The following is a 72,089-nucleotide window of genomic DNA, read 5'->3' on the forward strand; positions in this document are numbered from 1 at the left end:
ATGAGAAGACAGAGAAACACACAGCAGATGAAGGAGCAAGGTAAAAACCCACCACACCAAACAAAAGAAAAGGAAATAGGCAGTATACCTGAAAAAGAATTCAAAGTAATGATAGTAAAGATGATCCAAAATCTTGGCAATAGAATGGAAAAAATACAAGAAACTTTCAACAAGGAACTAGAAGAACTAAAGAGCAAACAAACAATGATGAACAACACAGTAAATGAAATTTAAAATTCTCTAGAAGGAAACAAGAGCAGAATAACTGAGATAGAAGAACGGATAAGTGACCTAGAAGATAAAACAGTAGAAATAACTACTGCAGAGCAAAATAAAGAAAAAAGAATGAAAAGAATTGAGGACAGTCTCAGAGACCTCTGGGACAACCTTAAACACACCAACATTCAAACAATAGGGGTCCCAAAAGAAGAAGAGAAAAAGAAAGGGACTGAGAAAATATTTGAAGAGATTATAGTTCAAAACTTCCCTAATATGGGAAAGGAAATAGTCAATCAACTCCGGGAAGCACAGAGTGTCCCATTCAGGATAAATCCAAGGAGAAACACATCAAGACATATATTAATCAAACTATCAAAAATTACAGACAAAGAAAAAATATTAAAAGCACCAAGGGTAAAACAACAAATAACATAAAGGAAATCCCCATAAGGTTAACAGCTGATCTTTCAGCGGAAACTCTGCAAGCCAGAAGGGAGTGGCAAGACATATTTAAAGTGATGAAAGGGAAAAACCTACAACCAAGATTACTCAACCCAGCAAGGATCTCATTCAGACTGCACGGAGAAATTAAAACCTTTACATACAAGCAAAAGCTAGGAGAATTCAGCACCACAAAACCAGGTTCACAACAAATGCTAAAGGAACTTCTCTAGGCAAGAAACACAAGAGAAGGAAAAGACCTACAATAACAAACCCAAAACAATTAAGAAAACAGTAATAGGAACATACCTATCAATAACTACCTTAAATGTAAATGGATTAAATGCTCCAACCAAAAGGCATAAACTGGTTGAATGGATTCAAAAACAAGACCCATATATATGCTGTCTACAAGAGACCCACTTCAGACCTAGGGACACATACAGACTGAAAGGGAGGGGATGGAAAAAGATATTCCATGCAAATGGAAATCAAAAGAAAGCTGGAGTACCAATTCTTATATCAGAAAAAATAGATTTTAAAATAAAGACTATTACAAGAGATGAAGAAGGACACTATACAGTGATCAAGGGATCAATCTGAGAAGAAGATATAACAATTGTAAATATTTGTGCACCCAACATAGGAGCACCTCAATACTCACCGCAAATGCTAACAGCCATAAAGGGGGAAATTGACAGTAACACAATCACAGTAGGGGACTTTAACACCCCACTTTCACCAATGGACAGATCTTCCAACATGAAAATAAATAAGGAAACACAAGCTTTAAATGATACATTAAACAAGATGGACTTAATTGATAGTTATAGGACTTTCCATCCAAAAACAACAGAATACACTTTCTTCTCAAGTGCACATGGAACATTCTCCAGGATAGATCATATCGTGGGTCACAAATCAAGCCTTGGTAAATTTAAGAAAATTGAAATGGTATCAATTATCTTTTCTGACCACAACGCTATGAGGCTAGATATCAATTAAAGGAAAAAATCTGTACTAAATACAAACACACGGAAGAGAAACAATACACTACTAAATAACCAAGAGATCACTGAAGAAATCAAAGAGGAAATTAAATACCTAGAAACAAAGGACAATGAAAACACGATGACCCAAAACCTATGGAATGCAGCAAAAGCAGTTCTAAGAGGGAAGTTTATAGCAATACAATCCTACCTCAAGAAACGAGAAATATCTCAAATAAACAACCTAAACTCACACCTAAAGCAATTAGAAAAAGAAGAACAAAAAAACCCCAAAGTTAGCAGAAGGAAAGAAATCATAAAGATCAGATCAGAAATAAATGAAGAAATGAAAGAAACAATTGCAAAGATCAATAAAACTAAAAGCTGCCTCTTTGAGAAGGTAAACAAAATTGATAAACCATTAGCCAGACTCATCAAGAAAAAAAGGGAGAAGACTCAAATCAATAGAATTAGAAATGAAAAAGGAGAAATAACAACTGACACTGCAGAAATACAAAGGATCATGAGAGATTACTATAAGCAACGGTATGCCAATAAAATGGACAACCTGGAAGAAATGAACAAATTCATAGAAAAGCATGACCTTCTGAGACTGAACCAGGAAAAAATAGAAAATATAAACAGACCAAACACAAGCATTGAAATTGAAACTGTGATTAAAAATCTTCCAACAAACAAAAGTCCAAGACCAGATGGCCTCTCAGGTGAATTCTATCAAACATTTAGAGAAGAGCTAACACCCATCCTTCTCAAACTCTTCCAAAAAATTGCAGAGGAAGGAACACTCCAAAACTCATTCTATGAGGCCACCATCACCCTGATACCAAAACCAGACAAAGATGTCACAAAAAAAGAAAATTACAGACCAACATCACTGATGAATATAGGTGCAAAAACCCTCAACAAAATACTAGCAAACAGAATCCAACAACACATTAAAAGGATCATACACCATGATCAAGTGGGATTTATCCCAGGGATTCAAGAATTCCTCAATACATGCAAATCAATCAATGTGATACACCATATTAACAAATTGAAGAATAAAAACCATATGATCATCTCAATTGATGCAGGAAAAGCTTTTGACAAAATTCAACACCCATTTATGATAAAAACTCTCCAGAAAGTGGGCATAGAGGGAACCTACCTCAACATAATAAATGCCATATACGACAAACCCACAGCAAACATCATTCCCAATGGTGAAAAACCAAAAGCATTTCCTCGAAGATCAGGAACAAGACAAGGATATCCACTCTCACCTTTATTATTCAACATAGTTTTGGAAGTCCTAGCCACAGCAATCAGAGAAGAAAAAGAAATAAAAGGAATACAAATTGGAAAAGAAGAAGTAAAACTGTCACTGTTTGCAGATGATATGATACTATACATAGAGAATCCTAAAGATGCTACCAGAAAACTACTACAGCTAATCAATGAATTTGGTAAAGTTGCAGGATACAAAATTAATGCACAGAACTCTCTTGCATTCCTATACACTAATGATGTAAAATCTGAAAGAAAAATTAAGGAAACACTCACATTTACCATTGCAACAAAAAGGATAAAATACTTAGGAATAAACCTACCGAGGGAGACAAAAGACCTGTATGCAGAAAACTATAAGACACTGATGAAAGAAATTAAAGATGATACCAACAGATGGAGAGCCATACCATGTTCTTGTATCGGAAGAATCAATATTGTGAAAATGACTATACTACCCAAAGCAACCTACAGATTCAATGCAATCCCTATCAAAATACAAATGGCATTTTTTACAGAACTAGAACAAAAACTCTTAAAATTTGTATGGAGACACAAAAGACCCCATATAGCCAAAGCAGTCTTGAGGGAAAAAAATGGAGCTGGAGGAGTCAGACTCCCTGACTTCAGACTATACTACAAAGCTACAGTAATCAAGACAATATGGTACTGGCACAAAAACAGAAACATAGATCAATGGAACAAGATAGAAAGCCCAGAGACAAACCCACGCACCTATGGTCAACTAATCTATGACAAAGGAGGTAAGGATATACAATGGAGAAAAGACAGTCTCTTCAACAAGTTGTGCTGGGAAAACTGGACAGCTACATGTAAAAGAATGAAATTAGAACACTCCCTAACACCATACACAAAAATAAACTCAAAATGGATTAGAGACCTAAATGTAAGACCAGACACTATAAAACTCTTAGAGGAAAACATAGGAGCACTCTATGACATAAATCACAGCAAGATCTTTTTTGATACACCTCCTAGAGTAATGGAAATAAAAACAAAAATAAACAAATGGGACCTAATGAAACTTAAAAGCTTTCGCACAGCAAAGGAAACCATAAACAAGACGAAAAGACAACCCTCAGAATGGGAGAAAATATTTGCCAATGAATCAACAGACAAAGGATTAATCTCCAATATATATAAACAGCTCATGCCGCTCAATATTAAAAAAACAAACAACCCAATCCAAAAACGGGCAGAAGACCTAAATAGACATTTCTCCAAAGAGGATATACAGATGGCCAACAAGCACATGAAAAGCTGCTCAACATCACTAATTATTAGAGAAATGCAAATCAAAACTACAGTGAAGTATCACCTCACACCAGTTAGAATGGGTATAATCAGAAAATCTGCAAACAACAAATGCTGCAGAGGGTGTGGAGAGAAGGGAATCCTCTTGCGCTGCTGGTGGAAATGTAAATTGTTACAGCCACTATGGAGAACAGTATGGAGGTTCCTTAAAGAACTAAATATAGAATTACCATATGACCCAGCAATCCCACTACTGGGCATGTACCCAGAGAAAAACATATTTCAAAAAGACACATGCACCCCAATGTTCATTGCAGCACTGTTTACAATAGCCGGGTCATGGAAGCAACCTAAATGCCCATCGACAGATGAATGGATAAAGAAAATGTGGTACATATATACAATGGAATATTACTCAGCCATAAAGAGGAAAGAAATTGGATCATTTGTTGAGATGTGGATGGATCTAGAGAATGTCATACAGAGTGAAGTAAGTCAGAAAGAGTAAAATAAATATCATATATTAACGCATATATGTGGAACCTAGAAAAATGGTACAGATGAACCAGTTTGCAGGGCAGAAATTGAGACAAGATGTAGAGAACAAACGTATGGATACCAAGGGGGGAAGCGTCGGGGGGGTGGGGGTGTGTGTGATGAATTGGGCAAAAAAAAAAATGCTGGAGAGGGAGTGGAGGAAAGGGAATGCTCTTACACTGTTGGTGGGAATGTAAATTGATACAGCCTCTATGGAGAACAGTATGGTGGTTCCTTAAAAAATGAAAAATAGAATTACCATGTGACCCAGCAATCCCACTACTGGGCATATACCCAGAGAAAACCATATTTCAAAAAAATTCATGTAGCACAATGTTCATTGCAGCTCTATTTACAAGAGCCTGGACATGGAAGCAAGTTAAGTGTCTTTCGAAAGATGAATGGATAAAGAAGATGTGGCACATATATACAATGGAATATTACTCAGCCATAAAACGAAACGAAACTGAGTTATTTGTAGTGAGGTGGATGGACCTATAGTCTGTTCTACAGAGTGAAGTAAGTCAGATATAACAGTGAAGTAAGTCATATATAACACATATATATGGAATCTAAAAAAAAAAGGTTCTGAGGAACCTAGTGGCAGGACAGGAATAAAGACGCAGATGTAGAGAATGGACTTGAGGACACAGGGAGGGGGAAGGGTAAGTTGGGACAAAGTGAGAGAGTGGCATGGACATATATACACTACCAAACGTGAAATAGATAGCTAGTGGGAAGCAGCCACATAGCACAGGGAGATCAGCTTGATGCTCTGTGACCACCTAGAGGGGTGGGATAGGGAGTGTGAGAGGGAGACGCAAGAGGGAGGAGATATGAGGATATATGTATATGTATAGCTGATTCACTTTGTTATAAAGCAGAAACTAACACACCATTGTAAAGCAATTATACTCCAATAAAGATGTTAAAAAATTTTATTAAAAAAATTTGTTGTTTGGCCTGCATCTAGGTGGAAGATCAGAAGATGTGCTTGTTCTGGCCTGACTCTCCTCAGGCCCATTCCCTACTCTTTTGCCCTCTCAGCCCTCCTCCCTTTCTGCTCTCTTCCACTTGGTCTGATGTCTGAGGGTTCATGAGTTTCCTAGGCTCCTATGTCAGCCAGCTTCAGCGTGGATCATCCAGTGGGGGTGCCAGCAGGAGAGCGGAGGGAGAAAGTGAGAAGCCAGGGTATTTCTCCCCGCTCTGTGCCCTGGGCATGCCTCCAGAGGCCACTTCGTTTCCTCCATGGTTCCAGCTCCCTGCAGACCATCCCATCAGGAATTCTGGTAACATTACCTCCTCCCTTTCTTTCTTCAGCTTATACATACCAGGGAACTTCTGCTCTTGCTAACCTTTAAGTTACCTCATCATCCTTTATTTGGCTTTAAACATCTTCCAACACTGGGGTGACCTATTTCCTACATTAAATTCCCTCTGTTGAAAACAGCTGAGTTTCTGTCTTCCTGGTTACATTTCAACTGATACAGCAGGTAACTAGCCTCTCCTTTCCACCAGTCAATATTATAATTCTTTGTCTACCATGGCCGTCAAGGAGTTTGTCCTTTTCACAGCCTGTTCATCTCACTTAAGCCCACAGAATCCCTGAGATGTTGACAGGTCAGGGATTACCACTTTCATTTTACAGAAGAGGGGACAGATCTAGAGATGCTAAGGAGATATATCAAAGTTGCACAGCTAGTGAACTACAGAGCAGAAGCTAGAATCCAGGTGTCTTGTGAGCTGGTGGTAATTTCCCTATGGCACTCAGGCCCTTCTCTTTCTCTCTAACTCTTACCACTAGAAGACATTCTTTAGGGGTCAAAATAAGGATTCATTTGGGCCTCATTTGCATTTGATGAAAAGGTGCTATAACTATGCAAATTGCACACACAAATGAGTTCAAGGGAGTATTCATTTCTATTTTGGTCTCCATAAGAATATTTTGCATTTATATCAACCAGGTTTGTCAGCATTCTGTAAATCCTAGAACAGTGTTTCTCAAAGTCAGAATTATATGGGGGAGAGGGGTGTTTCTGATAAAAACTCAGATTCCTGTCCTCCCTCTCACTGAAATAGAAAATCTGGGGAAGAGTACAGGGAAAGTGTATTTTCATCTAGCATTCCAGGGGATGTTGATGAAAAACATTTTGAGGACCACTGTTCCATGAGATAGAAAAAAGTTGTCGTTGTCCACAGAAGAGAGAGATCAGCAAGGTGATGACAGGGCTGGTTTGTGGCCAATCTACGACCCAGCCCCTCCGACTTCCATCCCAGATAAGAGGTACCACTTATGACACCCTACTGTGTGTCCAGCTTAGTCTCAGACACTGCCTGGTTATGGATCCAGTTACTCTTCACAGCAACCCTATGAAGTAGCTGTCATAACTCCTATTTTACACATGAGAAATCTGAGACCCAGATTAAATAAGTGCCACTGGGTCACCCAGCTATGACTCAAATTCCAATCAAGTTCTGCACGATTCCAAAGTCAGGCTCTTGTCTGTCCATGTCACCCTTCTCAGAATGGAGCCCATTTCATCTCCAAATGATCATGGGGACAATGATATGCTAAACTGGCTCTGTATGGGGCATCCTAATTCTATTCTCCATGGGGTCTGGGTTTCTTACTGCTCGTTCCTGAATGAGGCATCAGTGCAGCTGCAAAGAGGACAGGTGAATGGCATCCAACGCCCCCTCCTAAACCACCAGGTGATAGGAAGGGATCCTGGCAGGTGAGATGCCCAGTGGTCTCTTGATTGTCCTTCTCAAGTTTTTCCAGGGGCTTTTGGAGGCTCTTCTACCTTGCACTTGGCTCAGAAGCGTAAGGTTTTGCCCCAAACCAGTAGGAACCAATCAGAAAGCCTGAAGCAGCAGATGTCTACATTAATCTATCCACAGAGGCCCCAGGGGAAGCAGCCCAACTGTTGTTCTTATCACAAATGTTTTAAAAATTAATAACATGAATGGGCAAGTGTGCAAGCACAGGGTGCTTGACATCTGGATGATCTTGCATCATCTGAGCTGCTTTTTCTATTTCCTAATACATTGCTTTACATGTCTAGTCACCATTCTGTTGACATAGCTATTTGGATCAGCCAGGCTAATGAAACTGCCAGATAGAGACTGAGTGAGGCGGGACAGGGCTGGGGGATTCTCAGATCAGGATGATCACTCAAAGGGTGCAGAGAGGGCTGCTGACCTGTAAGAAAATGTCTGATGCTCCCCCACAGCTTCAGTGTTCTCTCTTTATCCTTTCCAACAGCTGCCGGACCCCAACCTGCCTTGCTTAGTTTTATATGCACATTTCAGCAGACATTTGCCATATATATGAGACTGTCCTGGCTAGCTTTAGAAAGTAAAAGCCTGAGTTCAAATCCAAGGTCAATCACTTACTAGCTGTGTCCCCTTGGACATGTTCAATAACCTCTCTGAGACTCAGTTCACTCATTAGTAAAATGAAGACAATAATATCATGTTAAACTTTTAGAAATGCTGAAGGAAAAACATTTTTAAAAATTGTGTATGAAGCAGTTATCACAGCACCTAATTCAACAAATATATCTTGAGTGCCTTCTATGCGCCAGACACAGTTCAAGGTCCTGGAAACAATTGTGGTGAACACAAAACATAGTCCCTGCCCTCACAGAGCTTATAAACTAGTGGCAGAGACAGACAATAAACAAACAGATATATTTACAATATACCATAGATTGGCAAGAAGTGCTGTGAAGGAAAATAAAGCAGGAGGAGTTGGTAGAGAGCGGCAAAGGGTAGAGCCAATGATGTTATTGATGAGGTGGTCAAAGAAGATCTCTCTGCAGAAGCGACATCTGATAAGGGGTGTGAATGAGAAGAGGGGATAAGACAGATGGATATTTGGGGCAAGAGTATTCCAGACAGAATGAAGAGCAAGTGCAAAGACCCTGAGACTGGAGCATGTTTCCTTATTTAGGGAAAAGCACAGAAGCAAATGTGGCTTGCGAACCATGTGGAAGTTTAGGGAAGAAGCCAAAAGGCAAAAAATAACTGAGACATATGCAGGTAAGCAGGTAGGTAGGTAGATAAGACTAAATTCATTTACTTTTCATAATATCTTCCTATCTTGGATTGAACAATGCTAGGTACTATGACAGACAAAAAGATGAACCAGACAGAGAATTTATCTTTGATGAACCTTGAACCGTTAGTCTACTAGGGGAGAAAATACCTCAATAATGAGAAAAGAAAATAATAGATGTCATAAAAGAAGTATGGTAAGAAATATAGGAGCCTGAAAGAGAGTCTTTGCCTCTCATAGTCACTCTCACCACCAGAAACTTGGAGAGATTAATGAAAGAAATGACAGTTACATGAAGACTGTAAAACACACAGAGCACAGGGAACTCTACTCAATACTCTGTAATGGGCTATATGGGAAAAGAATCTAAAAAAAGAAAAAAAAAGAATGGTTATATGTATGTGTATAACTGATTCACTTTGCTGTACACCTGAAACTAGCACAACATTGTAAATCAACTATACTCCAATAAAAATTTAATAAATAAAAAATTTCAAAACCTGTAAAACAATGATGCTTGCCATGCTTAAAGAGATAAAAATTGATTTTAAAATATTTCAGCAATCAACTAGAATAAAATCATTGTCAATTTGAGAGAAGAATCAAATAGAAATTCTAGAATTCTAATATTTAAAAACTCAATAACCAAAGTAAAAAACTCAACAGATGGGTTTAATAACAAATTCAATAGAGGTAGACATAGAGAGAATTAGTGAACTGAAAGGTAGGTCAGAAGAAATTACCCAGAATGAAGCAGAAAGAAACAAAATGATGGAAAGTACAAAAATAAGAATACAGTGAGCAGACTTAACATGTTTTTTTCAGGAATAGTAGGAGGAGAAGTTAGAAAAAGGATAACAGGATAATGGCTTAAAAATAGAGAAGGAAGGGGAAAAAAAGCAGAAGTTAATGAAATGAAAAAATTACAATAAACCATATTAAAAAGGTCAAAGTTTGGCTCTTTGAAATGACTGATAAAATTGATAAACCTTTGCTGTAACAGATCAAGACAAAGAAGGGGAAGGGCACAAATCAATAATGTCAGTGCTGAAAAAAAGAACATCATTACATATGCTGCAGACATTAGCAAGATAGTGAGAGGATATTATGAACAACTCAATGTCAATAAATTTGAAAATTTACATGAACTAGACAAATTCCGAGGAAAACACTACTTACCAAAACTAACAAAAGAAGAAATTTAAAAATCTGAATAACTCTGGAACTATTAAAATAATTGATTTTTTGATTAAAAATAAACTTTTCATGACTAAAACGTTTCTGAAGGCTTCAAGCACACTTGATGAACTATTTAAAGAAGACATAATGCCAAGCTTATACAAACGCTTCCAGAAAATAAAATTAAAAAGTGAGAACACTCTCTATTTTATTTTACAAGGCTAAAGTAATCTTGATACCAAAACTCAGCAAGAACAATATGAGAAAAAAATTACAGGCCACTTCTACTCATGAACATGTGAAAATATCCTAAATAAAATATTAACAAGCCAAAGCCAGCAACGTATAAAAAGGAAACACACCCTATCCACTTTTGGCTTATTCCATTGTTGCTAACCAATGTAATTTGCCACCTTAACAGATGAAAGGAGGATGGAAACAACCCAAGTGCCCATCAAGAGAGGATGCTGAATGAAATACTACTCAGCCATTAAAAAGAATGACATATTGCCATTTGCAGCAATGTGGATGGACCTAGAGAATATCATTCTTAGTGAAGTAAGTCAGACAGAGAAAAACAAATACTATATGGTGTCACTTATATGTGGAATCTAAAAAATAATGCAAATGACTCAATATACAAAACAGAAACAGACTCACAGACATAGAAAACAAATTTATGGTTACCAAAGGGGAGAGGGAATGAAGGAGAGACAAATTAGGAGTATGGGATTAACAGATACAAACTACTATACATAAAATAGATAAGCAACAAGGATTTACTGTATAGCACAGGGAATTATATTCAATATCTTGGAATAACCTATAATGGAATATAATCTGAAATATATATATATATATATAACTGAATCATTTTGCTGTACACCTGAAACTAAAAAAATATTGTAAATCATCTATACTTCAATTAAAAGAAAAAGGGGGGGAATCATATAGTCATCTCAATGTATGCAGAAAAAAGCATTTGCTAAAATTCAACATCCATTCTTTATTAAAAATCGTAGAAACTAGAAAAAGGGTGGCACTGAAATAATCTAGTAAACAGTATCTACTATGAAACCTATATCAACTAATATATTTTAAAATGAAACTTGGATAGCATCAAAAACTAATGAAACTTGGAAAATATTCTTTTTGAGGTTGTGAAGGAACAAGGATGCTTACTGTCACGACATGTCCTGGAGGTCCCGCACAGTAAAGCAAGGCAAAGAAATAAAAGATATAAGGAAGAAATAAAATTGTTATTATTTGTGGATTACATTATCACCTACATAGAAAATCCATGGGAATCTGCACATCATTTTTAGACTTTAAGAAAGTTCCACTAGGTCCTGGATATAAAGTCAACACAGAAAAATGAATTAAATTTGTGTTCACCAACCCCAACTTTTTATAAGTTGAAAAAAAATTTAAAGATAACATTTACGTTAGCATTAAAAAATAGGAAAACACCTAAAAATCTAACAGAACGTATGCAAGACCTCTGTGCAAAACATCCATTATTGAGAGAAGGTAAAGAAGACCTGGGTTAATGGAGAGAAATTTTATGTTACTGAATTGGAACACTCAAAATTTTAAATGTCAATTCTCCCTTGAGAATTGCACTATGGAATTAAATTGAGCTATGGATTCAATAAAAAGTCACAACAGGATTTTTCAAGAACTTAACAAACACTTTCTAAAATTTATATGGAATTGCCAAGGTCCAAGACTAGCCAAGACCTTCTTAAGGAGGAAACCCAGGGTTGAAGGACTTGCTCTACCAGGTATTGAGTCTTACTACCACAGCAGAGTAATTAAGACTGTCATTTTCATTCAAGGGTATGGATGAAGGAAGATGTCACTAGTGTCTTCCAGTATCTGGGTGTCCTCCTCTTCCAGCCACATGGCAGACAGAACTTCAGGGCCCCTTACAGGTGAGTATAACTCTCTGACTGGTTCTGGCAAATGAGCTGCAAGAGGAAGTGAATGATGGATGACGTTTTCATGCTGAGTCAGTGAAAAACTCAGCATGAAACCTTAGTGTATCTTCTCTGGATGGAGAGTGCTCCCAGTGATGCAGCCACTTCACTTCATGCAGGACAGTTGCCCTGATGCATCTCCTGCATCACCAGTGACCTGCTAGTGAAGAAGATATAACTTCAGTATGTTAAGCCATGAGACGTTGGGGTTGTTTATTAGCAAAACAAAGCATAGCCCATCTTATCTAGTCCAACATACAGACAGACTAATGGAACACAAGAGCACCCAGAAAGATAGCCACCCACTACACAATCTGTTGTGTAGACAATTGATTTTTCAACACAAAGTGAAATTGCAGAGTAGTAGAGAAAGAATGGTAATGGGACAACTGGATATCCATTTGGAGGAAAAATAGAACTTGTCCCTACCTCACACCATACACAGAAATCAATTCCAGGTGGATTCCCAACGTTATTTGAAAGGCTACGCTGTATAAAGATTTTAGAAGAAAACATGGGTGGAATCTTCATAACTCAGGAAAAGATTTTCTGAATAAGAAACAACCAACTATGAATGAAAAGATAGTTAAATTGTGTTCTATTCAATTTCGCAAGAAAAAAAAAGTTTTGTTAAAAGAGAAAATAGCAAAAGGGAATGCCTAAGTGTTAATAATAGCTATCTCCAGGTGATTACATTATGGGGTGAATTTATTTTCCTATTTTGCTTACCTCTTTTTTCCAAATAGTCTATGATGAATATGGATCTCTTGTGTAATGAAAGAGAAAAAAAAACAATAAAAATTTGTTAGTTTTTGTTTGTGTGTTTACAATCAAGAAGAGGCAATCCAAAAGTTGAGGATATAGAATAAGAATTTTCCAGGCCTTACTCTCATTTGTTTGTTAAGCCAAAGGAAAGAAATCCTAATGGCAGCATATCGGGCAATGTGGCAGGTGGGTGCAAGAGGGTCACTGTGGATTTTCTTATGACTCCATTTAGCTACTAGAACATTATCAAGGCAGCCTGATATCACTTTTTTTGTACTTTAAATTTATTTTCTTTATTTTTACTTTATATTGGAGTATAGTTGATTTACAATGTTGTGTTAGTTTCAGGTATACAACAAAGTGATTCAGTTATACATATATATGTATCTATTCTTTTTCAGATTCTTTTCCCATTTATGGTTACCAAAGGGGAAATGTGAAGGGGAGGGATAAATTAGGAGTTAGGGATTAACATATACACACTACTATATGTAAAATAGATAATCAATAGGGACCTACTTTATAGCACAGGGACTTCTGCTCAATATTCTGATATCACTTTTTTTTTTTTTTTTTTTTTTTTTGTGGTACGCGGGCCTCTCACTGTTGTGGCCTCTCCCATTGCAGAGCACAGGCTCCGGATGCGCAGGCTCAGCGGCCATGGCTCACGGGCCCAGCCGCTCCGCGGCATGTGGGATCCTCCCGGACTGGGGCACGAACCCGCGTCCCCTGCATCGGCAGGCAGACTCTCAACCACTGCGCCACCAGGGAAGCCCCGATATCACTTTTTAAAAGCCTTTCTGATGTAGATTCACAATCCCTATTCCTGGAGGGAGGTGCCCTTGGGAGACCTCCTTCCTTCTCCCTCTTCCATTTCTGTTTCCCTTCTCTGATAGGAAATATGTTTTGACCCAAGTATCTTTCACAGACTTTATCAGCCCTGGAGATGCAAGGCCTCTGGCCCCACCCCAGGTGACTGTCCATCTGGCCTCCCCGTGATGGACACTGGAGCCTCCCTCTTCTTTTGGTCATGCCACTACAGGCTCTTTGTAAAATCTTTATTAGACACACGTTTGACTCTGACCAGCCTGAATATAGAGACCCTTTAAGATCTAAAATGCATGTACAGATACTTATTTTCACTGTTGGTTTTTATAGTTTTACTGGCTCTCATTTATTCATTGAACATTTACTGGACATGGGCAGTAAATTCGTCATAGACCACAGCTCCTGAAGCCCTGGGAATTCACCTCCTATATTCCGGAGCCTGGCAAAACATAGAATGGGGACGTGGAGGATGAGGGTCATTCAAGAGACAAAGAGCCATCAACAGGCGGAAATACCAGGGCCCTCAGGATAACTGGGCTTTAAATGGATTCAGAGATTCTAAAGTGCCTCACAATGGTCATGAAGAAGGTTCTGGAATAAGGGTGGGCAGCTCGTTGGAAGGGCATTAATAGCAACCACCTTCATCAGCATTATTGGTATTTACTGAACACATACTATGTTGCAGAAATTATGCCACGTGGGAATTCCCTGGTGGTGCAGTGTTTAAGAATCAACCTGCCAATGCAGGGAATACGGGTTTGAGCCCTGGTCCAGGAAGATCCCACATGTCACGAAGCAACTAAGCCTGTGTGCCACAACTACTGAGCCTGCACTCTAGAGCCTGCGAGCCACAACTACTGAAGCCTGCACTCCTAGAGCCTGTGCTCTGCAACAAGAGAAGCCACTGCAATGAGAAACCTGCTCACTGCAACGAAGAGTAGCCCCCGCTCACCGCAACTAGAGAAAGCCCACTCGCAGCAACGAAGACCCAACGCAGCCAATAAATAAATAAATAAACAAATAAATTAATTTAAAAAAAAAACTTAGTACTGTGAATTACTTAAAAAAAAGAAAAGAAATTATTCCACGCACTTTATATAATCATCTCATTTAATACAGCAACCCTGGGACATATATTATATTACCTTCTTTTTGAAGATGAGGAAATTGAGACTCAGTAGAGGTTAGGTAATTTGCCAGAGGTCCCATGGTTCCAAGGGGGTGGTGTTGAGCCAGGAATCCACATCTGTCCCATGGGAAATCCTTGCCTCTTTTTCTGACGGTAACTCCTGCTCGGGGCACTGATTGTTATTCATCTATTTCAATTTCACACCCTTTTGAGGGAAAACAGGAACCTTGATTTCTGAAGGCCTTTTGTATCTGACATCAGTTTCTTTAGGACAGCTTCCTGTATTTGAGACATTGTCCGCTGGGAGGTGGGGACGGAGCAGTCCCTGTGGCAACAGGCTGTCAGGAGACCCAAATAAGATCATGCATGCAAAACGCTTGGGACAGAGCAGTACAGAGGAGCCCTCTGTATACTGGCCTTCACCATTATGTTGTTCTCTCAGGCCCCAGGACTGCCAGTTATCCTTGCCTTTGTAAATGGTGGAAAAAACTTCCAAACACGCAGATTCTAATTATTTCTTGGATTCTGGTGCCAAAAACTTTCTTCAGGAGCATTTCTCGTCATCCCATGCATCCACATTCTGAGTGCCCTGTAGGTGTGACACTTTGCCACCAAGTCCCTAAGCCCCGAGCTGGCTTGCTATCACTGAGCCTTCATTCACAACAGGAAAAGGGTGAGATAGTGATTGGTGCTCCGGTAAGAAACTCCAATCGTTTCTATATCAGATCCTATAAAAGACAATGTCGGGGCTTCCCTGGTGGTGCAGTGGTTGAGAGTCCGCCTGCCGATGCAGGGGACACGGGTTCGTGCCCCGGTCCGGGAGGATCCCACATGCCGCGGAGCGGCTGGGCCCGTGAACCATGGCCACTGAGCCTGCGTGTCCGGAGCCTGTGCTCCGCAACGGGAGAGGCCACAACAGTGAGAGGCCCGCGTACCGCAAAAACAAACAAACAAACAAACAAACAAAAAAAGACAATGTCAAGAAGCAAAACATGGAGGCTTAGAGATCAAATCCGGAGGCAGGCAAACCAGAGTGGGAACGCTGATCCGCCCCTTCCAGCTGTGTGAACTTGGGCAGTTACTCAACCTCTCTGAGCCTCTTTAACAACTAGACAGTAATAACTACCTCACAGCTTTGGTAGGGGGATTACTATATGATATAATGAGGTCAAGTGCTTAATACAGAGCCTGGTCCATAGGAAACAATAAACAAATAAATATTCGTCATTTTATTATTATTAAATGCAAAAAAAAAAAAAAAAAGCCAACAAACTCTACGATGAGATTTTTTTCAGGTTCATAAATAATTACTTTAAATGACTTTTCTCCCCTCCTGGATCAGTCTGCTGTTTGATGTCTTTGAACAAGTCAATCTGTTGTTCAGTGCCGTGTGCCTGGCGTGCAGAGATGCAGGGGCTTGACAGGCCAGAGGCCAACAGGCTTAACGAGCAATGCTAGCTGAGCACACAAGAAGAGACATTTGAAAAGTCTATTTGAAATGTTTAAGTAAAAAGAAATTTGGGGGCTTCCCTGGTGGTGCAGTGGTTAAGAATCCACCTGCCAATGCAGGGGACATGGGTTCTAGCCCCTGGGCCAGGAAGATCCCACATGCCTCGAAGCAACTAAGCCCCTGGGCCACAGCTACTGAGCCTGTGCTCTAGGGCTCACGAGCTACAACGACTGAGCCCGAGTGCCACAACTACTGAAGCCTGCGCGCCTAGAGTCCGGCTCCGCAACAGGAGAAGCCACCGCAATGAGAAGCCTGCGCACCGCAATGAAGAGTAGCCCCCGCTCACTGCAACTAGAGAAAGCCTGAATGCAGCAATGAAGACCCAACACAGCCAAAAATAAATAAATAAATAAATTTTAAAAAAGAAATTTGGCAAGCAGGCAGAATCAGGAGAACTAACTCGCTCACTCAGGCTCTCAGTTTCCCTGTCCATATGAGAAGGGGGCTGGACTGCATGCTGCAGTCTTGCATTTCTGACCTTCATAAGTAAAGCAGCCTGATTGAACAAGGATCATCGTAGCCACTCGCGTGTGCATCAACTTCTAGTCCTGCATGGCCTAGGAAAACTTGGCATCTGAAGCCCTTCTCTGGGTGAAGGGCTCACACAAGCCCACAGTTAGGGCATATCTCCATTGCCCCCTAAGCCTCCCTAGGACCCACCAATTCCAACATCTCCCAGTTCCCACCGTATGCAACCACAAAAGACAAAATTCCAACCAGAGTTCCCAGAAGTAGAGAGGAGAAACCTCTAAACAAGGGGTTTGTTGGTTTCCAGCATAAACTGCCCAAGGTGTTCAGAAGAAATTTCCTTCTTTCCTCGACAGCTTTGGAGATCATTCTTTTGCATGTTCAGGGGAGAAAAAGCTAGCAACATACGAAACTTGGCTCCCCCGGCCCACCCCGAGTGAAAACTTGCTTTGGGGCTAAGGAAACATCGCCACCTGGTGGAATGATATTAAAATAACCAGACAGAGAGTGATGGGTTTCTAGTCTCCAAATAAGTGGAGTCCCAGAAAGAGCTACAAGGGTCCTTAGAGGTTGGACCCAATTTCTTTACTTTACTGAGTAATGGAAATGTTGAACAGAGATGGTTTGTGAATGTTGAGACCAGAACTCAGATCTACCGACCCTTTATGTGAAGAATTATCTTTACCACCCCCTGCAACAGATAACTTACCCCATACTTTAGCCCAAAATGACTTAATAACTGAGGTTAGCACAGTCAGGATTATTTTCATCCTGCATGTTTCCTCTTGCTTCTTATCAACTTTATGGGGGCAGAAGAGGAAGACCAGAGGAGTTGCAACTGGCAACTGGCATAAAGAGAAGACCGCTCAGACACCAGGGGAAAGTGCATAGATTGATTTGGGACCTGAGAATTCTGTTGTATGTTTTATGTTTCTAACTGAGAAGTTAGTCATTGTAATGGAGCTTGATTAATCTGTTCATTCTTTTAACTGGGCCAGCAACAGATATAAGCTATAATAATGCAGGATGTTTTCACATCTGTTTGGAATATTTGGGTCCTAAAGAGAGTACGTTCAGTGAGTTGAGTATAGAAAGCCTCATTATTTATACAAAGTGTGAAAATCCATCACTGTGTGAGTTGAGCCATCTTATTATAGGCACAGTTATTTCCATCTCTAATATTTGCCCATCACCTTGCATTTCACAACATGCTTCAATCTATTTAAAATGACTTAATTTTTACAAGCATCCTATGGTGGGCATAAATGGTCATTACCGAGGAGAAAATAGAGGCTCAGAGAAGTTAAGCGATTTTCCTGTGGTCACACAGCTACCGGTGGCAGCACTGGGACTTGGAAGAAGGGAGGAAATTTAATATTTAACCTACAGTGGGGCAGGGGAGGTACACGTGCTTCCGACACTGCTGTCCATGGCTCCTCCGCTTAGCAAGTAGAAAGACAGCATTCCTCCAGCCTGACCACAACAGAAGCACCCAGTCTTCCCATGGCTACCACATCCTATTGTTATTTACTTGGCTGTGGAAGACACTGGAGAGCCATATGACATATGTTTTCATTTAAAACTGACTTGGAGGAATTTTGCCAAATATCACAATCTCTCCTCTGTGAACGAGTAACATAGCATAACCCCTTACTACCCCAGAGGCTGCCAACTGGGGTCCACAGGACTGTCAGGAGGGCTTTTCACCCATTTACCACCTAAACCATTTCAAGTAACCCTATTGTAAATGCCCTGGCAAAGAGGGTTCTTTGCGCCCTATAAATACAGCATCCCCTCTGCATGGTCCTCTCCCCTAAACATCAGGACCCAAAGCTCAGTCCTCAGACCACTTCTCTTCAGTGTCTAATCTCCCTCTGTAAGTGGGATAATCTCGTCTCATGGCTTTAAATGCCACCTATATACTGCTAACCCCTAAATTTATTCCCACAACCCCAGCCTCCCCCTCTGCGTTCCAGACTCATATATGCAGCTGTCTACTCAATACTTTAATGTCTAAGACATCAAACCCAGCATGTCCACATCCAAACTCTTGGTTTCCCCCAACCCAACACTCTCCTTTCACAACTTTTCCCATCTCGGTAAATGGAAATCTCATGTATCCAATTTCTCAGGCCAAAACTTTTCAAGTCTTCCCTGGATCTCTCTCAGAACCCATGGCCCATCTGCCTTCACAGCACATCTAGAATCTGCTACTTCTCTCCACCTCCATTGCTACCCAACCAACCACCTTCACCTGGATTATTGCAATAACCTCTCACCTGGTCTTCCTACACAGCAACCAGAGTTATCCTTTTAAGATGTAAATCAGAACTAACACCCCCTTGCTCCAAACCTTCCAAGAGATTTCCACCCTGCCCCATGGTTGCTACATAATCTAGCTCCACTCACCTCTCTAACCTGACCTCCTACCACCGTTCCCTTTCTGCCACCATCTGCTAGAAATGTAGGGATGTAAGAACAGGGGCTTCATTTTAGCCCATGATGTATGTAGCCCAGTGCCGAGACAAGGTCTGGATCATAAAAGATACTCAATAAGTATCTGTTAAAACACAAATGCCTTTGCCCTCTGTCTGGTTCATTCATTAATGCCATCGGTCCAGAGCCTGACCTAATTCCTTCCTACTGCATTTTCACTCTATCTCATCTTACCCCGTGCTCCATGGCAAGGAGTCCTGGGATGCCCAGGGCCTTTGCATTAGTTCCTCCCACTCCAGCTCAAGGGCTGTTATGAGAACACCCTTCCCTTCTCTTCAAGGTACCGTTTCTCAATGACTATCTTCCCATTGGCAGTTCCACCATCACAACACTTCAAGGTGCCAGACGGTAGAGCTGACTGGGGACCAAGAACACACTGCTTCTGATGATACACCAGGAGTGCTCAAGTATCAGCCAAGACCATAAAGGCAGGAGCTGAAGGTGCTAGATAAGTATGGTTTCTTGATCCCTTTCCCCCAAAGTCTCTATAACACCTGCCTCACCTCAGCCACAACTGTGAGGTTTAAATAAAAAGGAAAGTGGGAGGGAGAGTAAGAACTAAAGCCAAGAGAGGAAAGGAAAAGTTTATCTTGAGAAATGAGCAGCATCACGGTGCACACGTGGACTGGGGTTACGTCCTTGGAGAAGACAGTCACCTCTTTGCTGAGAATGAGGGGCATTGACACCCCAGAATTCCAAAGACACCCCTCACACCTGAAATATGACCAGACATTCAAACTCTACAACCTTTGGGTCTATAAGAATCTTTTTTTAAAATGCAAACACGCCCAGGCTTATTCAAACAATCAACCATTAATCATTTATACCTTATTGTAAATTGTTGTCAGCTGTTTGATATCAACTCTACTATGGAAATAAGAGTATTAATAGGAAAGGGATTGGGGCTGTGCAAGAACAAAACAGGTCTGGCAAAACAGTGAGGTCCCTGGTCAACCAGAGGGTCATTAAAAGGACACGGGACACCTTGGGAACCAAGTGGGCTAGAAAGAAGGAAGGGGCTTTCTCCTAGAGATAGAAAAACAGGCTGAAAAAAGAGATGTCGGGGCACTGAAGGAAAGCAATCATACCAGCTCATGATAACGGATCGCTAAATGATCAAAGACTTTGCAAGCCCCTTGTTAAACACAACAATTATCATAAATTAAATTATATAACTGTATAATTAAATACATTATATTTAGAAGCAAAGGTAGTGAATACTCAAAACTCATCTGTTCTTAATTATTTTACACATTTTACTGTTACCCGTGCTCTTGACATTATTTACGTCTACTAGAGCTGTACAGTGAGGACAGGTCTCAGTAGTGTGTTCTGCACATCTCCCCCCAATTCTGTATTTAGTGATGCGTTGGTAGATTGAATCAGCCATGATGAGAGGTTTTACACCACAGAAATCAGCAAACAGTATAGATCAAGGCTTGATTTATTCTTTTGTTGACTGTCTACGCCCGGGATTAGCAAACTATTCTGTTAAGGGCCAAATAGTAAATATTTTCGGCTTTGTGCCCATAGAGTGCCTGTCTGATCTACTCACCTCTGTCATTGTAGGGCACAAGCAGTCATAGACAATATGTAAAATCCATAGGCGGGTCTGTGTCCCAATAAACTTTATTTACAAAAACAGGTTGGGGGCCAGATTTGGCCCTCAGAACATGGTTTACTGATCCCTGGTCAAGACTTTTAAAAAAGTGATGGAGAAATGTTAATAATGCAGATTAAAATTTAAAATGTGTCTATAGCCAATACGTATATGAATAGCACAAACAATTGAGGAAATGTTCTTGCAATATTTAAAAACTATCATCCGGGCTTCCCTGGTGGTGTAGTGGTTGAGAGTCTGTCTGCCGATGCGGGGGACATGGGTTCATGCCCCGGTCTGGGAGGATCCCACATGCCACGGAGCGGCTGGGCCCGTGAGCCATGGCCGCTGAGCCTGCGCGTCTAGAGCCTGTGCTCCACAACAGGAAAGGTCACAACAGTGAGAGGCCCGCGTACTGAAAAAAAAAAAAAAATGTCATCCACTTCAGGAAAGTTGCCTATGTCATTGACCAATGATTGATGGCCCAACATACAGCTATGCTGTTTCACTTTCCTTTTACTTATTACATAAAGGAAAAACCAATCCACATTCACGTAGGAACTGCACTTGCTCATCAACTAGAATAATAGAGTGGCTACACTCTTGATACAAGAACCCAGAGCAAAAATCAACAAAGGCATTCTATAGAAAACCATTGGCCATAAGGAATTTACAATAAGGAGTATTATATCATTTGCAATCCGTAAATTGTGTTTATGCATTCTTTATGTTAGTAAATATTTACCAGTACACCACTGAACACCACTTCTTCCTGTACTTTAAACTATTTCGTTAAAACCTGGGCCCAGTAACACAGGGTTTTACAACTTTGGAGAACAAATCATGTACCGTAAGCAACATTTGTTCTTTTCCCCCAGTTCATCCCTGTCTCATCCATCTGGCAGCTCAGAGAAGGTCCCCAAGAGACACAGTCCAACTTCCCAAGTCATCCCCAAGGGACTGGTTAATCTAGAAGCCATGAGGTCTGCAGGGTCCTGCACTCCCTTCCCAAGGTGAACCCCAAAGATTCCATTGGAAATGCATATTCTCAAGTCCCTACACACTCCTGGGAAAATACTATTTTCAAACCAAAATTGGATACGTGTTCTGAAAATGGCTGTTCCACATGGAAACTAAGAATGTTGTAGGAAATTTTGGTCATGTGGTCATATTCTTGGACTGCATAACTTCTGGCTCCATGACTAAGACGTTCATTAATGAGATGGTTTTAAAACACTGACCAATAAATCCATGAAGATCAATTATTTAGGAGAATATTTAGACTTTTAAAAAATAAAATAATTTCAAATGTGTTACTGTTGTTCCTAAGGAAGACAATGTCTGGCCAGGACAGAGAATCAGGCCAGTCTAAGAGGTGTGGTAAGTCTATTTAGGAAAATGCCCCTAGTTCCAGGGTCATGAAAGCTATTTCTGGGTATAGTGCAGTCAAACGGTCAAGAACTGTAGCTCTGGAATTATGACCCTAAGAACCATGGAAGATTCCAGAGCTGCTGTAACTTCCTCATGTTAATTTTGTTTGGGGACTCTGTTTACATTCCTATGGCCTGTCTCAGGATATGTGTGCTCTTAAAGGCAGTGACTATGTTTTCTTCTGATCCCCTAAATGACTGACAGATTGCACAGCATAATGTAGGAGCTCTATCACTGCATAAGGGAGAAAGGGATTCCTCATCACCGGATGACAACTTAGCATCCCCAACCACTGAACTACAACAGGAAGTGTGCAGGTGTCCTGCTCACACTTGCACAGAGAAAAGAGCAGCTTTCAAGCATCAGAAAGAACACTGGCCTTGTCCCCTTAAGAGCTGGATTCAGAGCTTGGCTCTGTTCTGTGTGACCTTGAGCAAACCTCTTCCCAAAGAGCTCCTGGATGCCTCCACTTCTCCACCAGCACCCCTTTAACGCAAGCAGCTGGCCCCTAGGCTGTCATGTCTGGAAGAGCCTTTCCTTGGCTCGCCCCACGTCTACTCCTGTCCCCTCCCAATGCAGTGCCCCCACAACAACCAGAAGGAGTTTGGACACCCCAAATCTCACTCCATTCCATGGCTCCAAACTCTTCATTGCCTCCCCGTGTCCTCAAAGATAATGTGCAGATTCCTTTCCAGAGCACACAGACCCTTCATGATCTGCTCCCTGTGCTGGTCCCCGGTGGGTTTTCGGCCACACCATTCACACCATTCCACTCTTTGCTCTGGGCACACTGGCCTTTCAGCTCCCCGCTTATGTGAGCCCTTTCCGGTCTCCCAGCCTTGCCTGTGCTCTTCCTTTCCTCTCTCCCGTCCTCACACCTCATTTCATCCGGCTCACTCTTACTAGCTTACAGACCTAATGCGTTGCCTCCGGAAAACCAGCTCTGATTCCCCAGACTAGGACACAGCATCTCACATGTCTTGTCTCAAATGCATTTACTACACTATTTATAAAATTATTTGTTTCATGTCTGTCTTCCTTGGCTAGACTAGAGGCTCAAAGAGGCCAGGGACATGAGTGTTTGTTGCCCACCCCCCCAGTATCCTCATCAGCTAGCACAGAGTAGGTTCTCAGTAAATGTGTTGAATGAATAGCTGGAGGAGCTTTATTCTTTGAAACTGTTTCCTCATTTACAAATGGCAGTATTGCCCCTTCAAAGGACTGTCATGTGTATTACTTTAGATAACTCATGATATAGCTCTCGCATGGTGTCCTGTATATAGTAGACACTTAATAAATGTTTGTTGAGTGACTATTAGCACTACAGCTTCTAAAGTAACACTTCTTTAAATGGGCCTAGTAAGAAGAGTAGGCTAGTAATTAGCACTTGTGAAGGTTTCTTTATTTGGTGATAATACAACTTTAACCTTGGTTATTGAGACTAAGCTATTATTAAGACAAGTGCTCTTGATTGGCACTTGTTGGGTGTGGACTATGGCTTTGTGTTGGACCAGGACACTCATAATGTTGTCCTGGGGGGTGCGGTCACCATGAGCTAGGGGATAGACAGAAAGGGGGCTGTCTATGGTTGGGAAGTGCGAGGAGAATCCTGATGTACACACAAAGGCACAAGGATGCTTCCAGGCTGGTGACTTCAAAATTCAGCCCAGGACTCAAAAAATATATCTTTCACTCTTTCTTAGAAAGTTCATAGGTGGTGAGTTCAAACAAAGCAAAGGAATAAACCCAAGAAACAGAAAGATGTGGAATTCAGGACACAAGTAATCCAACACAGGAAATGGGAGATTGGAATTCCTGGGAAGATGGAGGGAGGGGAGGTTGGGAGACCCAGAAGGGCAGTGGAGGCACCAGCAGGAATGACCCCTGGAGCAGGGTGGAGAGGACTGGGAGAGGTGTCAACAGGGGAAAGGTAGAGCTGACAGACTATTTGATGGGAGGATCTTATTGAGAGAAGAGTTGAGGAAAAGAATTGGGGGAAAATTTGGTGATAGGTATTTAGAAAACCAAGCAAAGGGAAAATGAGGTAATTGTGAACTCCAGGGTGAGGTAGGGGTGGGAGTGGAGGATGAGAAGTAGTAAAAGAAGGATTATGTGCTCTTAACACATAATGGGGCTCAGCTGTGAGACAAAGGAAGAGAGTGAAAAACACCTTTTGAGTGATTTATTTCTGTTTTTCTGTCTTTACCAACCAAAAATAAAAATTGTCCATCTTTATATTTTAAATTGGAGGAAAATAAAATCAACCTTTTACAAAATTTTTATTGGAGTCCAGTTGATTTACAATGTTTTGTTAGTATGAGGTGTACAGAAAAGTAAATCAGTTATACATATATCTACTCTTTTTTAGGTTTTTTTCTCATGTAAGCCGTTACAGAGTATTGTGTAGAGTTCCCTGTGCTATACAGCAGGTTCTTATTAGCTATCTATTTCTATATAGTAGTGTGAATACTTCAGTCCCAATCTCCCAATTAAAATCAACTTTTTGAAACCTATAAAAGAACATCAGACTTGAACAGGAAGAGAAATTGGAAAGCATAGCCTGGAGAGAATTTGTAGAAAGGGAAAGGAGATTTCCCTTGGGTGATGAATTTCCCTATGGTGATGGATTGAGTGCATGAGGATATGTTTGACCCAGAATAACTTCTTCCTTTCTCCCACATCTCCATTCACCAGCACCTCATCCTTCTAGCATTCAGGTCCCCCAAATTACAGGGCCCAGGGTGCTCTCCACACCACCCCCCCACAGTCCCAGCACTGAGTCAACAGGTAATTTGTGTGCATCTCCTTCATTTCTGACATGTTGCCATCAACAGAAGTTACAGTGCACTTTGTGCTTGTGTAATTCTCCTTTACAGCACCCAGCTCAGGGCATGGGCAATTAGGCACTAAAAATATCTAATGAAGATGCAAAGGAAAGGTAATAAATCTGCAAGGTTAAACATGTGGATTGCTAAGTCTCCTAAACCAGGGTTGAATCCTAGTTCCACACCTACAAGCTGCTGGCTGCAAGACTTTGGGCAAAAACATCCCTCTCTGGGTTTACCCATCTGTAAAGAGGAGTGTAAAAGAGCCTCCATCACAGGGTTGTTGTGTAGATTAATTGAGATAATGATGAGTGCCTGATGTCGTAAATGTCCAATAAATACCAACAATTTTAATTATCTGCACTTATTTGTGGTATGAATACAGGGAAGACCCCACAATCGATAAGTCTTGTCATGCATACCTTTGGCACACTCCACATTAGCAAATATTTTTAACTAATATTTATTTTTTATTTTCAGAATTTTTGGAAACATATTTAATGGTACTGAAAGGCTTACAAAAACAACAACAGCAGCAACAGAAAACAGCAAGCCCTTTCTTGTTCCCCTATTATCATCTTCCAAGTCCTGTTCCCAGAGGCAAACACTTCCACCTCTTTTAGTTTTTCTTTGGGTATTTGTACCCATTTTTAAAAATAATTTCCCTACTTTAGGTTAAACCAACAATCAGCGTTTGTATTTTAATGACTATAAACATATTTATTTTTCACCCATTAGCCAAGTAGTACACTGTGATTGCATTTCCTTTCTTGAAAGCTTCTTTGGTGTTGTTATCCAGGAGTTAAGCATTGACTTCTTTACCTTTCATTTGCTTGGTTTCCTTTGCACTTATTTTTATTTTTTACAAATGTTCTGACATATCTGTTATACACATTTTAAATGCTTTCTGAATGCTGAAGTTGATCAGCTATTCCTTTTGTTCCTTCCCCTAATGCTGTCCTTCTGGAGCTGTCCATCCTTGCCAGCCTGGACATGTTCTCAGGACCCCTCTGGCTGTACCCTGTACTGTGTGGTGTCCCTGTTTCCCTGAACCCATTTCTTCCACTTTCTTGACTCATGTCCTTGTTCTGATGAAGTGTGTCTCCAATACTTTCTGAGACTGGGTGCACAGGAGGCAAAATTTTAGTCCTTATATGTCTGAGAGTATTCTAATTCCTCCCTCACATTGCATCACAATTGGTCGAACTGGATATAGAATTCGAGGTAAAAATCATTTTCTCTTAGAAATTTTAAGGTATTGCTCCTTTTCTTTCAGTGTACAATATTTCTATAGAGAAGTCTAATGCCATTCTGAGTCTAAGTTTATTGTATGTGACCCATTTCTCTCTCTGGAAGCTTTTAAGACCTTCTTGTCCTAGAATTTCATAAGGATGGGTTTCAAAGTGTTTTTTTCCAAAATCCATTTTTCTGGGTACATGGTGGGTCTTTTCAATCTGGAAATCCATGGCCTTTTGTTCTGGACACTTTTCTTATAATATTTCTCCCTTCCTTTCCTGTATTCTCCTTCTGAAACTTCATTTGGTCACACACAGCATCCTGGGTTGATTCTCCACTGTTGTTTTCGAAATCTAAAGTTTTGTTGTTTAAACATGATCTTCTAACTTTCCGTTTCATTTTTTATTTTTATTTTGTTGTACATGTTTTAATTTCCAGGAATTCTTTCCTCTTCTCTGATTAATATTTCTGTGGCAACTTGTACTTTTTTCAGAGCTGTATATCTTTCTTTCTCTCTCCAAAGGACAATAATTATATGAAGGTTTTTTTTTAAAACCCTATTTTTTCCCCCTGATGTTTCTTTGCTACTTACACTACCAGATTCTTCTTCCTCTTTACTTATTTTATTCTCTTGTTCACGTTGGAAGTTTCATCAAAAGCGATCCTGTCTTTCCATAATTAAGACTGAGGTACTGTGACAACTGATTAGAAGCTCTGGGTTCAAGGTCAGGCCTGACAGGTGTGCACCCCTGGAAACTGATCCAATAGTGAGCTTTTCACTGGGGAGCTCTCAAAAATAAGGATCTGGGTGTTCTCTCTTGGACAGTCAGTTTCTCTGGAAAGGAATCTCCCAGTCTTCTGCTTGGGGGCAAGCTGAAGGTGCTGATCTAAGCCTGGCTGGGAATGTTCCAGAAGAAGCCGGGGGTCTCACGTATAGTCTTACCTTTCTTCCTCATTTTCAGGATGGGATCTCACCCTGCACTTGGCCATCTCTAGGTCTCCCAGTGCAGAGCAAGGGGACAGGCTACAAAGTCTCCTGACTGCTTGGCATGGGAAAAACAAAAAAAGACCTTGGCATCCAAATTCTTTATATTCTGAATTTCAACCAATTCCCCTGTTTATTGCTACTTGCCATAGCACCTGTTATCTCTAAGCCTCAGCCTTCTTACAGTTCTGACCAGTAAAGTAGCTTCTTTCTCCACTGGTACCACCCTCCATCCCCACCCATTCCTCATTCCCTCTAAACCACTTGGGTTTTTTGCTTCCTCTGCTCTGTTAAGTCAATTGCTGTTTCTCCAAATGTTTTCCATATTCTAAAATTTGTTGAAATGTCTTGTCTAATGATATCTCCTCTTCCCCCTTTCTCTTTCTCTTTGCTTTATTCTATTCCTTTCTTTAAATTGAGGTAAAATTGACATAACATAAAATTCATTTTAACCATTGTAGAGTGCACTGTCCAGTGGCAATTAGCACATTCACAATGGTGTACAACGATCAGCTCTATCTAGTTCCAAAACATTTTCATCATCCCCAAAGGAAAGCTTGCACCCATTAAGCAGTCACTCCCTATTCCTCCTTCCTCCCAGCCCCAGGAAACCACCAACCTGCTTTCCATCTCTATGGATTCATCTATTTGGGATTTTTCAAACAAACAGAATCATACAATATGTGACCTTTTGTAACTGGCCTCTTTCACTTAGCATAACATTTTCAAGGTTCCATGTTGTAGCTTATAACAATATTTTATCCCTTTTTATTCCTTCATTTTTTTGTCCTTTTAATAATGTCCCATTGAATGTATATACCATACTTTTTTATCCTTTCATCCGTTGATGGACATATTTCTATTTTTTAATTTCTTTCCCATCATGGGATGGGGTGGTTAGAGTTGAGAAGGGAAGATGGTAAATGTGAGTGGTAACTCTGCCATGTTTAGCCAAAACAATGCTGCTAAGCATTGATGCAAGTTCCATTCTATCAACTAGACAGAAGTTTGGCTTTCATTTTCACCTCTGTTTAAAAAGTAAGCTCTTGTTAGAATGACCATCAAAAGGCTGTAGTCCATCCCATCAGAATCACAGATAGAAATATCTTCCTCTTCCCTGGTCTGGGATCTCTCAGCCAGCTGAGGAAACCCCCAAAAATGTGTTTGGGAAGGCAATCCCAAATTGTTTGGGATAGCATGACTGTTTGATGATTAGATAAGTGTGTTTTGACTCCAAGAATATTTAGAATTAAGTGTAGAACTGATAAAGTATGTCAAATCCATAGAATAATATTTTTGTATACAAGAAGACTTTGTTTGTATAGCAGAAACTAATACACCATTGTAAAGCAATTATACTCCAATAAAGATGTTTAAAAAAAAAAGAAAAAAAAGGATTGTGACATGGTGAGAATGAGTCCATTGTAACAGAGCATTTGCCTAGACAGTCATTTGTTTAGAAAGTTGGCGCTGGTCGTTGATGGGGGATGGGAGGATGCATCTTTTGACCCTGGGCATGAGGAGTGGAGACAAAGTTGGTCTGCACAGAGAGAGAGAAATTAGAGAAGAGCACCCATGGTGCCCCAGAGACTCCTATGTGACAGCACATATACATTCCTGATAGATTTGTAACTTCTGGCTCTAAACCCTTATTCAGTCAAGCAGTGCCCCCTACCTTTCTGTTCCAGGGAATTCTCCATTCATTCTTTAACAAAACTACCTTTTTCCTTTGGCTAAAAAAAAGAATTCATGTATAGTTATTATATTAAGAACATAAAATCTCATTCTACAGAATCATATACTCCATTCCCTAGAACTGGAGCCAGGTAATTCTAAAACATGGGCAACACCCCAGGTGGAGAATTGGTATGAAGAGATAAGTATATATTCTTAGGTGTCATTGCTCATTTTCAGAATATCTTAGGTGGATGCAAAGTAGTCTATAGAAAAAAAAATTAAAATAAAAGGTTATGGAGCTTCCCTGGTGGCACAGTGGTTAAGAATCCGTCTGCCAGTGCAGGGGACACGGGTTCGAGCCCTGGTCCGGGAAGATCCCACATGCCGCGGAGCAACTAAGCCCGTGCGCCACGACTACTGAGCCCTCACTCTAGAGCCCACAAGCCACAACCACTGAGCCCGTGTGCCACAACCACTGAGCCTATGCTTTAGAGCCCATGCTCCGCAACAAAAGAAGCCACCGCAATGAGAAGTCTGCGCACCGCAATGAAGAGTAGCCCCCGCTCTCCGCAACTAGAGAAAGACCGCCCGCAGCAACGAAGACCCAACGCAGCCAAAAATAAATAAATAAATAAATAAAAATTTAAATGCTATGAGGTGCTACTGTAATGTAATTTGCTAAAGAGATTAATTCAATATCTAGAACAAAAGCATTCAGTGTGCTTACATTGAAATGTTAACCTCAGACTCTTGAATTTCTTAAAAATATAAAATCTGAACCACTCCTGGAAAAGATGGGGCATACTTCCCTAAAGCCCAGCCAACAAGGGTAATGGAAAAAAAACACAAGCCCCCAGAAAAAGGGCTTAAGGCAAATTCTTATTTCAATTCAGCCTTATATTTTGGCGCCACTGGGCATAACACTAACCTTCCTTTGTTCTGATTTTGCAAAGGAGAAAGTTGTTCCTCTGTAAGCTTTCTTGGGATTCTGTGCCAATGGGGATTCAGCCCTTCCCAGGAGGCCTCTCAGATCACTTGGGAAGCAGAGCTGGTGGCAGATTTCCTGGACAAGTTTATTCCAGGAGCCCCTGCCTGGCCAGGTTTGGGTACTGGCCCCAGGTTTGCACCAGTACATGAGTTTGCTCCCTACCACATCTGCCCTCTCTCATGACAAGAAAGTCATGGGCACATCTTCGTCAAGTCCAGAAAGAGCCATACTCTAGGTTTCTAGTTTTCTGCTCACCATCCTCAGGGGTTGAGAGGCAGGTTCCTTGAGGTGAGTACCAAATAACCACTGGCAGAGGAATGGCCCTGCAGTGGGCAGAGTTCCAGTCCATCTCCTGGGCCTATGTGCAGGCAAGCACAGCAGCAGGCTTTACAGAGACAGAGACAGGAACATGAGAGGAGGGCACGGCAGCAAAACATCAAGGCAGAGAGGCCAGGAAGGGAGACAGGACAAAACAAGTTAATCGGCATATTTGTTGGGTGGTTAGGGGAAGTGTTATTAGGAAAGATAAGTGCAAGTATTGATGATGTAACTCCAGAAGGGACGGTAAAAAGGGCTTCCTCTCTGGTGATATTCATCACCTCCGATGTGACCATCCCTGTAACCGTCATCACACCGTCACCACCATCCCCTCATCCCTGTCATCATCAATGCAAACAAAACTGAATGAGTGGTGACTTGTACACCGTGCTGTTGATCACATCCAACATGATCATCCCGGTAAGTGTCTTCGCAGCATCACCATTGGCACTGTCATCAGCACCACAGCCCTTGGATAAGTGTCGATGTGAGCATTATGCTGTGGTACTCTGTAAAAAGAGCAAGAAAAACCTAGACCCAGCCCAGCCCTCTAGGACGGCATTATCACTGTTATTATTATTAGCCAAAATGAATCAAATGTTTACCATGTCCCAGGCACTGTGTAAGAATTAAACCTTACAAAACCCTGTAAGGTATTCACGCCCTCTTCTTACAGAGGAGAAGGTAGATTTAGAGAGGTTAAGTGTTGTGTCCAAGATCACACAACTCAGGAGTAGTGGAGCCGCTGGATATGACCCTGGATTTGGATCCCGGGTTTCCAGCTTTACGACTGACACCTCACTATGCTATATATTGCCTTCCACAGCCTTCCCCGGTGGTCTTCAAATTGAGGTACACACAAGAAGATCCACTGAGGGTAGCAGGAAAATATTAGAACTGCCATTCATTTTTACTTATCATTTCATCCTTTAGTTTCTATTTTATATGTGTTTTGTAACATACTTAATTTACCACCATAATAGAGTATAGGTACAATTTATAAATAAATAATTCATATATGGATACATGCTTAATTCTTTACTGATAGAAGTGGGCAGTCAAAAAAGCTTGGAGACCACCCATCTGGACAAAACTAACCTGGCTAACCACATAGTGAGGCAAATAGAAAATTAAATCAACTGGACCTGAGTGTACCTCTGGGGAAATGCATTAATGTGTACAATTCTCCATCATGATAATAATTGTATTCTGCAGAATTAAAGTCTTGATTTCAACAAGTGACTAAAAATTAGGACATATCTTCTTTAATGGCCCCTCTTTAAGTGTATCATACAAACTGAGTTCCTGTTTTAGAAACAGTGAACATAGATTAGTTGTCTAATACTTCAATTAAAGAGATATAGGATTAGTGGTCTAGTAAATGTTTTAATTAAAGAAATATCATTTCATCCCTTTCTAAGTCTTCTTTGAAAATGTCCTAAATTTTTCTTCTTTTAAAAAGTAGATATATACTTTTAAAGGGAATGTTTATCTTTTAGAGATACATAGTACAATACTTGGATGTGAAATGACACACATGATGTGCTTCAAAATAATCTGGAGTCAGAGAGCGGATGGGGATCAGAGAGACAGAACTGAACAAGAGTTGATCACTATTGAGGCTTGGAGATGGATATCTAGGGTATATTAGTTAGATCTGCCAACTTCTGTGTTTGTTTTTGTTCCATAATAAATAGTCAAAGTGTTTTTAAAAAGAGTTACAACTTGATTTTTTTTTCTATTGAGCACTGTCAGAGTCAACATCTCAGTTGAGAAAGGAGAATAATGATCAAATGTGGATTTCACAGAAATTATTATACACCCTTTCACGTCTTCATGAAGTCATGACTTTGTCTAGTAAATGTGCATTCATCGTTTGCTATTGTGTTAGAATCAGCCTCACATGAGGATACAATTAAAAGGAAAAAACGTTAAAAAAATCATTGCATTATCTGTGCAGGGAAAAACTCAGAAAAGAAACAAACTTCATGTACCATTGAAATGAATGTCCTTTGAAGACACTTTTCAGCTGATATTGTTGGTGTGGATAACAATGATAGGACGTTTCACACACAGATGGTTGACTTAGAATCTAGTTGGAATCTGAATGTCATCACTCAGGAGCAGCAAGCAGTTTGCAGGACCCCAGACGACATCTCGAGGGAAACGCAGTGAGATGCAAACCAGAGTTCGCAGAGGGACAAGAAGAACTGACAAATGGTGACCACTCTGCCATTGGTATTAAACCACAGAGCAGCTCACCTGCGTGTTCATCAAATAATGCAGAGAAGGCAGCATATGACAGTGTTCACCATAGCCCATAGCTACTGAAAGAGCAGAAAATCACTCCCGAAGGAAACACTCACCTGTTAGCCTTACCACTGCTCCAAGAAACCAGAGCCATCCCTGCCAAGAGGCCTTGAGCAAGAGTTCTTCCGGTGTTCAGTTTCCAAGCCCTCTTCGATCCTTCGTGTTCTGAGTAAGAATTTCCACACTGAGGGCTCATTCCAATTACACCCCAAGATAGTATCAAAATGATAGGTAAAAGTAGGCTTGGCCTTCTAGTCCAGCAGCCAAAGCACACAGTGCTACAGGGAGAGAATGGGCTGATTGGGATCTCTCACCGTTGTGTCTTCCTGGAGAGCAGCTGAGGGCAGCTGGAGCAGTGTCATCAGACTGTGCTACCGAGAAACCACTAGGGGAGAAGCACGGACATGCTCATGGTGACCTGGGTTTTCCTGGGAAGGGAGAGGATGGGTCTACCTCTCCATGACATTTTTTTTAAATAAACTTATTTATTTATTTGTTTGTTTGTTTGTTTATTTGTTTATGGCTGTGTTGGGTCTTCGTTGCTGCACGTGTGCTTTCTCTAGTTGCAGAGAGCGGGGGCTACTCTTCATTACCGTGAGCTGACTTCTCATCATGGTGGTTTTTCTTGTGCGGAGCACAGGCTCTAGGTGCGTGGGCTTCAGTAGTTGTGGCACATGGGCTCAGTAGTTGTGGCTCAAGGGCTTAGTTGCTCCACAGCATGTGGCATCTTCCCGGGCCAGGGATCGAACCCTTGTCCCCTGCATTGGCAGACAGATTCTTAACCACTGTGCCACCAGGGAAGTCCTCCATGACATTTAAGACAGAACAAAAGAGGGTATGAATGAACCAGGCTGACGTGAGAAAGATGAAGTTATTGGGCCCAACTGGTGGACTGTACAGTGGCAGAGCCCTGGAATCATGAAAACTCAGAGATGGGAGAGATTTAAAATGTCACTAGTGTCAACCTCTGCCCTCGTGGAGAAGCCAAGGGATGGTTTAGAGTGGGGAGTGTTTTAGACTCTCCGTAACCTTCATCAACAAACCTCCAGGTTGTCCCAAATTAAATACACAATCTAAAGAGAAAACAGGACTTGCTCTGCACATGCTTCTTCGAGGAACACCTGTCATTCCTTATGAAGAGATCAACATCCTAAAACATCTCCTATCCAGGAATTTGGGAAGCACCCTTGCCCATCCCACTCTCCCAGACAGTTAATGCTTGAATTGATGCTACAAATGGTCAACATCCTTAGAGAAAAGGACCTCACAGCCCCCAGAGGAAGCCCACACCAGCTGTGAATGGCACCATCTGAAAATTTTTTCCTAGCCATTTGGTAATAGAGATGCATGAATATAAAAATGTTCTCATTCCTCCTAAGCCAGTAATTAGTTTCTTGAATCTGCACAAAGGAAGCGATCCTCAATATGATCCGCAAGCGATCCACAACGTTCTTTAAAATAGCAAATGACTGGAAACTATGGGAGGTTAATAATGGATGCTACATCCACTCAATTTGATACTGTTCAGTCATTAAAAATATGTTCACATAGAGACTGGAGCAATATGAAAAGATGCTTATAATGTAAAAATGTTAAGAAATCAGGATGCTGAAGTCCATATTCATTAGGCTCAATTTATAATTTTTAAGAAGACCTGTTCACAAAAATGGCTAGAAATGATCCCACTTATATGAGGCATCTAGAATAGTCCAATTCATAGATACAGAAATAGTGGTCATCAGGGGCTGGGGAAGAGCATAATGGGGGAGTTATTGGTTAATGGATACAATGTTTCAGTTTGGGTTAAAGAAAAATTCTGAAGATGAATGGTGGTGATGGTTGCACAATAATGTGAATGTACATTATGCCACTGAACTATACACTTAAAAATGGTTAAAAAAGGGCTTCCCTGGTGGCGCAGTGGTTGAGAGTCCGCCTGCCGATGCAGGGGACACGGGTTCGTGCCCCGGTCTAGGAAGATCCCACATGCCACAGAGTGGCGGGGCCCGTGAGCCATGGCCGCTGAGCCTGCGCATCTGGAGCCTGTGCTCTGCAACGGGAGAGGCCACAACTGAGAGGCCCGCGTACCGCAAAAAAAAAAAAAAAAAAAAAAAAATGGTTAAAAAGGTAATTTTTTTTTTTTTTTTTTTTTTTTTGCGGTACATGGGCCTCTCACTGTTGTGGCCTCTCCTGTTGCGGAGCACACGCTCCAGATGCACAGGCTCAGTGGCCATGGCTCACGGGCCCAGCCGCTCTGCGGCATGTGGGATCCTCCCAGACCGGGGCACGAACCCGTGTCCCCTGCATTGGCAGGCGGACTCTCAACCACCACACCACCAGGGAAGCCCCAAAAAAGGTAAATTTTATGTTATGTATATTTTACCACAGTTTTTAAAAGGCACATGAATATGACTAGAAGGAAATAAACAAAAAACTAAGAGAAGCTGTATTTGAGTGGGAGAACTTTGCATGTTTTTTTTTCTTATTTTGAGTTTTCTGTGTTCTTTAAATGTACACAAGGAATATATCTAGTTGATCATGGGAAAATCCAATAAACCTTATTTTACAAAATAAATTTCAACACGAGAGTGCATAAAAATATGTCTAATGTCTTTCTACAAGTTCTTCAGGGCAATAATAATAAACTTTCCTCATTTAGGTTAAATGCTTTGCCCATTTTATAGGGGAGGAAACTGAGGCTCATAGAGTTTGGTAACTTCTCAGACCACTGGTTGTGTTGGCGGAGATGGTTTTGATGATAATGACCATTGCAACCTCAAGCCATTTACAGCAAATGTGACCAACACAGATCGCCAGGACTAGATATTCATTTTGCCCTCAGACGTAAGCTTTTCCAAGACGTAGAGAAAAAGCCCATCCATTGTTTGGAATTCCAGCTAGCCTCCACTTACCTTAACTTTTCAGCTTTATTTAGAAAGAAACAATTGGTTCTAAAAAAAAAAAAATTCTTGGATTTAATCCAAAAAAGACAATCTCTTGATGCATCCCATAGCCAGCCAACAAATTTCAGCAAACTTCCTCCACCCTCTCCTTTTCAGGATTAGGACCCTGAGGTCTTGAAACTGAATCATTAAGGACTCAGTTATGCTCAGGAGGTGGGACACCCTGAGCATAACTCATCTATGTTGGAACGGTTTTTTATAGGGAGGGCTATTAGCTATTTAACATTATAATTTCATTCACTTTCATCAATTAGAATATTGAGTTACCTGGACAGCCTATTCCTCCCACATTCTGGTTATTTTTCACTTTAAATAAGGCAGTAGAGTATCCAAGGGACTTATATCAAAGGGTCTGAATGCTTCAGTGATGAAGATAAATTTCACTTGTTGTTCTAGGCATCTTGCTGCTTAGTCTCCCTTCCCTCTGATTCCCAGCTAAATTTAATTTCCCCTGATGGTCAACTCCGTGACCTTTGCACTCCTGGAAATGAAAAATCTGGCAGTTCATGTCAAGCACAAGAAATGTTCATAAGCCCTTTGCTAAATCCACTGAAACAAAGGAAAGCAATTCTGGTCTTCAGCACCCAGTAATTAAGGAACAACACCTCATTAGTAATAGGGAGAATATGGGGCAATGAGAGGTCTCAGCCAGAACTCCTGCAGAGCCTAGAGAACCAGCTTGGTTGGTGGAGGAGATAAATAGATACCAGTGAGTCAGTCAAGTTTAGTATACACTGAACGCCATTGATACAGAGGGCATTCTGTAAATCAACACCAAATTGTGCTCTGAGTTTCCAAGTCCTGTGGAAGTCACAATAATAAGCTGAGATGCTGGAGGACAAGCAACGATAAGGAATTCATAGCCAAAGTTTTAAACAGGCATAGGGAGCAGGCTTCACCTCAAACGTCGAGTCTGATTGATGGAGGCTGCACAGAATGCTGCATTGAGAAGGATATGGGGCTCCCGTCCCAGTGAGCAGGAAAAGGGGTACCTGTGCTAAGGTGTGGGGAGGGGGCAGCTACTGTGCCAGGCATGTGCCAGCCCTGGCCCAAACCCTCATGGAAATTACTTTTCCAAAAAACAGAAGCTTCCTAAGCAACACAAGTCTTAGGCAAAATCAAGAGGAAGATGAAATTTAGCAAACCAAGCTTCCTTCTGACATTTCCCTTCTCCCAGTCTCTAAGTATCCAGATAACTGTCTGTTCTTTCACGAATATTTCAGACCCTGCATTTCCTCCAGGGAGCTCATGACAAACAATTTAAAGGATTCACATTTCAAAAGAAATCAAAATGTCCTTCTAAGGAGCCAAAGAGAGGAAATTGGGACCACTAGTCAGAGGTAGGAGTTGGGGGAAGGAATTCGGCTTACTCGTATCGGTGGTGATGAACTCTGGCTCCAACAGAAGGAAATCCCTGAATCTGAAGAAAGGAGGAATTAGTGTTTCCACTTCCTGATTCTACCAGCCCTAACTCTGACTTCCTTCCTCTGTTACAAGCATAAACACAAAGATCTTTTGCAAAATCTGGAGGAACTGAGTGGAGAGCCTCAGGATCCACAGAAGCCTAAGTAGAAGCATCACATTGGGCCCAGAGAGAAGTCATGTGGTCTTTTTTTCTGGGTTTACTGCCTTCCTCCTAGAAACTACAACTAATTCACCTACACAGTCCTTTCTCTCTCCCCAGACCTAGGCTCCAGGTGCCAACAAGGATGGAGGGACAGAGAAGGAGACCCAAACAATGGAAGAAGAATGAATTCTGTGTAGCCAAAATGTAGATATCAGCCTTCCAAGGGTTTTCCACTTGTGTTCCATTTGACTTCATCCCACATAGAGAGGTACCCCTCAAAACCTCTCTTCTTTCTCAAAGTCCCAAGGATTGCCATTCCAAAGCAGCTGGCATTAGGTCTCTGACAGCCCTGCTCTGGTCTCAGAAGCCTACTGCACATGCAGGTATATCTGGGAGTGGGAGAAGGGAGACACAGCAGAAGAGGAGGGGGCCGGACAGCTAGAGGCCATCTTTCTTCCTTCATCAGGATAGAAGCTGGGAAAAAAGGCAGAAGAACTTAGACAAGCCTCTCCCTTTTCATGTCTGAGGTAGCACCAAGTCAGTTGAAGGTGAAACTCAAGCTCATTACTATGAAAACTAGATCAAACCACAGGGAGAACTCATCAGGGGAGAGCACCATCTCTGGTCTTGCCACACATGCTTACTTTATTCAGGAAATTGACCCCAGGGTCCTGGATGACCCTTTACACCCCATTCTGAACCAAAGAAGTTTGGAGGCTACCCTTACAAACCTCTAGGTCCCTGGACCTACTTCTCTGCCCTCCAAGGTAAGCTAAGACATCTAGGAAGTGATAAATAAATGGATGAACCAATAATTGACTCTAGGCCTTCAAGGCTGCATGGTCCACCCAGGGATAGACTTTTCTGTGTAAGTTCTCAGCCGGTGAGGATAAAAGGCTAGTCCCCCTACCTTGCCATGGAGGCAGCTGATTTTATCAAGGCTTAGAGCCAAGTCGGCCTCACCCAGGGATACTCTGTTACCCCTGAGCCGATCCTAATCCACCCAGTCAGGACATGTTGCCTCTACTGGGCCATCCAACCCAGCTCTGCCCTTCCCAGCCTGGTTACTCCCTCATCCCTGTACCCCCAGGGAGAGGACAGCATGTACACAGCACGGGAGAATTGCACGGACTTTAGGTCAGGTCGATTCTGGTATAAATCACGGCTCAGTCATTTTTGGCTGAAAAACTCAGCAAGTTACTTAACCCCTCTGTGTCTGACACTGTAATAGGAGGATAATAACACCTACCTCACTGGTATTCTATCGGGTTGGCCAAAAACCTCATTTGGGGTTTTCCGTAAGATGTTAACTTAAGTGCCCAGAAAAGTGTCTGACAAAGTAGGAACTCAGTACATGTATGTTGGGCGGATGAATAGGATCTTTGAAAGGACACCAATAAATAACTTATGTAAAGAGCCTGATTTGGGAGTAGGTGCTCAGTAAATGGAAGTAGTGATTACTGTCAAGTTGATGATGTTGCTGAGTATAATAGAGAGTAAAAGCCCCCGAGCCTGGCTTTTACAAATTCATGGGGTGCTGGGATTGAATGTTAAGGGCCATTCTCCACCAGGCCCTCAGCTCCTGATGAAAGGTGCTTTTTCACATCCTCCCATGCAGTTGTTGGAGACTTTGCCCTGGTCTCCTGCTTGGTCTGGCCTGTCCTCTTCCTACCTCCAACACAGCTCTGACCCAAGCCTGACCCCAAAGCCTCTGCAGGACAAAGAGCTGCCATCTGGCTGCCACAGGGACGGCTGTCTCATCTTCATGTAAAAGTCAGGACTTTCCTCTCCTTCCCCTCTTCTTGGCTCCTTCATTTGGCACCTGGACCACTATTCATTAGCCAGTCCTACTCAAAGGCCACAGCTCCTTCTTGGAAACTGCACAGACCTGAAAACAAGGGGCCCAAACCTCTCTGCCAACAGGGACATTGCACAACACCAGCACTGTGTTCCGGGTGAAGGGAACCCAGTTTCAGAGAGGAGGGCAGGCACTCTCCCCTACGCTTGGGGAGACCGCATGGACGTTTAAGTGCCACTCGTTCAAAGGGACAGATTTGATTTTGAAAACCTAAGTGTCCAGCGACAGATGAATGGATAAAGAAGATGTGGCACATATATACAATGGAATATTACTCAGCCACAGAAAGAAACAAAATTGAGTTACTTGTAGTGAGGTGGATGGACCTAGAGTCTGTCATACGGAGTGAAGTAAGTCAGAAAGAGAAAAACAAATACCGTATGCTAACACATATATGTGGAATTAAAAAAAAATGGTTCTGAAGAACCTAGGGGCAGGACAGGAATAAAGATGCAGATGTAGAGAATGGACTTAAGGACACAGGGAGGGTGAAGGGTAAGCTGGGACGAAGTGAGAGAGTGGCATGGACATATATACACTACCAAATGTAAAATAGATAGCTAGTGGGAAGCAGCTGCATAGCACAGGGAGATCAGCTCGGTGCTGTGTGACCACCTAGAGGGGTGGGATAGGGAGACTGGGAGGGAAACACAAGAGGGAGGGAATATGGGGTATAAGTACACATATAGCTGATTCACTTTGTTATACATCAGAAAGTAACACAACAATGTAAAGCAATTATACTCCACTAAAAATGTTTAAAAAAAATAAAATAAAATAAAATAAATGAGAGTGTATTCAACATAAAAAAAAAAAAAAAAAGAACGTCAGACAACCCTGGCTTCAGCCTGGACATGCCTCTCCATGCCCACCGTCACCACACCCACAGGACAATCTTTTTTCAGGGGCTAATAGTTGGTTGCCATATTTGTATAATATGAACAATGTCAGGAAGGAACCCATCCCAGAAATATGACCTCCCTGGATGCCTGGGATTCCACTATTAGTGATTCACTCCTTTGGGTTGAGCACCACCCACTCTCTGGCTGTGCTGGAAAACACAAATTCTCCTGGGAGGGAGTAACACATTAAGTACCTAACACATGGAGTGAATAACTGCATTAGACATTTAAGTTCCCCATAATAGGAGAGATATGAGGATGCTGGGCCCATTAGCCCATAGGATGCTGGGTCGGGGTAGGTATTGTAGGAATCAGAGAGGAGGGAAGGATTTGCAGTCAAACTTCATTAGCATCACCTAGAGCTAGGCCCACTTGCTCCACCAGAAAGCAGCTGGCTCTGGAGCTGTTGATTTTCATGAGTTACTTGCCAAAGGATTCAAAGAGACAACATACAAAGGATTAACTCCATACCCCCATACGAAATCGGTATTTGACAAATTATTTCACCCTTCCCATGAATGGAAAGATATATTTGTTTTGGGGGAGAGGGCTGGTCTGTGCCTGTCCCTTGTCTTCTGGGAAAGACAGGTCAAAGAAATCGGGTTTCTCCTCTACCTCTTATTAGAACATGGGCCCTCCTCTGCCCAACCAACCCCCGGGGCCCATGGATCCTTCACCAGTGCTGTGGAAGAGAAAGAGAGGACTGAGTACAGGTGTTTGAGAACTGCTCAATAGGGACCTGCTTTCTTCATCCCGAGGCTGTGAGAGTTTGAAGAGCCTCTTGCTTGGTGTTGATTCTGCTCTGCTTCCCAGCTCTGTAAATTCTCTCTTGTAGACCAGGCCCTGCTCTGGGCCTCAAGAGGCTGACCTCTAGGGACTGCATTACCAGCCTCCTTTGCCCTCTGCCTTCAAGATACACTCAGCCAACGGGAGGTGCTAGGAGGAGATTGGGAAGCAGGAGAAGAGAGAGGCAGGCGATTTATTTCCCCCACTCCCTCCCTACTGGCCAGGGTTGTGGCAGGAGCTGAACCCCCTGAGCTCTGGTCACATGCTGTAAGGCAGCCCCTCTCCCACGGCGCAGTGCCCACAGGGCTCATCTATCCAGGAGTGGAAAAGACTGCTCATTCTTGCTAGTTCCTGAGTGCACTGCCAACTCTACTGGACATCATCCCTTTATTTCCCCTCCACCAGCACGTTTGTAAGGACCAAATGGGATTCCAGATGCAGTTTCTTCACCAATACTTGCTGAAAGATGAAATGAGAAGAAGCTCCCCTTTCGGAGAAGCCATGTAGATCAGAATCAAAATCAACCTATGCTCAGCCAGTCCATTCCCAAGACTCCTGGGCTCACCCTGGATGTCCAGATTCACTTTCTCTATCAGCAGAAACACTTCCTCCTTCTGGAGCAGGTATTTTGAGGAAGATTTCTTCTCCTTTGGTTTCTTATGGTCATTTTCGTCACTTCTTTGACCAGTGGGAATTTCCCGTTAGTCTCCATGTTGGCCGAGCCAAGGAGTAGTCAATCAAAGATAGTACACTTTCTTGAAGAAGAACAAAAAACTACACAGAAGTAGGTTTATCCTCTTTAGCCTCTTTCTTTATTGAAATTATCCAATTCACACTTTAAACCAGAATGTTGGTTGTTCCCCAGTCCTGGAACCTCCACATGACCAAAAAAAAAAAAAAAGTTTCTAAGAGCTGAGAGGGCCCATCAAGTTCAACATGGAGGACAGCAAGTCCCCCATTTCCATAAGTTGGAAGGGATCTGCCCAAGGTTACATCAGTGACAGAGCCTGGGCCAAAACCCCAAGATTCCTAGCACCCAGGATCAGTAGCCTTCCTACCAGTCCATGGACTTGGGCAGCCCACCTACCCAATCAGAGCTCTTAGACTACTGAATTCACTTAACTGTTTCCCCTACAAGCCTGTGAGCTCTGTGACCCAACTAGAGCCCTCGTCCAACTGAATTTACTTACCTATTTCCCCTAAAGGAATGAACAAGCTCAATGAGGAAGGATCCAAGCCATGCTCACTATTTTACCCGCAGCCCCTGGTTCCTTGTCCAGAACATTAATTCCTTCTTGAATGAATGAAGATTCTGTGTGCAGATCTCTGTGCTTTCAGGCATCAGACGTTTTCAAACACTTACTTCCCCCAGTCCTCTTCAGTGAGCATCGATTAAGGGATCATTCAAAGTCACAAGCCCTTTATAGAAGCCCCTCAAGGTCATCCTTGGGCAGACCCCACGGTGAGGTTCCTCACTCCTGAGATTTGTGTACAGGAGAAATCTGGGTCAAATGAACAGCCAGAGAAGCCTTGGAAATAAATAAAGGGCAGAGATGGCTCCAAAGAGCGTGGTGAGTCTGTTTTCACAGAAGGCAGCCCACTGTTCAGTGATTACTAGTTATTAGTAGCTGCCATTATTGTTTACTACCTACCAGGCCCAATATGTATCTCCATACATCATCTCAATTGATCCTTATAACTGTCCTACAAGTAAAGTGTTACATTCCCTGGTTTTTAGGTGAGGAAATCTGGCTCAGGGAGGTTAAGCCACTCACCGAAGGTCACACCACTTCCACATCTGTGTCCATCCCTCTTGATAATGATGCTTCTTCCAAGAGGACCCTGGATTTTCTTAAAGCATCAGTTCATAACGTCACCTGACTTCCCCTCCCCCTTATTCACCACAATCCAGTTCCAAAGTTGAAATTAGGGTAGAGGTGGGGATGTTGACAAAGTGCAGGGTTCAAAACAATCAGTCTGGTTTGCTCTGAGAAGTGGCTTTGAGCGAATAGAGGAGCTGGGGTTCAGGGGGCAGTTTGCAAGGAATGGAACAAGTCCAGCCCTCAGAATTGTCCTTTTCCTCTTTCTACCCCCTTGTCTGTAGACTACTATCTGGACTCATCATAACAGATCATACAAAAGGCTTTCGATTCATTATATCATTTGAGCTGCTCAACAACCCTGAGGTAAGAAAATATCACTATCACGATTTTTTTTTTTTTTTTTTTTTTTTTTTTGCGGCACACGGGCCTCTCTCACTGTTGTGGCCTCTCCCGTTGCGGAGCACAGGCTCCAGACACGCAGGCTCAGCGGCCACGGTTCACGGGCCCAGCCGCTCCGCGGCATGTGGGATCTTCCCGGACCGGGGCACAAACCCGTGTCCCCTGCATCGACAGGCGGACTCTCAACCACTGCGCCACCAGGGAAGCCCACTATCACCATTTTAAGATGAGGAGGAAATATCAGCTCAGGGAGGTTAAGTTACTTGTCCAAGTTCCCACAGCTAGTAAGAGGAGGAGACAAACTCCCAAGCCTTCTCGTATCAGGATCAGTTCTCCTTCCCCTGCACTGAGCCTTGTGGAGAGAAATGTGAGGGATATGGACTAGATGAAGCCAAAGTAGCCTTGGCATTGACCCAGCCTGCTCCAAGCCACAACCTCAGCCTCCACCACTGAGTTCCGTGGATGACTTAATTAGTCTTTGTTAACACCAGCCAAGATGGCTGCCAAGTTCAAGACGCAGCAGGTCGTTTTCTGCTTCTGACCACCCAGGGGCATCCTGGGAGTGGTAGCCAGGCTTTGGTGGTGGGGTCTGGAAGGAGAGTAGAGCTCCCTTCTGATCACAGAAAGCTGTAAGGCACATGGCCTGGCCACAGGACAGAGTTGGGACAACACTATGCTAACTCGGGGAGCTTACAGTGTGGTGACCAACACCATAAAATCCCACTTGCACTATGGATCCAGAGGACACAAAGGAAGAAAAAAAGAGAGGGAAATAGAGGTGACGGGTAAATTCCATTTTACAACTCCTTTAGCACTTAGCCTGGTTAATATAAAGGGTGGTGCTCGGGTTCAAATCCCAGCAGCATCATTTTCCAGCTCTTACCTGAATCTGTTTCCACATCTTCATAGGGTTGCTGGGCAGACCTGAGATGTTGTATGTGGACATATCTTTGAGGACTATATTCCAGGTACTCAGTACTATGTATTGATTGCCTCCTTCAATCTTAAGGGCTCTGTGAAGTAGAAACTGTTCTATCCCTATTTTACAATGAGGACAGTGTCTCAGTGAAGGTAATTTGCCCAAAACACACAGCCAAAATGTGCTGGAACTGGAATGATGAATGTCAGCTGATAGTAACAATTCTAATTCTAGCCTGCGAGCCCCTTGAAAGCAGACATCAAAAGTTGGGTTTAGGGCTTCCCTGGTGGTGCAGTGGTTGAGAGTCTGCCTGCTGGTGCAGGGGACGCAGGTTCTGTGCCCCAGTCCGGGAGGATCCCCCATGCCGCGAAGCGGGTGGGCCTGTGAGCCATGGCCGCTGAGTCTGCGCGTTCGGAGCCTGTGCTCCGCAACGGGAGAGGCCACAACAGTGAGAGGCCCGCGTACCACAAAAAAAAACAACTTGGATTTAGTTTTTTAAATTATGAAATATTTCAAGCAGAGAAAAGTGTATAATATGACAAATGCTTGGGTAGGAAACACTCAGCCTAAGAAATAAAATGTTAAAATTAAAGTCTCTGCACATCTCCCCACTCCTTTACCTCCTCACCCTCCCCAGAGAGAACGAGTCATTCATTCATTCAACTGTGTTTATTAACTACCCACTCCACCCCAGAGTAGCATCTAGAGTAGCTTCTAGATGCTGAATTGTTTTAAGCATTTTCCTGGATGGAGAGTTCATCATTTACATCCCTGTTCTATATTTTTACCATATATTCAGATATTCATTAGCAATATTTGATATTTGTTTCATGGTTTGAAACTTTGTATAAACAGTAAAACATTTCTAAATCTTTCTGAAATATCATGTCTTGATAATCTTTTTTCTCTTTGAGAAAAAGAGAGACAGAAACAGAGAGAGACCATCCATATATTACATTAGTCATAGCAGTAACAATAAATGCATGAAGTTGAAGTGAAAAAACATTCCTTCTTAAGAAAAGAAAAAATAGGAGCTTCTCACTTTATCCTGAACCATCTCACTTCAAATGAGCTTATCAATAATTTGGCGAAGGTATGGGTGTTATGGGAGCTGATACTGCAACCTGTTCTAACCAAAATCCAAACTAAGATCACATTGGAAAGTGATCATGATAATAACACAGCATTACGTTTGTATAGTGTGTTGCCATTTTTAAGGCATTCTCAGAAACATTGCTCTCAGGATCATAATATGTTTGAGGGAAGAGATTGCAGCAATCACCCAGTCCAGAGGGTTTCAGAGTTCATTTTACCAGCAGAATATATTTTTTCCAAACTAAATCTTACCTAGAACACCTCTGCTTTAAATGAGTGGAGAGTCCAGAGGCTTTTCCCCAGCTCAGCCTTCTGCTCACATCCTCTGATCCTTGAGACAACTGTGGAGACCTAAGGCACCAGAGAAAGATCTTGTTTACACACTTTATTTTACAAATAGAGAAACCAAGGTGACCAAAAGGGGGAACAGAGCTTAAATCCACTGGTTCTCTACTTTATGCCCAACGTGCATTTCTCACTTAATCCTGCCAGCAGAGGTACAAAAACATAACTAGCCCAAGATCATACAGTTGTATTTTAAAAGTCCACAGGACTGCCAATAAGTACAAGGCAGAGTTAAGATTTAAAATCAATCTTGGGACTCCAAGCCCAGAAGCTCAAAACTTGGAGTCAGACACCCCACTGCGGCCTCACTACAGTCTAGCTGGACAGATCTTTCTGAGTTTATCTTTCAAAAGTAGGCTCAGTCCAAAGAGACATTTGTGACCTTATTGGATGCAGTTGGGTGACAATGTGGCTGCCCTGGAGGCCAAAATAGGTCAGGCCCTTGGCAAAGATGTGATATGGATAATCTGCCTAAAGCCCCCTTCTCCCCTTCCTTGGGCAGCCCCCTCCACTCCCTTCCAGCCCCCTGCCCTACATCTCCAAGACCCTATTGCTGATCTATAGGATCCATGGGCACCAGTTTTCCTCTCCTTTCCCCAGTGCGTGGCATCAGTCCAATTCTCCTGCACCTTGATCCCCGCTCACTGAAAGAGCTCCAGTGTAAAAGAAGATTACATATTGCCTCAACTTATGTTAAATATGCATATCATCGAAATAGCACACAAAGAGTAGTATTACTGGTAGAAATTTTAGGTGCCAGATTAGATCAGTGAGAGAGATATTTATGGAGAAGGAAGTCTTTTTCTGATTCCCCAATAACGCTACACAGATAACTAGATTATAGTTCCAAACCTTTTCATATGCAATGTGTTCATACTGGCATTTGAGGAGCCCTGGAATCTTTCTTTTAGGGCCTTTCACAGAGGGAAAGGGAGATTAAGAGGCAGTCTCACCCTGACTTCGAAGACAAGTACCTCCTCTTTTTACCATGAGTGATAGCATGCATTCATCGAATATTCCATGCGCTCCCGTATATTTCCCAGTCTGCCTTCCAGCTAGGTTGGGGTCCTGTGACTAGCTCTGGCCACCGACCATGGGCCTAATTGACATGTGCCACTCCTGAGCTAAAGCAGTTAACGGCTGATATGCCTCTTCCACCTCTCTCTTCCCCTGCCTCAATGTCTTGAAGGTCATTTGTTCTAGCTGGTGCATCTATAAGAAAGAGAAGGGCTAACCAGGCTGCACCGGCCATTCAATGAGTGAGAAATTAATGTTTATTATATTGTCATTGAAATGTTAGGGTTGTTTACTACTGCAGCATAGCAGAGCCTATCCTGATGAATACTCCATGTAAAATGACATTTGAACAGTGCTTGTGCTGAATAGGATTGTTGGCAGTAGTTCCCCATTCCCTGTAACTCAGGAGCTAGAAAAGAAAAATCAGCATTTCCCAGACACCCTTGAAGGTATGGTTCTAGAAGCAAATTAGGTTTCCCCAATAATGTCCTTGTGTGAAGTAGCAATATGATTGAAACATGAGTGTTTAGAGGCATTTCAGCCACTGGACTCCTTATTCCAGGATCCAACCATCAGCTTCATGGATGGCAGAGGCACTTGTGGTGAAAACAGCTGGGGCATCAGCTTTCTAATCTCTGGATCATAGGATGACTTTGAGATAGTGTAGTGGTACCCACCGGACTTCCACTCCTCCAGACCTTACAACAGTTCTGTAAGTTCTTAATCCCCTGAATTGAATCCTTTTCTGCTTAAAATACTCAGTCTCTTTCCTTAACTGAACTCTGACTGAATCCATGTTACTCTAAAAAGTTTGAATCTCTTTGGGAAAAGATAATATAGCAACAAGGAAGATGATGTAGAGCATTCCAAAGGCTCAAACCGGGAAAAAGACAGATTCTTCAAGATCTCAGAAGTTTGGAGAAAAAAATATAGTAAGATGAATTTTCACAAAACCATGAGTTCATTTTAAAAACATACCATCAAATGATTTAATGCAAATTCTTCACTTTATAATTGAAAATGCAATGGATGCCCAGAGAAACTAAGTACCTTCTCCAAGGTGGCACAGCCAGTAAAGTCAGAACTGTGGTTCAAATTGAGGTCCCCTGAATGCAGATCCTACTAACCACTTTCCAGACTCCATCAGGAGGCCCATCCACCAGCCCAAATAGCCAAAGCAATCTTAAGAAAGAAAAAGAAAGCTGAAGGCATCACACTTCCTGATTTCAAATTATATTACAAGCTATAGTAATCAAAACAGTATGGTACTAGTATAAAAACAGATACATAGGGCTTCCCTGGTGGTGCAGTGGTTGGGAGTCCACCTGCCGATGCAGGGGACACAGGTTCGTGCCCTGATCCAGGAGGATCCCACATGCCGTTGAGCGGCTGGGCCTGTGAGCCATGGCCGCTGGGCCTGCGTGTTCGGAGCCTGTGCTCCACAGCGGGAGAGACCACAGCAGTGAGAGGCCCGTGTACTGCAAAAAAAAAAACAAAAAAAAAAAACGGATACATATACCAGTGGAACACAACACAAAGCCCAGATATACACCCACACATATATAGTCAACTAATCTTTGATCAGGGCACCAAAAATACACAATGGGGACAGGATGGTCTCTTCAATAAATGGTAGTGGGAAAACTGGATATCCACATGCAAAAGAATGAAAATGGTCTCCTGTCATATACCACTCACAGAAATTAACTCAAAATAGATTAAAGTCTTGAATGTAAGACCTGAAACCATAAAACCCTATATGAAGTCATAGGGCAAAACTCCTTAGCACTGGCATTGGCAATGATTTCTTGGATAGGATACCAAATGTTCAGGCAACAAAGGCAAAAATAAACAAGTGGGACTACATCAAACTAAAAAGTTTCTGCACAGTAAAAAAAAAAAATCAACAAAATGAAAAGGCAACATATGGAATTGGAGAAAATATCTGCAAACCATATATCTAATACAAGTTGATATCTAAAACATATACAAACTCTTACCACTCAATAGGGAAAAAAAAAAACAGAACAAAACAACAACAACAACAACAAATCTCACGCACACCCACAATACTCTGATTTTAAAAATGCACAAAGGATCTGAAGGGACATTTTTCCAAAGAAGACATGGCTAACAGGTACATAACATCACTAATTATCAGGGAAATGCAAATCAGAACCACAATGATATATCACCTCTCAACTATTAGAAGGCTTTTATCAAAAAGACAAAAGGTAAGTGTTAGAAAGGACGTGGGGAAAAGGAAAGCCTTGTGCACTGTTGGTGAAGATGTTAACTGGTAGAGCCATTATGAAAAAAATATGGAGGTTCTTCAAAAAATTAAAAATAGAACTACCATATGATCCAGAACTCCCACTTCTGGGGATATATCTAAAGGAAATGAAATCAGTATCTCAAAAAAGTATCTGCACTCCTGTGTTCATCGTAGCATTACTCACAATAGCCAAGATAAGGAAACAATTTAAGTGTCTGTCAATGGATGCATGGATAAAAAAAGATATGTTATGTATATACAATGCAATATTATTCAGTCATGAGAAAGAAGGAAATCCTGACATTTGCAACAACATGGATTTACCTAGAGGACATTATGCAAAGTGAAATTAGCCATATAGAGAAAAATAATGTATGATCTCACTTATATATGGAACCTTAAAAAAAAAAGTCAAACTCATAGAAACACACTGTAGAGTGGTGGTTACCAGGGACCTGGTAGGGGTGGGCACAGGTGGGAAGAGGCTAGTCAAAGGTTACAAGCCTTCAGTTATACAATGAATAAGCTCTGGAGAGCTAATATACAGCATGGTAACTGTAGTTAGTAACACTGTGTTGCGAACTTGAAGTTTGCTAAGAAAGTGGACCTCAAGTGTTCTCACCACACAAAAAAAGTTACTATGTGAGGTGATGGATATGTAAATAAACAGAATTGTGGTAATCATTTCACAAAGTATATATATGTCAAATCATCATGTTGTACACTTTAAACACATTCAATTTTATTTGTCAGTTATACCTCATTAAACTGAAAAATGTTGAAGTCCCCTGAGACTCTGACCTTCTGTCGTATAAGGCCAGCTTTGAGTCCTTTACCATTGGGGACCCACCTGAGAGTTATAGAGGACCAGGTGTTCAATTGACACCTGCTCAGAGCAGAGGAGAGTCTGCCACATGCTTGCAGCATTTAAGATTGTGAAAGACATGCTTGAAATGAAATCTAATGATTGGTATTCGCTCCCATGGCAGTGTTTAGAAATATATACAGTCCTCATAAAGAGTTGCCATTGCAAACCAAAAGCCTGTTAAGTGCCTAGAGATTTTATTTCAGAGCTAACAACCTGAGTTCCTCAGGTGTCTCCAGTAACGATGCCCCGCGTGACCTTGGGCCTCTAAGCTTAAACATCTTGTGCCTCATTTTCTCTGTCTGTAAAAGGGAGATAATGACACTAGCTGCTGGATCATATTGGAGATCCCCAGATCAAAGGGGCTCTGCCTGGACCAAACAAGATGATGACGGTGCTTACCATCATTAGTGTTGTTATTATTATTGTTGTTTGGGGTGGCCATGTTGCAGCCCAGGAAGTAGGCATGACTCCCAAGGCTGATTCAGCTCCAGGGCAGAATGAGGAGGCATTTTAGCTCTGCAGAAGCCATTGACAGAGAGACAGGCCACTTTGTCGACATCCCATGATAGCATATTCCTAGGCTCCCCACATGGTGACCCCATGTGGTACCTTGAAGCTGAACCACACCTAGAACATCTCCAAGCAGTAAATACTTGTCTTTGGAGAAGGAAGCCAGTGAGGAAGACCCCATGATTTCTTGTGTTATATTGTCCCTGTCATCACACAGCCAGCTAAAGAGCCCTGGGATCATACCCAGGAGGCTTTAGATTGAGTCCCGGTTCCACCAACTAGAACAGAGTGGCTTTGAACATGAACCAGAATTTCTCAAGATATTCATTCCCTGATTATAAAATAAGGATGTTAAACTAAAGTAATCCCTTGGTCTCTTACTTCTGATATTTAGTTACCCTGAAAATCATGACAGAGGAGTCTGCCTATATAAGGCCTTGCCTGGCACATTTCTCCAGAGGCTGTTGGTCCCTTGCCCACAATCATGCAGTCATGGTCTAAGTCTGGGGCAAGGAAATATACTGAACTTGCTTTGAAATTTACCAGCACACTGGGGACTCAAAATAGGAAGCTAAATTCTATGTACTGGTAGACACTTATTGTGATTTTCAAAGTATGCTCACGTAAGACCATGGCCTGCCTTTATGTGACCTACGTACACAAGGTGCCCCATTTGGGTGGATGAATTTGAAAAACACCTCCTCTGGCTGCATGCTGCTCTGTGGACACATGGCTTATAACCAGACTATACTTTGTGCAAAGAGAAAGGTATCCCTATCCCCAGGTGGGTACAGTGCTGTGCAAGATCGCAAGTCTTGATGAGTAGAACATGAGCCGGATATCAACTCCCAAGTGCCTTGGCTAACACTTTTGTGCAGTATACACACTACACAACTGTACATGGCAGTCGCAGATCTGTTAACTCCTCAGGGTTCCCTGAGCCCTCTCACGAACCTCAGAGGGTTGATGGGAAACATCTTCCCCATCCCACCAACTGCTTGTACTTGCTTTACATGATATGGGCCATCCATGAAATTTTTTATCTGAACAAAATGGGACTTTAAAAAGCCTGATAGTCACTATGAATATATAACAAAGAAATAAATAAAAGGAGCTTTTCTTGGAGATATGCAAAGGCTCAAATCTAGAAAAAAATATTTTCTTAAGCCATGATAATTTAGAGAAGTATGTATAGTTGGTAAGAATTTTCAGGCAACATGAACTCAGGACTGCAAAATTATTTTCTTTTTTTCCCCCTCTTTCTCTAATTGGATGTACTTTCTGCCTGGGATCTCTATTCTGACCAATGTAGAATTATTAGTCTAGTTACTTTAAAATAAACTAAGTCAAAATCAGTGGTTTTTAACAACCATTTCAGCTCAGTATGTGTGTGCACGTGTGTGTGTGATAGGAACATCACCCTTTGTACAGTGTAAGAAGGAAGTTACCTCACTGTCTGCATCTGCTTGGTCCCATGCTGGCCTCTGGCTTCAAATGTAACACATCTCACCTGGTCCTTACTCACGACCCATGCTGGCAAATTTCCTGAGATGCAACCGTGTCCTCATCAGATGCCTGAAGCATCACCCACCCTCCATCCTCTGCCAGGGGGTCCACATGCATTCAGGCAAGGACCACTTGTAGGTCTTCCAGCTCTCATTTCTTGTTTTCTCTCTCTTCTTCTCCCCTCCCATTCTTTCTCCTCTCCTTCCCTCCCCTGCCCTCCCTACCCTCCCTCTCCCTCTCTCCTTCTTTCTCTTCCCCTTCCATACACCAACTTGATGCCATTGGGACATTCAGATGCCCAACCCTCAGCATTCTGAGACTTTGGGAAAATTGGAAGGCTGCCTCTACACCTTTTTTCTCCCCACTAGATACTACCATTTCTACTCTATGGCAGTCTTTCTACGATGAACAGAGAACTTACCTTAAGCTTGAAAACTCCCCAGACTGCTCATCGGGAATCTTGACACAGGTCCTCTTGACTTCAAGGCATGTTCTATCATGCCCACCCTCACCAAGATTCATCTCACAGGGTGGCGAGAGGCACAAGGTAGGGCCACTTACACTCACGTCTAAACCTCTGACTTCACTTCTACCTCTCTTCTTCCCCAAAGATCAGAGACCAGTAGTGAGGGAAGGAATTGGCTGATTACATCGACTTCCCGAATCTTCCATCTGAACCCTCAGCACTAGAACTTTAAATATGTGCAACCTTTTTTTGGGAGTTCCACCATGCTTTGAATGGAAAAAGGTCCTCAAGATGTGAACAAGTTGAATATGGAGGGTGTCACAACACATGCATTAATGTGTCATATGTTATCCTGCTACAAGCTAGCACTAGAGGGGTGTGGGGGTGGCTGAAGCTGGGACACCCTTATTGCTCTACAAATGAGAAAGCTCTAGAGCAGAATGAGAGCCAAGCAATGGCAGTAGGATGACAAGCAGGAAGGGAAGGCACTGTAAAGATATTTATCAAAAGTACTTTTAAAAAAAAATGTGTCCCCTACAGCTCAGCAATTGCATCTCTAGGGGGTTAGCTTAAGGTAACTAGACAAGTGCACAATGATTATCTACAAAGATGTTCCACACAGAATTGTTTACAATGAAAAAATTTGGAAATCATTGGCATGGTCAATAATAGGAAACAGATATGTAAATAACCAAGCTCTTGCAAAAGAATATTATGTAACCATTAAAAAGTGATGATCTAAACTCTATTTTTTGGAGTGGAAAGATATTAAGATATCTGAAAAAGCAGATTACTAAGCAAAATTGACAGTACCATCTCATTTTAAAAATATATCTATTCTAGTGTGAGATGCTCTCTGTTTTACTTATATTTTTTAAATTTTCTACAAAGAACAAGTATTACTGTCTTAATAAAAGAAAGTAATGAAAAAAATTTTGGTTGTATTCAGAAGATAAGCTGTGTGTTTGGAGGAAACAGGGAAAACCACTCCCGGGCAAAATAGAGAGTTGCCAATGCTGGAAACTTGTTGACAGGCCCAGTGTGCTCCCTTTAGGGGACAGCTCTTCTGTGGCCCTGCCCTTCTCAAAGGGCACTAATCAGGTTCTTCACTGCAAACAACAGAGCCCACTGGGGCCAGTTTCAGCAGAAAGGGAGTTTATTAAAGGATATTGGGACTTCCACTTCTGGGAAGGTAGAGTAGATGTACTTCTTCCTATTCCTCCCACTAAGTACAACTAAAAACCATAGACGTTATATATATAATAATCATAAGAAAATTCTGAAAGATGGGGAGAGGAAGGCAGACAGGCTGGGGACTTGGGACCCAAAGAGTGACATGGAGGTGAGTTCCCTGGGTTTTCTTTTTGTCTCATATATCCCAGAGTGGGAGCTGAAGAAACCTGTAACCCAGAAATGCAAATAAGCAGAGACATAAATAAGCCCTAATAAAAACCTCTTCTCTCTAGCCAAGAACCAGGAAAGGATAGCAAGACAGAAAACTTTTAGACAATAACAGCTCTACTCCACCCAAACATCACAGAAAAAATCGGGCCTACCTGCACCCAGGCCAGCAAAGGCAAAAATGAGGAAGCCACACTTCCACCCTCGCCAGGCTGTAATGAGGATCCCCAACCCTCCTGCCCATGTGGTGTCAGAGAAGACCAAGTAATGGGCTGGGGTCTTCCTCACAACAAATGGTATCAAGCACCTGATGAACCGGGTGTCAGTAGAGCCCTTGTGGGGAGCCTGAACTTCCACCTCCACCTACAATTATCATGGCACCCTGTCCCCTCCCCACTGGGGTGGTATTTGAGGAGGCCTAGGGAAGAGTCAGGACTTTGTCATCACCCAGAGGTAATGAGGCCACCTCCCTTGGCTTCAGTGGAAGACACGTGGTAAGAAGTAACAAGGCACTCCTACCTCTCCCAGCGAGGGTGATATCGGTGAAAGCCTAGTGGGGAACCAGAACTCCCTCTTCCACTACTGTAATGAGGAATCCCTATCCCACTCAGGTGTCAACAGAGGCCACATGAGGACCTGGATTTCTACTCTCACCTGGTAGGAACAGGGCAGCACCTCTCCCTTCCCCTGCCAGAGCAGTGTCCAAAAAAGTCAGCTCAACAGAAAATGTGAATACAATCCAGAGCACCACGCATAATAACAAAAATGTCCAGTTTCAGTAAACTATAACTCTTCATACTAAGAAACAAGAAAATTTCAACTTGAATGTACAATCAATAGAGGCCAACACCGAAACGATAGAGACACTAGAATTATCTGACAAGGATTTTCAAGCAGATATCATATGCACAATTCAATGTACAATTATGAACATTCTTGAACAAGTGAAAAAATGGGAAGTTTCATCAAAGAAATAGAATGTTTCAGCAAATAAATAGATGATATAAAAAGAACCAAATAGAATTTTAGAACTGAAAAATATAATAACTGAAATTAAAAAACTCAGTGGATGAGTTCAACAGTGGAATGGAGGGAACAAAGGAAAGAATCAGTGAACTTGAAAATAGAATGATGGAAATAACCCAGCATGAAAAACAGAGAAATAGACTAGAATGAGAAAACCAGTAGAGCTCCAGGTGCCTGTGGAACAAAAGATCTAACATTCATGTCATCAGAGTCCCAGAAGCAGAGGAGAAAAGGGCAGGACTGGAAAAGTATTCAAAGAGATAATGGCTAAAAACTTCCCAAATTTGGCAAAAGACCTAAACCTCAGATTCAAGAAGCTGAGCAAGCCCCAACCAGGATAAACCCAAAGAAATCCATTCCAGGCACATCATACTCCAACTTCTGAAAACAAAAGGCAAATTAAAAAAATCTTTAAAGCAGCTAAAGAGAAACAACACCCTACCAGTAAAAGGAAAAACAATTTACATCACAGTGGCTTTCTCATCAAAAACTGTGGACCCCAGAAGGGAGTGGCCAACATTATTTAAGTGTGGAAAGAAAAGAACTGTCCACTCAGAATCCAGCAGAAATATCCTTCAGGATTGAATGAGAAATCAAGACATTCTCAGATGAAGGAAACTAAGAGAATCTGTCACTGGCAGACCTGCCCAAAATAATGACTAAAAGAAGTTCTCTAAACAGAAAGAAAATGACAAAAGAAGGAATCTTGGGACATTAGGAAGAAAGAAAGAACATGAGGAGAGCAAAATTTGGGGTAAATACAACAGCCCTTCTGTTCTTCAGGTTTTTAAATTATGTTTGCTGGTTGAAGCAAAAATTATAACATTATCTTATGTGGTCCTAAATGTATTTGGAGGAAATATATAAGGCGATTGTATTATAAATTGTGAAGGGTAAAGGGACTTACAGGGAGATAAGTTGCTATCCTTCATTTGAATCAATGAATGTCAATACCAGTAGACTGTGATACATTATGTACATATAATGTAATATCTAGAGCAACCACTAAAAGAGCTATCAGAGAGACATAGTCGAAAATGTGACAGATAAGTCAAAATGCAATTCTAAAAAAATATTCAAGTAACCCACAGGAAGGCAGATAAAATAAAACAGAGAAACAAACAAAAAACAGAATAAACAGAAAAGAAGAACCAAATTGGTATACTTAAGGACTGTGATACCAATAACTACATTAAGTATAAATGGTCTAAATAGAGATTAAACAAGAAAAATCATCAGAGTGGATTAAAACCATGGCTCAACTACATGCTATCTCACTTCAAATACAATCATATAGGTAGGTTGAAAGTAAAAAAAGGAAGGAGAGGTTATGTCATGCAAACTTTAATCAAAAGAAAGCAGGTGGTTATATTGAAATCTGATAAAGTAAATTTCAGCAAAGAAAATTACTAGAGGCAGAGAAGAACATTACACAATGATTTAAAGAGTGTCAATCCACAAGAAAGACATGGCAATCCCGAAAGGGTATGTACCAATCAATGGAGCTGCAAAATACGTGAAGCAAATTGCCAATAAAACTTGAAAGGAGGACTAGACAAATCCAGAGTTATAGTTGGAGACATCAGCAACCCTCTCTCAACATCAATAGAACAAGTGGACACAATATCAAAAATACAGACAAACTCAGCAACACCATCAACCAACGGAATCTAGTCAACATTTAGAGAACACTGCCCCCAGCAACAGCAGAATGCATATTCAAGCATTCACAGGACAGGGACTTCCCTGGTGGTGCAGTGGATGGGAATCCGCCTGCCAGTGCAGGGCACGTGGGTTCAATCCCTGGTCTAGGAAGATCCCACATGCCGCAGAGCAACTAAGCCCGTGCACGACAGCTACTGAGCTGGCGCTCTAGAGCTCGCAAGCACATCTACTGAGCCCGTGTGCCGCAACTAATGAGCCTGTGCTCTACAGCCCACGAGCCACGCTTACTGAAGTCCACACGTCTAGAGCCCGTGCTCCACAACAAGAGAAGCCACCGCAAGGAGAAGCCCGCGTACCGCAACGAAGAGAGTAGCCCCCGCTCGTTGTGACGAGAGCAAGGCCGTGCACAGCAACGAAGACCCAACGCAGCCAAAAATAAATAAAAATTAAATCTTAAAGGGAAAAAAAAGCATTCACAAGACATATACTAAGATAGACCATGTCCTGGGCCATTAAGCAAACCTTAGCAAATTGAAAGGACATTGAGTAGCTCACAAATCTCCTGGAGGGTCAGAGAGTCAGACATGCAAGCTCTGCCACCAAGAACAACAAGAATACCGCTCCAGGCCCTCCGTGGGCCTGCCTCTGCAGAGATGTCTCCACCACTACCTGTACTGGCTGTAGGGACTCTGTCGAGACCCCAACCCCTCCTGCCCCTGAAAACGGATCTCTTGCAGTGCCACCTTCCTCAAGTGACCACTTTCAAGGTCAAAGTCTACTTTGGGGGTGTCTCACTAATGGCACCTAAGTCACAACTCCCCATTCAGTTGCAAGCGTCAGGGTGGGGGTGGGGAAGGGTTGAGAAGGCAGGCATCTAGCTCCTGCTCTGGGACATTTAGACTCAGAATGCAGAAACAAACCTAAGAAAGGAAGCCAAAAAGCTAGGTGCCAAATATGGGAAACACCCACCACAGAATGGAGGGCTGCACCCCGCCCTCTGCTCCTGGCCCAGGATCTGGGCTCCTAGGCAGCAGGAAGGCCTGGGCTCTCCTGGAGGACTTAGCTGCTTTTTCAGCCCCCTGGCACACAACCCCAGATCCGGACTCAATTTCTCACACACAAGAACTCTTGGGTGGAATAAGTCAGCAGTTAAAATGAACTCATTGCAAACTTCACATTATCTCGCCTTCCAATCTTGCTTGAGTGAATTCGTATCTTCGGGTCGGGGTTGTTTTTCACTAGAAATGAATCAGATTGAAGCACAGAACCAACTATCTGTCAGGAGAAGCAGATAAGGGTGGGACACACATGTGTACATGCACATTCACACATGACAGAGCTGTTCCTATCAAGCTGGGAGAAACAAGTGACTCACTGACACACTGCTTACACTCTGCCCCAGACGAATAGCACAAGATCTCCCTGGTCCCAGATTTAAGAAATCACAGGCACACAATGTGGGCAGGGAGAAAACAGCAATTAGAATCGCTCCCCTTGTCACCCAGATCGTCCCAAGCTCTAGCCCATCCTGAAGTCTTCGGGCTGCAGGACAAAGGGAAAGACCGGTAAGGAGAGAAGTGGGAGGTTACATGGGCAGTGGTTAAGAATTTCAGTCTCAGGGTGACCTGGGCGCAAATCCTAGCTTGGCCACTTCTGACTGTGTGCCTTTGAGTGAATTAATCTCTGCACACTCAGATTGTTCAACCGCAAAAACAGGATATTCAGGGCTTCCTCCCAAAACTGTTAAGAGGATTAAGATGAGATGCTTTTTGTAAAGTGTTTGGCACATAGTATGTGCTCAATAAATCTCTGCTGCTCATATTATTATTAAGGCAGATTTTTTGTTGTTGTCATTGTGTTTTAAGTAGAGAATACTGTGGGCAGAAAGAATGCTACTCTGTTTGCACCTTCTTAAAAGTGGATGGACCTAGAGATTGTCATACTAAGTGAAGTAAGCCAGACAGAGAAAGACAAATCTCATATGATATCACTTATATGTGGACTCTAAAAAAATGATACAAATGAACTTATTTGCAAAATATAAATAGACTCACAGACATAGAAAACAAATTTATGATTACCAACAGGGATAGCAGGAGGTGGTGGGATGGAGATAAACTAGGAGTTTGGGCTTAACATATACACCTACTATGTATAAAATAGATAAAAAACAAAGACCTACTGTATAGCACAGGTAACTGTACACAATATTTTGTAATAACCTATAAGGGAAAAGAATCTGAAAAAAATAGACATATATGTATGTATAACTGAATCACTTTGCTGTACAACTGAAACTAACACATTGTAAATCAACTATTCTTCAATAAAAATTTTAAAAATAAAAAAACTTTTTTTGGTAAGTGAAGGGATTGAATTAAAGAAAAATCCAGAGTCTCCCTTCCCTAAAACATAAGCCCCAGGTGCATAGTTGTAGATATGACACAGCACAGAGCCCCGTGCTGGAATGCTGACCCACTGCAGCCAAGCTCCCCAGGGCCAGAGTTGGGCTGGTGGCCTTGGTTGGCCAGAGACACACAAGGGTTCACCAGCCACCCAAAACAGGATCTGGGTCCAGCTCCTGGATCCAGGTCTGGTGACAGAGAGGTGGCCTTCAGAGGAGGGTGTGGCCTGAAACAAGGCAAGAAAGCACAGGAGACCCACTTCCTGTAAAGGGAGCTCCCTCCCCCCTCATTAAAGGAGGGCAGGGAAGGGCTTGGTAGGCCTGTGAGCCCAGCTGAGTAAGCAGGTCAGGGTAAACAAAGATCAAGTCCATGGAAACCTACATGCAGAAAAGAGTAAGAGTTATTTCAAATTCACTCTGAAACTCCACACACCAGGAACAACCGTTTCCTCAAAATGAAGTGAAAAGAGAAATCATTTCCCGGTGAAAGTCCCCCCGCGGAACACTTCTTGTGGCGGCCGCCAGTGGGAAGCCAGGTCACGAGGCACAAAGACCACAACATCTGCTTCCAGCAAGTTCTGCCAAGTGGCATCTGGGTCCGACCACACGGTTCAAATCCCAACTCCACAGTGACTAGCTGTGTGACCTTAGGCAAGTTGATGAACTGATCAGTGCCAGTTTCCCATCTGATAAGACAGGAGCGTAATAAGCCAACCATGTAGGGGTGTCATGAGGATTAAATGAGATTAAGGTCTAGTGAGTTCTTGCAACAGTGTCCGGAACCTATTAAGCCCTTGGAACACAATGTCAGTTTTAATTATTGTTATTATTATTAATATTAGCATCAGTGCCACTCTCCTCCCAACATGGCAGCCAAGGAAACAGCCTAGGAAACTCCCCCTTTCTGATTGCTGCAGGACCTAGGATATAAGGACAAAATCCGTAAGTGAAAGAATGAACTGAAAACACGCGGTTACCTCATTTCTCAGAGTCAACAGGACACATTCAGGAAGGCCCAAGCAAAAGCAAAAGGGCAGCCGCCTCTCAGGCCAGACAGAACTTGTTTCAAAGTCCAGTTTCAACGCTTACTCTGTGACATTGGGAATGTTGCTTAACTCCTCTGAGCTTCTGAATCCTCATTCCCAAAATAGGGAAAAAAATCCATAAGACCTCTCTTGCAAATTGATTCCTGGGGACTAAATAATGCACAGATGTACCCAAAGAGGGTTTGCACAGTGCCTAGCACATAAATGGTTCCTTTTCCCCTGCTCCCAGAATGAAACTCTGCAGCTTCTGGCTTAAACATCAAAAGCATGGCTATGAATACAGCCTCCAAAGTATTAAAAAAAAAAGTCTTCCCTACTCTCCATGCCATCTTTTCTCTCCTCTTGTCTGAATTCTAAGCAACACCTGGTAAAATAGTAATAGCTAACCCACTATTAACCTCTCACTGTGGGAGCCCTGAGTTGAAAATCCAGCTCCTTCAATAGCTGTGTGACATCGGACACATTTCTTTGCTTCTCTGGGCTTCGGTATCCTCATTTATAAACTAGAGATAACTGATAACTAGGTTGCTGATTTAGTGCTATGGGTTCAATTACATGTTATATATAAAAGGGACTTAACTTAGCCCTTGGCATATCTGTGCAGGAACCCCACATTTTACATCCAATATGTCATTTCATCCTCACAATAATCCTATATCCCCAGTGTTTCAGCCTGAAACTAAGGCTCAGAGAGGTTACGCCACTAACCCAAAGTCACACAGCTACCTTTCCCAGTGTAAATGGTGGTCTTCAGACTTGGGCTTTTGGTCAGGCACATAGAGAAAAGGGTGAGGCTGCCTCTGTGGAGAGCAACTCCAGGAGACCCCAGTGCAGGCTTGGAGCCCTGGCTGCAGCTCTCTCCCTGCCAGCATCAGAGCAGCTCCTGGCTCTCAGGGAGCCCCCACACAATGAGGGGCCCCGGTTTCTCCAGGCATCCGTGAACATGGTTCATGTTCAGAAGCCAGTGCATGCCAGTTTCACAAGGAGATTGCTGGCAGGCCCCACGGCCTCTGTTACTAGAGACTGATTTGCCGGTGAAAGAAGCCCATTGTGTGTCCTCTGAATGAAGAATACCCCATTTAGAGAAAGAATTCAACTGGTTTTTCACAGAGAAAGAAGACAGGCCTAGTGAACAGAGAGAACAATGCTGATCATTCACCAGATTTTTACTTAACATCAAAGCCAGGTGACCAACCAGGTGAAAGGCCACACAGCACGGAGTGGGCTCAGGCCACCCTGGCGTGTGAGGAGAAAGAGCAGTGGTTAAGGAGAAGGGACACAGAGGCACCAGGCCCAGCTCCTTCACTGTCCATCATGGCCAACTTAACTCCTGAGCCCTCCTAGATGAATCGGGGGCGGGCGGGGGCAGGGAAGTGTGCCAGTCCAAAGTTCTGCCATAGTGGTTCAGTGGTAAGCCTTGAGTGCCCTAGATGGTCTACACTCAGCTGGTTCTCAAACATGGCTGCATGTTGAAATCACCTGGAGAGGTTTTTAAACGACTGATACTTGGTCCCATGGCCAAGGATTCTGATTTCACTGGTACAGGGCACTGCCCGGGCACTGGGGATTTTTCAAAGCTCCCCAGTGTGATTTTTAAAGTACAGGCAAGACTGATTGGCTCCCTGATGGAGAACCAGTGAGCTCTAGGGTCAGAAACTGTTTTGTCCACAGTTGTATCTGGAGCTGAGCACAGGGCCTGCAGTACACTTGGTGCCCAGTAAATATCTGTGGGATGAATGGGTGCATGGACTGCTCCAAGACATTTGCGAGAAGCCATCCAGTCCCAGCTTCAATGATGGCAGCTCTGTGTTATCCTTCTATCATCTACTGGGATTTGGCACAAGGTTTCTTTTCCAAAAAGAAACCAAAAACACTGGACCATAAAATCTCTGAGACTCTTTACAACTCCAATGCACACCGATTCCAAGACCATAAGTCCGTCTTGCCCTTTGCAAGCAGTAATGTTTTTCAGATAAATGATCAGGGTGGACAAGTCCTGGGCAGGGTCCCTCTGAAGGCTGGTCTGCATCCCATCTGCTGAAGCCGAGGACTTGGCTTTGCCTCGGCAACCCCTCCTGTCTCTCCTGCTGATCCTTTCCTCAGGTCTGTGTTCCTCAACATTCCATTCTTGTTCTTCTATCACTTTATGAGCTCAGCCACTCCCAAAGCTTTAACTCTCATTTGTAAATTGGTGACTCCAGATCAGTATCTCGAGCCCTGCCCTGTCATTCTGAGCTCTGCGCTCAGCCATGCGAGTGGCTACTGAGCATCTCCACCTTGATTCCTTTAGGCACTTCAAATTTAACCCGTCCCAGAAATGAACTCATTACCTTCCCCACCCAAACCTGCTCCTCCTCCTGTCTCTCCTGTCTTGACGAGCAGCATCACCTCCACCCGGTTGCCCAAACCAAGAGACTGGACTCTCCCCCTCTCTGTTGCCAGAATCACATGCCACCTTGGGAGCTTTATCTCTAAAACAGCCATTGACTTCACCCTTCTCTTCACCTTCTAATTGCTTCATCTTCCACAGCACTTCCAGAGTATCTTTCTAAAACCCAGATCCAAACATGTCACTCGGAACAAAGGTCTGGTTTGTTAGCAAGGTGGACAAGCTAGGAAGTGCACACCACGGTGCCAGCCACATCCCAACTTCCCCCGCTCCCGTCACCTCCCTCCCACCTTTACATCCTGACCACCCTGGCTGACCTACCTATAATAACACATTTTCCACTTACTGTGCCTCTCCTGTGTGTTAGGTCCAGACCAGGGGCCTGAACGTATGATCTCTCACCCTCGTTGCCTGCTCCTTGAATAAGTCATGGCAAACACTGTCTTATTCTCGAAGGCTCAGATAGAACTGGCTTTCAAAGCTTTGCCGCATCCCTTGCAAGGTGTGCCTGATCAAGGAGCTTCTTAAATAGAAGACAACAAACACTTGAATAGCTTTGTTATATGCTAAGCAGTTTTCTAAGCACCTTACACATTTTAAACTAATTTAATTCTCACAACAGCCCAGTGAGACAGGGACTATAATTATCCCCATTTTGCAAATGAGTAAACTGAGGTACGGAGAGGTGAAGCCCAGGATCTGGGACTTGAACTCTCTCAGAGGATGCTCTTTTAATCACTGCCTCCTAAGAATGTATATCTGGATACCCATTTTACTTGTCATAAGAAAGCCCTCACATTTTTTAGCTGATGACTCTTTTCTTCAAACAAAATCTTACACTGACACCCAACCTGTTGCACAGAAAATAGGGGGCTGAAGATGGTCAGTGGAGAGAATGTAACTCTCATACTCCCCCATCCTAGCATCAATATTTGAGAGAATGCTGAGGAACCCCTGGGCTCCAAAGAGAAGAGTTTGAAAAGCTTTTTTTTTTTTTGCCACTGCGCCGCCCAGCATGTGGGAACTAGTTCCCCGACCAGGGATTGAAACCATGCCTGCTGCAGTGGAAGCGCGGAGTCTTAACCACTGGACTGCCAGGGAAGTCCCCAAGACATCTTTTATTTACCATTCTGTTGTTTATTGGCAAGATGCCCTCCATATCCAAAAGCAGTTATGAAATTGCGGGGCTGTCTCCAGACCAGCCATGAAGTTTCTGTGTTAGAACACCCAAGTAGCATCTTAATGAAGAGTCCTAGGCCATTTCCAGGTGGCTGAAGCTTATTCCATTAAAAACCCAGTTAACAGGTTTCAAAGCTTTGTTTTCTTTTTTTTTTTTTTTTTTTTTTTTTTTGCGGTACGCGGGCCTCTCACTGTTGTGGCCTCTCCCATTGCGGAGCACAGGCTCCGGACGCGCAGGCTCAATGGCCATGGCTCACGGGCCCAGCCGCTCCGCGGCACGTGGGATCCTCCCAGACCGGGGCACGAACCTGCGTCCCCTGCATCGGCAGGCAGACTCTCAACCACTGCGCCACCAGGGAAGCCCCCAAAGCTTTGTTTTCTTAAGTAGAGTATGCAAAGTATAATTTAATCTTTCAGTAACTCAGGGCATTCCTTTCGAATGTCAGGTGTTGGGCAGTGTAAACATCTGTGTGACATAAAGCTGCTTCCCCACACTCCAAACAAATGCATCTATGAGCACCCAGTTGTGTGTTTTGTACTTTTTCTGTTTCCATCACCATCAAAGGATCAGGTGTCATTTCTGCTTTCACATTCTTATCTCTAACAGTTTCTTCCCCACCGCTCCTAATCCATTGTTTCCCATAGCTATGGATTTTCTAAAAATCGAACTTGTTATAATCATGCCCATGGTAGGAACATATATCTGGAAAGAAATAGGAACTGAGACTTTTCCTCTTAGTAAAATGAATGATCTTTAGTGCAATGACTTTGCTATTTCTCTAGTGAATTCTTATGAGATCCTTTTTCATCCTCTTCATTCATTTAACATTTACTAAGCCTGTGTTATGTACCAAAAAACTGGGCTGGATGCTGAGGACAAAAAGATGGATGAAGCATAGTCCCTGGCTTCAAGGACTTGCCAGTTTAGAAAAAGAGACAAGTAAACAGAAATAATGATAACACCATGATATAAGCCCTGCAACAATGGTATCTACAAAGCTCAAAAAAGCACTTCACTCTGCCTTGGGGAGTGGCAGCAGTCAGGGAAGTCTTCCCAGAGGAGGGGGCACGTGAGCCAAATCCTGAGGCGCCTATCATTAAGAGGTTGACCTATCTCACCAGCACCAAAGACAAAGAAAATAGACTGGGGAGAGGGCTTACTGACCAAATGCAAAGACAAGAAAGGATGAGAAAACCCAGTGAGTCTTGGAGTTCCGAAGAATTCAGTCAGGCTGAAACATGAAGGAATAAGAATGGCAGCTTAAGGGGAAAAAAAAGAAAAAAAGAAAGGTTGGTGAGTAAATTGCTCATATATTTTAAATGCTCGAAGGAAAGATAATGTAAACTTTTCAAGGCAGATTAATAATTGACTTTATCACACCCATATGTATTCAATGAGCCAAGTCAATTTGCTGCAGGGGAAAAAAAAATACTAACTAACGTTGAGCAATTCCCATTTGCCAGACACTGCTGTAGTATTTCACATGTATAATCATTGAATTGCCCCAGCAGCCCTAAGAGGTGGGAATGAATATTACATTTACAAATGAGGAAACAAGCCAAAGAGAGATTAAGTGACTTCCCAGGGATGCAGAGTAAGAAAGCAGTAGTCTGACTGAACCCATGGAAGCCTTAGCATTTTGGTTTCCTTGGAGTTGAAGCAGGTGAGCTGATAAGGTGCAGGGCTGAGAGTCTGAAGAAGAGAAGGAGATGGAAGAAGGAGAGAAAGAGCTAGAGCATGACTGAGGGAGAGAGGGAGGGAGAGGAGTACAGGGGTGGAAGTGGAAGAGGAAAGGAGTTATGGTTGTCGCTCCCTGTGGGAGACCCTCTGAGCTAAGGTCTAGGACTGGAGGCCCCACTGCTCAGAAGACCCTTTGGCCCAAGCCACAGCAGGGTGGATGGATCCCAGGATTCCCATGGGTGGGGCCTGTGGGCACCAGCCATGCAGGTGAGGGAGGAGGTGGCCAGGAGCCCCAGCAGTGCGCATGGGACAAGACTTCTACCTCCATACCCGGAAACAGTCAGAGCAGATTGGACCAAAGGACCCTGGGCTGGGAAAGCCCTGGGGAGCAGCCAATGCAGACCCCTCATTTTATAGTTGATGAAACTGAGGGAGGCTAAATGATATGCCCACAGGTACCCAATGCTAGTGTGTGTGCCTTTTCTCTCTTTGCCTGCAATTACCCACCTGGTAGGGGTAGAGGTGGGACTAAAACCTGGGTCTCCTGATCTCCTAGAATTTAAATGTCCATCACTATCCCTTCCTTCCTACGGGGTCAACTGCTCAGCCAAGTTCTGAAAACTAGAGTCTCAGGGACTTACCTGAAGAAAGGGCTAGGGCTTCAAGGGCAGGAGCAAAGGGGGTTAGAAGACATTGTTAGCATAATAAACCTTGGCCAGCTTCCTGAGAAACAGGCATCTGTCTCTGAGTTACGTCCATGCAATACAAGGTGAATCCCAGTGTTCTTTCTCATTCTTTTCTTGAATAATATGGACTTCCCTGAGCAAAAGGAAGAGAGACTTCTGGAAAAAATAAGTGGGGAAAGCCTGGAAGCCAGAGAAGAACGTTTTGTAAAGAAATTTCACGATATTTGGTCAATGAATGAATAGCTACCAGGGAGTCCTGAAAAATGTTCTTTGTACTGCGCTCTACACAATAGCCACACTGATGATATTCGAAAGCATATTCTAGTATTGCCTTCCTAGCTGTTAAAATTTGTTTGACAAAGAGACACTGTCCCCTACTGTCCCTGCCTCCCTGACTCGTATTCCTGGGAGCCCCTGGACTGCCCCATGAGCCAGCAACTAAAGTTGCTCTTCCAGCAAGGGGACCACCAGACTCCCCAGGATAAGTTCTGATTGGCCAGCACTTGTGCAAGTACTCTTTGTTAAATAACTGAATATCCCCCTTAGTTATAAAAAAACCTCTACAGTTCAGTTTGACTAAAGTACGTAAAATGAATGCTGTACTATGTAGTCTTTCCGTCAACCAGGTGCATATACCTCCTGAGAATCCACTAAGGGTTAAACCCTGTCCTAAGCACCAAAAAACAACAGAGACTAAAACCTGGCATGGGTCTGTGCAATTTTCGTGGAGCTTTTAGTCTAGGAGGAAAAGTTCTTCACTCAACTTCACACCATCATCAAATAAGACAACCTACATGCTCCATTATCCAGTGGTTTTCAACAGGAGATGGTACAGCCCCCCTAAGGGGATTTTGGAAAGGAGGGGAAGTATTTTCTGTTTTTGTAACAACTGGAAGTTGTAACCAGCTTTTAGTGGGAATGCAATGGACAATCCTGCAAAAAGAATGGTTGTTCTACCCCAAAAGCACTGACATTTGAAAGAAAAAATTATAAGCAATCGACCTTGAACCACTGTCAGACAGAATGGTCTGCATGTTGAACCACGGCCTGCCAGAGTTTTATATGATGCTTATCATTGAATAATTGGGCATAATATAGGGGTCAAAAAGAGTTCAAGGAGGCAAGTTCTGGTTAGAGAATCCTACCCTATGGTGAGACAAAGTGTTGCATATAACCAATGATCCTCCACCCAGAGTCAGCCATGGAGTTCTATATTCTGAACACAGTACCTGCAGGAGCAAAAAAAAAAGAAGAAAAGAAAGTGTTTACTGAAAACTATACTACAAAAGACTGTGTTTTAAATACTGAACTTCAGCCCAGTACATAAAGAGTTAAGTCCCTTGCTTGTTCCTTTTTTTTAAAAAAATGAGCAATGTACCTCCTAATCCTTGTGGTTTCATTCCTTTCCAGCCAGAAAGCACTGTCTGAACCCACACACTACTCTCTAAAGCTTTCTTTACAGCCCCTCTGTTGCAGAAACTGAAGTATTATTTTCACCCTCGGCACTCCCCTAAAGTAAAGCAAAGATCTCTTGTCCTTGACCACAGGGCTGAGAGCTGGCAAAATAAATTCTAGTGAAGAAATCAGTAGTCTAGAATGCTAATCCATTATTCAGCCAAAACTGCAAAATATTTTCCTGGTCTTACCCTGATTCCCACAATGCGACTACGGGAGTGGTAGCTTATAGACAGTAGACACATAGTAGATGGGTGGGGAATATCTGCTGAGTGAATGAATAAAATAATAAAATAAAAAACAAACATGCAGTGGGTCACAGCAAGACTCGGACGCTGCTTAAAGTCACCAAGAAGTCAATTCCATTTGAGGCTCAGAGGCTGGAATCGAAAACTCTGGCCTGTCTCCTATTAGATATTCAATAGATTTTTATTGATTAATAATAGTAATAACAGCTAACTTATGTACCAAGCACTATACTAAACGCCGTACCTGGATCATTTTATTTAATCGTCACAAAAACGCTGAAAAGTAGGACTCATCATTATCTCCACTGTCCAAATAAGGAGCGTAAGATAATGAGAAGTGCAACTACATGCCCAAGGTCACTCAGCTAGAAAGGGATGGAGCAGGTTACCAATCCTGGTCTCGTGTCTGAAGAGTTTAGCCGCCCGGCTCTCTGGAGGGTAAGAAGATGAGTTACTGACTTCCCATTCGTTGGAGCCCATAGGATTCCAATATGTCCCACTGGGCAGTTTTTAGAAGCCATCTCAGAGAAATAGGAGTTGAAGAAGCTGCTTCTGAAACCTGGAGCATCGCCACCAAATACTTAAATCAGGCATTGTGCTGAAAACTCATGAACTAAAGGTGTGTATAAAGAGTTCCAGAAGCTCTAAGACTGTAGAAACCAGACAGGCCTGAGTGAGGAAGTCAGGTCAGAGGTGGATTCACGAATAAGCTGGCATTTGACAGCCTGGGAAGGAGATAAGGATTTGGAGACAGAGGAGAGACATGTAGGGAAGAACACATCATCACTTCCCAAGAGAAGAAAGAAGAGTGATCTGCATTGAAGGAAGAATTTGATCCGTCTGGCAGCTCATTCCTGCTTTTCAGACCCAGGAGCCAGGTCTAAACACACTAAAAGTAATCGCCGGCACAGTCCAGAACCAGATCTCGGGAGGAATTCTTAAGAAGGCACTTCCAGGGTGATAGGAAAAAACCTGTGCCTGGCTGCCACGATGAGAGGAGTTTTGCTTGTGCTAAGAACCCAGAGGGCAAGAGTGGGTGTGCACAGGGCTCGGATCAAAGGAGGCTACTCCTCGGCCCCTTTGAGTTTAGAGGATTATACAACAGAAGCCCATACATCTCTGCAGAGGTTCAGCTTTCACAGGATCCTTTAATCGTTTCAAACTGGCACTGAGTCCCATCTTATTTATTCATGTGTATTCTAGAGTTTCTCACACAGCAACTCCCCTGAAATCCCCAGGCAAACCTGGGACTCTACTCAAGATGAGTCACTCAGGAGCTCCAAGTGGGTTCCCTGGGTTAGGTCAGTCCTGCCCTCAGCAAGAGATGCTGGAAACAGGGGTAAGGGGGTTATCCTTGAGCTCGGACAGCCTGGGAAACTTCAGGGGTCATGGAGGGAGGAGGGAGGAAATATCCGATGAGGGTGCCTAGATCATCAAAGGGCTGGCATTTGGGGTGTGCTCATTAATAGCAACTGATGGATAAAACTTCTTAAGGATATTCTTAGGGCAGTAGGATTAGTAATATCCTTGGTTTTTTATAGCAGTGAAGACTTTTCAAGGACTAGTCTTGTAGACTGTGTGCTGCCGAGGATATTGTCCATTATATCAGTTATGACTCTTCTGATGCATTGTGACAGAAACCCAACATGAACTAACTTAAAAAATAGGAAGGGGAGATTATTGGTTTATCTAACTGAAAACTCTAAAGGGAGTTCAGGCATGGCTGGATCAAGGGCTCAAACAATCAGCAGGATTTGGTTTCTCTCTGTGTCAGCTCTGCTTCCTTAAGTGAGTTTCTCACTCTTGAACAGTCTCCTACCACATGATGGACCCTCAGAAGCTCCAGGCTTCCACCTTCCCAGCTTCAAATCCAGGAGAAAGAAATTCTTTTCAATAGCTTCAAGAAAGATCCTGAGATTAAGTCTTTTCTCAGCCTGTTGGCTGACTTCCAAAAGCAAACATTTCAAAAAGTCACATGGTATCACTTCCACTATAGTCATGGTCCCACCTAGATTCAGCGGGAGAGAAATAGACCCCAAGTCTCTATGGGAGAAATGTCAAAGTTACATTATAAAAAGGGTATGTGTGCTGAGATATCGTGTTGAGCCATCTCTAGAAAATACAGTCTGCAGGGACCTGGTAAGCACATTGAAATCTGAGAAGCCCAGCACAGCACCAATTCTAGGCTCATTACTTATTTGATACTTTGTTTTCCAAAGTTCCTAGTGTATTCCTCAACCAAAGAATCAATACATTTGTATCAAAATCAAGCATTTGTATCATATACATAATAAGAAAACACAGAATATTTTCTAAGTAATGTCCTATTTTCACCCATCCGGTCACCAGTAAATAGTCATAGAGTCTCTATTATAGTCAAGGCATGGTCGTAGGTGCCAGGCATAGAGTGGTAGATAGGATGACATGGGCCCTGGTTTTGTGAGGCATCCCCTTTTTCTTAAGGTGTCAAGGATCTAGAGCCTCTTCATGGCCATCCCAAAGGGTCCTGGAGGTCTCCCAACACAGATCCTTGGAATTCTCCAATGAATCTGAGGAGGGCTCCACTTTCCTGAAACCTCCAAAATTCTTTGCAGGGCTAGCCTTAGTCCCCACAGAGGATTTTGGTCAAAAAGGGACCCAAATATCTGTCATCACATGATGAAGACATCTGAGGAAAAGTCACAGGCAGAAGCAAATCCTGATGTGAGGTTGCGATGAAATCTTTCCTGTCCTCTGAGAGGACAGAGGCTGTGACAGATACCACATCCCCATCGCCAGCCACCCTCTTAAATGTTCTCACCCAGGAGGTGCTTGCCCTTGGGGAAAGGCAGGCACTTGAAGACAATGACTAAGTCAGGACTCATCCAGATGCATATGATCAACCCCAATGCAAAATGTATAAGAAAGAAAATGTATTGGTTTTCATAACTTAAAGGTCCAAGGGTACCTAGATTCAGGAATGCTGGATCCTGGAGCTCAAACACTGTCTCACTACCTTCAGATTGCTCTCTCTCTCTCTCTATCTGTCCAGCTCCAACACTTTCCAACTCTCAGATATATTCCTGTTTGCACCTTAGCCTTCTTCCCTACCCCTAACCTGGCTTCCTCCATGTGGTCAGGAAAAATGGCCCTAAGAAGCACAGAGATCATTATCTCTACTGTAACTCATCCCAAAGGAATAGAGACCCTGCTTTTCTCAGGATCCATACCTGTGCCTAGTGAGAACTCTGATTGGCCCTGATTGGGGCATATGTCCCCTCCTGGACCTGTCTCAAGGCCCAGGAAGCTGGAAACCTCCAACTGGTCAGCCTGGGGAAGGGCAGAGCAGGGCCATGATTGGAGCAGGGAAGGGGCGACTTTACCAAAGGAAAACTGAGTGGCTGTTATCAAAAGAAGAGAAAAGGAATACTGGTCAGGCAAAAATCACTAGAATCCCCATATGACCCCCTGGGCCAAAGGCAAGAACCTAAGGGCTAAGTGTATGTCCTCCTGGGACCAAGATTTCATTGCAAATGGCAGTTTCATGAACCCCTCCTCCTATATCTCATCCCAATGCCCACATCCTACCCAGCTTGCCTGCCTTAATCCAAACACCACCACCTCTGCAAGGCCTCACCTCATTTCCCCAGATCAAGAGTGGTCACCCCACAATTATCAAGCACTTACCAAGTACTGTGCTAAGCACTTAGCTTATTTTATCTCACCTAATCTTCACACCTCCAGGAGATAAGCACTATTATTGCCTCCATACTAGTTTGCTAGGGCTGCCATAACAAAGTACGCCAAACTGGGTGGCTTAAACAACAGAAATGTATCGTCTCACAGTTCTAGAGGCTACAAGTCTAAAATCAAGATGTCAGATTGGTTTCTTCTGAGGGCTAAGAGGGAGAATCTGCTCCATGCCTCTCCCCTAGCCTCTGGTAGCCCCAGTATTTCTTGGCTAGTAGATGGCATTCTCCTTGTATCTCCACATTGTCTTCCCCCTGCCTGTGTCTGTTTCTGTGCCCCAATTTCTCCTTTTTATAAGGACACCAGTCATACTGGATTAGGGCCCGCTGTAATAACCGCATCTTAACTTGACCATAAGCAAAGACTTTTGTTTCAAATAAGGTCACATTCACAAGTACTGGGGGCTAGGACTTCAACATCTTTGGGGACCTAATTCAACCCATAAAATATACCCTTTTTTTTTTTTTTTAAGATATTGGGGGTAGGAGTTTATTAATTAATTTATTTATTTTTGCTGTGTTGGGTCTTCGTTTCTGTGCAAGGGCTTTCTCTAGTTGTGGCAAGCAGGGGCCACTCTTCATCGCAGTGCGTGGGCCTCTCACTATCGCGGCCTCTCTTGTTGCAGAGCACAGGCTCCAGACGCTCAGGCTCAGTAGTTGTGGCTCACGGGCCTGGTTGCTCTGCAGCATGTGGGATCCTCCCAGACCAGGGCTCGAACGCGTGTCCCCTGCATTAGCAGGCAGATTCTCAACCACTGAGCCACCACGGAAGCCCCCTTTTTCTTTTATATGAGGAAACTGAGTCTTAGAGGATTATGTGCCAGGGTTACACACCTCTGAAGGCAGCCTATATGCTAACGTCTGGGATCTGAACAACGTCACTCTGTCTCTCTACTCATCCTTCTCCGGAAATTTCATCCCTCTTTAGGACACTCAATGCTGTTTACTTTGTAACCACTATTCCAGGGATTTGTGTGTAATTTTGCACCACCCTTCTAGACTCTAAGCTCCTTAAAAACAGGAGTTTAGGGCTTCCCTGGTGGCACAGTGGTTGAGAGTCCGCCTGCCGATGCAGGGGACGTGGGTTCGTGCCCCTGTCTGGGAAGATCCCACATGCTGCAGAGCGGCTGGGCCCATGAGCCATGGCCGCTGAGCCTGCGTGTCCGGAGGCTGTGCTCCGCAACGGGAGAGGCCACAACAGTGAGAGGCCCGTGTACCGCAAAACAAACAAACAAACAAACAAACCCCCCCCAAAAACCCAGGAGTTTATTATATTTATTTCCGTTTGCCCAGCCCACATAGCAAGGACTTAATCAATATCACCCAGAAAAATAGAGATAGACACCA

Source organism: Hyperoodon ampullatus (assembly GCF_949752795.1).
Source record: "Hyperoodon ampullatus genome assembly, chromosome: 7".
Taxonomy (NCBI): Eukaryota; Metazoa; Chordata; class Mammalia; order Artiodactyla; family Ziphiidae; genus Hyperoodon; species Hyperoodon ampullatus.